Raw genomic sequence first — 72089 nt, forward strand, 5'->3', positions numbered from 1 at the left:
CGCAGGTGCTCAAACTGTTTTCCATTACAATTTGCACAGCTTTGAAGTCTGCCTCTTACGCTTCGACAAACTTTTTTGCACAAGTCTCTTTGGGTATTAATTTCTTGAAATGCATCTCTTATGTAATTTTTCAAATCACTGACACTTTTTGGTTTTCGACTATAAACTATGTCCTTGAGTACTCCCCAAAAGAAAAAATCCATTGGGGTCAAGTCTGGTGATCGTGCCGGCCAATCAAGTGGGCCTCTTCGGCCAATCCATTTATTAGGAAATGTTTCATTAAGATACTCGCGGACTACTCTTGAATAATGTGGAGGGGCCCCATCTTGTTGGAAATAAAGGTCATTTGAATTAGGCTGTTGCTGTAACTGAGGAACAACTTGGTTCATTAGAATTTTGAGATACTTATCTCCTGTGACTATTCCATCAAAAAAATATTGGGCCTAAAACACCAAAACTTGAAATACCACCCCAAACATTGACACCAGGCTCGTTTAGTTGTTGCTCTAATGTTAAATGCATGTTCTCATTATACCAGTAAATACAATTATGTCTGTTAATATGGCCGGATAATTTGAAAGAAGCTTCATCACTCCACATAATGTTATCTAAAATTACTGGATTTTGTTTGATAAATCTCCCCCTTCATAACCTTATTACACTTTTTGTCCACCTACTTTTGGACCATCCTGTATATATGTATAAATATAAATAACCATAATAATAATAGGCTTCACATTCAAAATAATGAAACTATATATAACCCTAAAGTAGAAAAACATACACATTAGAAAATGTGAAAATTGGCATTCTAGCTACAGCTCATGATGTACAATACGAAGTTATATTGTGGTACCGTGTTAGCCAGAAAAATCGATGTAAATACTTGTATGCCAAAAATGACAAAAGTATTCTTAGGGTGATACCTTTATTGGCTAACCAGAAAATATATATATATGCAAGCTTTCAGAGCACAGAGGCTCCTTCTTCAGGCAAGATTACAAATGAAATCATAAGACAAAAGGCACAGCATTTGAGAGATGTATCAATAACACATTTGTTCATGAGGTGTAAGTTGTGATGCCTCCTACAGATAAGTTAGGGAGAGCAAATTATTATTTTTTGTTGCAAAATGAGAGGCCTTGGGAATGTTTAATTATCTGGAGGTGCGAATTGTGTCCATGTAGTGAGTCATAAAGCCAGGTGTTATATTTAGTCCTGCTGTCAGTGAATTGAACATCCTTATCAATTTGAATTCTAGCTACAATTCAGGAACTCAATGGGTTAAGTATAGGCTTGCTCTATAGTTACACCTCTCTTTGGGGCTAGCTAGTGTGGGTGTGGATTTAGAACAAGGCTAAATCATTATTCTACAAAACACAACGGCAGATGTTATCACAAGATATGTAGATGTTCTACTCTATACACTGTTCTATTTGTGTTTAAAATTAATTTAGTACAGTCTAGTTTTTGTCTTGAATATATTAAATTAATTATTTTTAGAGCCAGCAGGGGGCGGTGGTAGAACACTTCAACATGTAACCAACAACTATATAGCAACTTCCCTGGTGGTCTAGTGGTTAGGATTCGGCGCTCTCACCGCCGCGGCCCGGGTTCGATTCCCGGTCAGGGAATATGTTTTTTTCCTCATTTGTAAATTCATATTTTCATACATACATGAGTATACAAGACATATAATTAATCTTGTAATCTTATCTTTAAAGAAAAGATAATTGAATTTATGAAAGCAACACTGTTTCAACACAAAACAAATATATTGTAACTTCTGAGACCACGCCTGTTTCTGCAAATAAAAAAAAACAATGTTTAGATCCATGAACAGTTAAAAACATGTAATCCATTTATTGTAGGGGTTTACATCAAATGAGCATAATTAGGCAAATTTATTTTCTTTTTGCTATCATGACTTGTAATGAAAAATAGGGTGGGGTTTTTTTTAGCACAAAAGCTTAAAGGGTTTGTCCAGGCTTGAGGTTAGGATTAGCCTATATATATATATATATATATATATATATATATATATATATATATACAGTACAGACCAAAAGTTTGGACACACCTTCTCATTTAAAGATTTCTCTGTATTTTCATGACTATGAAAATTGTACATTCACACTGAAGGCATCAAAACTATGAATTAACACATGTGGAATTATATACTTAACAAAAAAGTGTGAAACAACTGAAAATATGTCTTATATTCTAGGTTCTTCAAAGTAGCCACCTTTTGCTTTGATTACTGCTTTGCACACTCTTGGCATTCTCTTGATGAGCTTCAAGAGGTAGTCATAGACATGAAAATACAGAAAAATCTTTAAATAAGAAGGTGTGTCCAAACTTTTGGTCTGTACTGTATATATATATATATATATATATATATATATATATATACATATATATATATATATATATATATATGCCCTCCATCTTGATATATATGTCCCTCATCCTGGTAAATATATCGCCCATTCTGGTATATGTCACTTATCCTGTTATATATCCCCTATTTTGGTATATGTCCCCCATTCTTCCGCTGTTCTTTAATGTATAAAAGAAAATAAAACCATTATACTCACCAGGGGCGTACATAGAAGTCATGGGGCTCCATAGAAGAAGTATAATGCACAGCCCATAATCATCCAAGTAGTATAATGCACAGCCCATAGTCATCCATAACGTATAATACACAGCCCATAGTTATCCATAAAGTATATTGCACCACCCAAAGTCATCCATAAAGTATAATGCACCACAGTCATCCATAAAGTATAAAGCACCCCCATAGTCATCCATAAAATATAATGCACCCCATAGTCATCCATAAAGTATAATGCACCCCCATAGTTATCCATAAAATATAACCCATAGTGATCCATAAAGTATAATGCACCCCATAGTCATTCATGTACTAATATGACCACAGATTTTATTTTTTTTTTTAAATACACACCCTCCCTTCGCTGCCCCGCTCAACGCGTCCTCTGCTGAAGCTGGCAGCTGACTTCAGCATATGACTGGAGTGCATGACATCACTGCCAAGTGCCCTGTCATGTGCACACTAACGTCAGCTGCTGGCCTCTGATTGGCCGTCAGCATGTATTGTCACGCACGTTTGGCGTTGGAGGGCCCCTAACCCGCTGCGACTGTGGTCGTTGCGCCCCTGGGTTCATTAGAAGTCATCCCTATTAAAGCTGCTGTAAAAACACTATAGGGCGATTGTTAAAGGGAATGTGTCCCGCCCCCCCCCTTGAGCGATATCAGACCTCTACTATGGGCATACAGGGTATAGAAAAGTAAATCCATACTTACCTGTATGGCCCATAGCAGAGGTCTGATTGCAGAGAAATCTGGTTTTATAAAGTCTGCTTTCCAGAGGCTTGGCGTCCAGGGGACGCCAAGCAAACCCCTCCTATCTGCTTACTATTCCTCTAAATCGCTGCCTCTGTGGTAATTTACCATATTCTCACCCTCCCCTGCACGTCACAGGGCCCTGTGACGTGGCTTACTCTACCTCCCCGCCAACGCATGTGCAAATAACCGCTCCCATAGAGCGCGATTTGTTTCCCTCCGGCCCCGTTTGACTGCATACTGCACCGCAGCCTTGTATTGCGCAAGCGACGGTGTGTCACTGAGACTTCCGCTCCGCTGGCAGTACGCAGCCAAACGGGGCATGAGGGAAACAAAGCGCGCTCCATGGGAGCGGCGCTTTGTGCATGCGCGGGAGGGGAGGCAGAGCAGGGCACGTCACAGGGCCTGGTGACATGCAGGGGAGGGGGGAATATTGTAATTTAGCACAGAGGCGGCGATTTAGAGGAATAGCAAACAGATAGGAGGGGCTTCATGGCATCCCCCAGACGCCAAGCCTCTGTAAAACAGACTTTATAAAACCAGATTTCTCTGCAATCAGACCTTTGCTATGGGCCATACAGGTAAGTATAGATTTACTTTTCTATACCCTGTATGCCCATAGTAGAGGTCTGATATCGCCCAGGGGGGTGACACATTCCTTTTAAGAGGTTAAAAAAAAATTGCTTTTGTGTCGCCATATTCTGAGAATCATAACTTTTGTTTGAGCAGGAAGATTTAAGTTATATTCGTACAATTTTAAGGTAGATAATTTAATACTTTTGTTAGGCGAGATGACTAAAAAACAGCAGTTGTGGCGTGGCACAGTACTTTCTCTTGCTGTAGCAATATTTAGTTTAGCAACATAAACTAATTTTGACAAACAGTTTAAGGTGGTGACTCGTACTCCAAATACCCTCAATCTTAGGGCTCATTCACACACCCGATTGTCTCATCCAAGTGTTTTTCACGGATAGCACACGTATCTATGATATTCTATGGGGTTGTGCACATATTCGATTTTTTCCTGTAATCAAAATTGCCATTGCAAATCTATGGGTCTGTGAAAAAAATCCGACCACACTAGGATGACATCCTGTCAGAAAGAAGATGTAAAAACTTTTATTTTTATCCTTTCCTTGTACAAGAAAAACTGATGACACTGGGACCACACTGAGCAAACACTGATCAGAATAATCGGTTTCTCATACATGGAAAATACGGACGTCTGAATGAGCCCTCATCGCAGCAAGCCAGGGCTGTTGTTTTGGTGGCACAAAAGGGACCTGCAGAAAAGTTGTTGAGGTGGTGTGTACTTATCTTTACCTTCTCCTCCATTAGACCCCCCTCGAGAATCAGTCCCATTACTTGAAATGGGCTTTAAAGCGCACCTGTCAGCAGGATTGTGCTCAGTAAACCACATACACTGTCAGGTGGGTGCCGTTATACTGAGTAAAATGATACCTTTGATGATGAAATCCATCCAGTGGTTCTTTTATAATCTTTAGTTTCAGTTCTGACATAATGATATGCATGTGCTCTGCTTCTGTATTCATGTATACCTATCTCTGGCCTCTGACAGGTCACTGTGCTTTCAGTGACCTGCCTACTATTTTAAATATTGCCTGTTTAATTTCTCTGCCCATGTGAAATTTACATATCCTAAAATGGCCGCCTGTGCATGCGCAGTAGCATCTTTCGGTTGATGTAGAAACGCTCAGGAAAGATCCGGAGCATTTCTGCATCGTGGGCACATAGCTTAAGGGAAGAGTCAGACGGTCATATAAGGCTACGTTCCCACCATCCAGAGCCTGCTGCGGAGAAGACACCGGCGGCTTCCACTCAATATGCTAATGAGCGGCACCATTTTTTTTCCCACATGCGGACTTTCCTCGCAGAGGTTAGGTCTATGGGGAAAGCCCGCATGCGGACCCGCCGGAGAAATTGACATGCTGCGGTCCGGAAAGACGCGCCACATGTCAGTTTCCGCGGGTGTATGGTGACGCATAGTGGGCATGGGATGTCTACAAATCCCATCCACTACGCTGTAACATCTGGCCACCGCGGTTTGCACGCAGCATAAGTGCACGGAGTCCAATCCGCAGCAATTACTGATCGTGTGCACGGACCCTAACACATACAAGGAACGCAATGCACGGACTGGGTCGGCTCTCCCTACCTGGCCATGACACTCTGCATGCATCTCTATGCAGCCGATTGCCTGTCCGAGCGTTGAGCTGTAATCCTCGTCTGAGTTATACCCCATGAGTCTCATTTTCACCTTACTTTCCCCATTATTTGACTCCCCTTCATTTGTTTTGCCAACTGCCCAAACCCCCATATTTACCACATCAGCCACTTGCCTCATAATCCCACCTTCCCCCTCATTAGCTACTCGCCTTCTTCTATGCCTTTCTATACTTGCCTCTTTTTCCAGTCCCTGCCCCTCACTATCTGGCTCCTCTCTCGCACACATTTTCCCGCCCCGGGAAACCCAAGTGCGCGTCCCCAGGATCTCTCGCTTCCGGGGGCGCGCATTCTGCGGTCCTATGTGACGTCACGGTCGGGATCGCGCACGCACCGCCCCCTCTGCGTCTGACTGACGAGACGTGACCGAGCCGAACCGAAGCGGCACCGGGGAGGAGGTGAGAGAACCGGGGAAGGAAGCGGGAAGCAGCGGCCTGCGGATAAAAGACTATCGGGGAGTGGCAGACTGGCTGCTGGGTGGTGAGGGAGGATGAGGAGGGGGTGGGGCGGCTAAATATAGGCATCATCCATAATCTCCATTGATTTACATCGGTGTCTATATCCCCGGCCATAGTCAGTGATCAGCATATGTGTATAGGTGCAGAGGCGGCATCCGGCGCCCTCCTGTGTATATAATGGGGGGATTATATGGAATATGTGACATCTGCCCTGGAGTCTGCATTATGTGTGCACTGTGGATCCGCCTGAGAGGAGGTGTAATATATACACACTATATACTCCTAATAAAAAAAAAATATATATATATGTGTATATATATATATATATATATATATATATATATACACACACACACAGTATACTGCATACACCCATGCTCACTTTATATTTATGCACACTATCTGCATACTCACAATAATATTATATATGTGCACACACTCTACACAGACTGACGTACTTGTACCCTTTGCTAATCTCCATCTTTTATGTCACCTAAGGGAACCATCTGTCCCTCCGCTTCCAGCAGTCTGTCCAGCACAGTGTGCGTCTGTTAGGTACATATATCTGTATACCTTTTGTATTCTTCCGATTGGGACTAGTCCTTAGTAATAAAGGTGACATGGAGGGGATATTCACATGTGGCAGAGTTATCACAGAAACTTCTATGATTCAAAATTCCTGCCGGAACGCGGAGGGGTGTGTGCCTGCAGCAGGTGCATGGATTTCTGCAAATCTAATTCAGAAATTTCTGCCGCAAATTTTCCATGTTATTCTTTCCCCTCCAAAAAAAAGTTATATGTTATTAATAGAATAGGGAATAATTTACTGATCACTGACCAGTAGGACCTCCCGTGATGCTTTGCAACTTTGTCTTGAATGTAGTGAATGTGTCCATGCCCCGGCCTCTGCTCCATTTATTGTCTTTGGGATAGCCAAGTGCAGTCCACTCTGTGCGGGACTGGGTTGCAGAGTCCCGTTATCTGGGTTCTAAAGCCTAGGTTTATAGATAAGGTATAACTTGTTTATTTATTTTTTTTTTTTTTTGGGGGGGTGAGGGAGTAAACCTTTAATTCAGCAGTTTGAGGCTGAGTTTCGATCAGGAGACCTGTGGCCGGTCCGTACTTCGTTGCCCGTACTCAGATCAGGTTTTGCTTATTTCTGAATTCGACCTTTGGTACTACAACTTCCATTTTCCATAAACCACTGATGAGTGATATCTGACTTCTGACTTTTTATGCCAGATATTTGTTGCTTTTCCATCGGTCCCGTGATACATGTTTGATTACTGGGAGCCCCACCTTTTACGAGAGCATGGGTCTCGATATATTGTTCCTTGTCACTACGGTTGGGATTGAATGGAGCAGTATGGCCTGTGTTGCTTCATTCAGGTTAATAAGACTGAAGGAGATAGCCAAGCTTTGTACTTGGCTATCATTGTCAGTCCCATAGGCAGTAGAGGACATGTTTGATCTCAGAAGAAAAGTCTGTATCACGCTATGTGACTGCATATGGCTGAATGGTGACAACGTGCAATGCACACACTGTCACGATTCCCCGTGTGGGTGGGCTGTCAGTTGACCGCATGTATGCAATTTGCATACTTGGTCACATGCTGATTAGGCTTTACATTTGTTTCAGTTTCCTTCAATTGAGAGAAGCCGGGTAAGACTAGCCGGCACATGACCACAAGAATGCAAATTGCATACTTGAGAACATGTGACCGCCCATCCGCAGAGGAAATTGAGACAGTGTTCACATTGCACACTGTCACCATTCCACAGATAGTGACTGCAGCCTTTTTTTCTCCTGAAACCAGACAACCCCTGTAATGGATATACAATGATTATGTACAACCATGCTTCTAAATTCATTCCCGAACACAATGAGGTGAAATTTTATATCGGAACCTGTCTCCTGATTACTGGGGTTTCAGCGGTTGGGGTCCCAGCAGAGGGTCCACCTACAATCAGACATTTATCACCTGTGATAAAGTACCAACTAATGTGGCAGCAATTACAGTCAATATATGTAACTTATAGCCCATACAGCTTATTATAGCCTACTGCAAGAACATGAGGCAGATAATGTGGAGTTAGGCTATGTGCCCACAATGCAGAATTGAAGCAGAAAACTTCCGCAGCGTTTCTGCATGTCCTTGCCAGTAAGAACACTTGCGGATTTTATACACGTTTTTTAAGCATTTTTGAAGCGTTTTTACATGCGGATTTGACTTGCGTTTTTCAAATGCATTGTGACATCACATCCGCATGCGGAAACGCACAAATCATCGACACGCTGTGGATTTTTCCGCAATGATAATCCGCAGCGGAAAATTCCACAGCATGTGCACAGCACATGCGGATTATCATTGGGGACCATGGGGCATGTATTACCAAGCGTTTTTAAAACGTTTCCGCTTCTGAAATTCCGCATCAAAAACACCTAGTGGGAACGCAGGCATGGTACAGGGGACTACTAGGGCTGACTGCATGTTGTGCACATACGATTAACAGCCCCTATGTACATTCTTGCTTTGATGACCCAGAACGATTTAATACAAATGCTACATATATGGTACCAGTCTGTTAGCATTAATTATGAGAATTGGTGTTGATTTATAGCAGAATCGGCTATGTCAATAGTTCTATTAAGTACATATTGTGATATGACGCCTATTGCACTCTGTATATGAATATATTTATCTAGCCATGTTTGAGATTAAGTGGGTGTTCCCCTAGTGCCACATCTTTGCTATAATACAGACTTATTTGGTCCAGCCATCTTGAGACCATAGTCTGTTTCCTAAAAATTCCCGGTGCTATAACCGTGCTGAAATATACAGACTTGGTTGTTTTTATATTTATGACTTAATTGTCGGCTTCTTTATCTTTACGTTCACTTGTTTCTATCTTTTTTTTCACAATTGTGTTTTTTTAAAAATATGAGGATAGTGATTTTCTAGGGATATCAGGGACACCGTCGTAGAGCGGGGGTGCCACGGAGCAAAAATTAGGGTGCCAACCTCCGCTGTCAGGAAGGGAGAGAAATTAGGGTAGAATTAGCCCGTAATTTCTCCTGACCGGCATAACATTTATCCCTGTTATTCCTCATTGATTAGTTGTTGTCTTTGGGGATGGTATTTTAGTCCTTTTAAATATTTAATAAAAGTTACATTTTAGGGGTCTAATCTCCCTCTGGTTTTCCAGTATAATTAGGCCATGCTTATATTTTTTGTTTGGGTGTCATATTGGGCCTTACAATCAGTCAGGCCGGAACATGCATGATCAGTGATAAAGGACGAATATCCTTTCTGGGGAAAAATATAGCAGCTTTAATATAAAAAATTCAATACTCGGACAACTTTTTTAGTGTTACATTTTACTCACTGAACAATGGTTTGTGTTAAATTGTCATTTTGATCATTTTTAGATGGTGTTTGGCAACTTTTTAGACGTTATTGGTGAAAAACAAATTAGGCAGAAGAGAACTTAATCCCTTTGTTTTATAGCAGCTATTAGATGCACAGATGATGAGCAAAAATTCCGATAAACTGGCAACCTTTGGATTATCATAGTGGATAGATTGGCTTTACGAGTCAAGGTTTTGGTTTTGCAGTTGACTTTAAGGGTTCATTCATATGAGCTTATAATCGGTATGTGAGCACCATGGACCTACATGGATCCATTATCGCCAGTGCACATGGCACTGCTTTGGTTCATTTAATGCAGGCCTGTGGAGTCGTTATAAAATGGACCGACTCCAACTCCTAAAATATATAATAAACTGGGTTTAGTAGTTCAATGCAGTATGGGCTGTAAATGTGGTCATAAGAATTTGGGAAAGTTATGAAATGTCCTATAAATGTCTGTTCTGTTCCTGATCTAAGGGTCTAGGCTTTTAGTTGAGATTAATTTCTGTTGCACTTTACGGATATGCTCAGTTGTGGGGCAGTGCTGTGGAGTCGGGAGTCAGGGAAATTGAGGCATTGGAGTCTGTGGTTTGGCTTACCGACTCCACAGCCCTGATTTTATTGACCAGAATAATGCATGCAATGAGAGGCAGTTATGGACAAGCACATGTAACTAGTCACATCTGCAATTTGTGGTCGTGACTGTCCTATTTTTCAGTATGGCCTCCTGAACCTGACCTAAGGCGGAGGCTACACAGCTACTTTGGCCGTGACACAATTCGTGCTTGCAAAGATCGCTGTATGCAACTGCTGCATCGCAGTTTAGTGCAAGTGAATGTGGCTCAGAAGTTTCCTCAAGAAGCAAGTTGCTAAAAATTCAACTGGCTCTGACTTTTTGTGACTTGGTTGACATGATACTTTGCAACCCCGTTCACTTGCACTATGTAAAGGTCGCATGCAACAATCTTTAGCCACGTAACCTATGCTGTGGCCAGAATCGCCATGTAGTCCCAGCCTAAGGGCAATCATGCCATTGCCCACCTAATTGGTGTTCAAATATGGCACTACCTGTGTGGATTACAACTGCAAAGTTCTGTTGATGATATCAGGTGTTATTGCAGGAGAAAACAATATGGCTGCATGGGAAGGGATGCATTGCTCAGGAAATCAATGGGCCCTCAGTGTAACCTTCACACGCACACACTGGGCTCTGTGGAGTGACAATGTGCTCTAATAGGGTTTTTTTAAGGGGTTGCATAGTTAAGACAGCCCCTTTTGAAGGGCCATGAACCCTGCAGTATATTTAGTATATAGGAGTAGTGGCTCTTCAAAAAACTCGCAATCAAGTTGTGATAGTCTCATGTTTTTGCTTGTGATTTATAGCATGAGGAGAATGCTGTTGGGTTATGGATTTATGTGCCCCTTGCTGATAAGGGTTTGTGGTGAGTATTGACTGTTTTCTGTGTCTACTGTCTGTAGATAAGGCATCTTGAGCTGTTGCAAAATGTCAACTCCCAACATGCAGCTGCCATGCTAGTTGTAGTTTTGCAGCAGCTGGACGGCCACAGGCTGAAGACCCCTGTTTATTCCTCAGACATTCGTTCTTTTTCATACATGGAGGTGGGGGGAGAACCGATCTATGTGCTGGATTTGCGACTCATCAATATTTGATCTTGTGTGTCAGTTTTTACCATCAATGTTTCATTAGTTTTTGTTTTATGCAATAAAAACTTATGGAAGTTTCTCAAACTTCTAGGAACAGTGAAAAGTGGACAACGCCAGGATACAACTAGGATGCCATCAGTTTGCTGGCTGAATGTTTCACATACCCGTTGATTTGAATGGGCAAGTTTAATCCATGCCCATCCTAGTTCTGCCAAAAAAAATCACTGGCATATGGATAGCCCCACTTACTAATTGGTGCGTTTTGTATCCCTAAAAACATGGATGTCTGAATAAGACCTTAGGATATCTGTAAGGGAGTGGAGTAATCATGGCAGCAGGATCAGACTACACATGTAACATGGAAACACACAGGTCGGAATAAGAACTGCATACACAAAACGGTAGAAGATGTTTTATTAGGACCAGTTGATTTGTTTAGTATTTTAGATGCATAGGAATAAAATAAAAAAGGTTGCATAAGTATACATACCCTTTCAATATTCAACCTTGCACAATCTCCTCACAGGAAAATGCTTAGTTGAGTACTTTACACTCATGTAAGTGTCAGAGTTGGTGAGATTCACATATAGCAATGTGGGGTGCGGGGGATTTGTGCTGAAGATTTAATTAACTGCACCTCACACTGTGTTGTAATAAGGAATTGTTATCCGATCCTCTAGACATCCAGCTCTACTGAACTAACTCCACATGTGTATGGAAGACCATATGCTACCGCACAGATCTACTCCCTGACGCTGCTTGTATGAATGGCTCATTGGAGGTCATGTTACAGGAAATGACATCATTAGAGATGCACAGCTACTTCTTGTGAGATTGATGATTTCATAAACTCCTAATTTTAGCAAGATGTCTTCTATATTGACCAAACTAAGCACTATATACTCTTGAGCATTCACTGATTTAATTATTGATCTTTTGGACTGTATCATATATAACTCGATTTGGGAAAACGATTTTGGTGAGATCTTACAGGAGTTCCTAACTAACTTGATATGGCCTCCTGTAGTTGCTGTGATTACTGCTGAATACGTCATAGTGATGCATTGTCCTATTATGCAAGCAACCAGTGTTAATGTGAAAGCCAGATCTTCCTATTAGTTGAACAATTGATTCCTGCAGATTTCCCTTTCAGCCCTTCCTATTAAACATTTTCCTTCAAAATCCTATGAATATGAGCCCTTCTGGGTTGACCTCTCATGTCCACTCCAGGCCCAAGCCGACTGTTACACCTAGTGCAAGGCCTGGAGGGGCAGAGCGTGATACAAGAGTTCTCCTTGGTGTTCTTTGAATCCCTGTGTCACATTTTGCCCCCTAAGTTCAGTCCATGGTCGTCTTTATCGATAAGGTAGCATTTACACAGTCAGACTATGGCTAATAAACAACCACTGATTGGTGGCATAGAAAGCGGTCTTTTAATAGACAGGTCAAGTGTACTTCACTTATGCGCAGAACCATCGGTAACAGATTGTTTTGTGCGCATAGACTGTCATTGTTGTAAGCAGCTGAAGGTACCATGCACTGCGAAGAACTGTGATTTTTATAGAAACTTAATGATTTCACCCAACAATTCAGTGTTTTGATCATTTGTTGGGTGATCGGCATCCAGTAAAAACTGTTTGCTTGTCACTTTTTTCCCAATAATTGACTTGTGTAAATGCGCCCTAAAACTAGCTGGTGATATCCACTGATAGCAGCCATCACAATATCATATAGCTTTTTAGAGACCACAAATCTGCATGATATATACTTGTAACTGTATTTTATTGTCCGTAACATCCCTACCCCTCAATACTATAGATGCTATTTTAATTGTACTGTTGGCCAAAAGAGCAGTGGGGGAGACCCACCAATATAAAGCTGTTTAACCACTTTTTAAGGGGTTTTCTATGCCTTTTTCAAAGCTAGAAAGGGATGATTATAAAAAAAAAAAATAATAATTATTTACTACCCCTTTTCCGCACTGCCACTTAGTGCTCTGTGCCTTGTTTTGAACTGGTGACGTCCCCCAATCCCTTCAGTCACACGATCACTGAAACCGTCTATTGGCTGCAGGGTCAGGTGACTGGTCACCATGTCTTCCGGCGTGATGAAATCCCTTTCATCAGTCACCTGACTGCGATCAATCAGTAGTAGCCTCAGTGGTCAGGTGATTGAAGGTATGGTATATTATCTCTTCTGTTGCTGGTGGAGAAGCATAAGAACTTTAGCTGAAGAGGATTGTAGAAGGTATAGAAGGATTGTCTGCAGTATATAATGGTCTCTTCCATTGGGTCAGTTTTGAAAGTTATGGAATATGCATTTCAATGTGAAGTATTCATGAAAAAGGAGGCTCAGGATGAACCTGATTGTCCTCTGATAAAGGGTTATTACTGTGCACGAGCTAATAGGAGGACGCACAGAAAAATATTGAGTCAACGGCAGCAGCAGCTCTGTGACTCAGGTAGCAATAGAATTACTCCCTGCACCAATATATATACCGTACATATTTTTTATTAAAGATGAATTCAGTTAGATGTATATGGGGAACGGCTGTGGAATGTAAACCTACTGGAAATGTTCTTTTCAATTTTCTTGTTTCTGTGTTTGGACACCATAGGGATCACCAGTCAGTCATTTACTATCATTGCGGCATCTATAGTATATTAAGTCCATTATATACATCTATACTTCTGCTGTGTGTATATACATGCAGTTCTCTCTCCTCACTGTATATATCTATATTCTTTAGTGTGTACATCTATAATCCCACCAGTTTTATAGCTTTACAGTCACTGATGCTTTCACATTATAAATCTACTACCTTCAGTGTGTAGATCTTGATAACCTCTTTTGCCCCTGTGCTGGCTTTCCCCTTCTCTTTTTTTTTTTTTTGTTTGTTTTTATTAAACAATCTTTTAAACAATTACAGTTTGTAATAAAGAATATCCAGAATACATCGTACTAATACAAATTTGTATCCTTTACTGTCAGCGAGGGCACATTAAAATAAACTGGTCAGATGGGTCGTCGTATGCGTTGGCTTGCCCCTTCTCTGGCGCAGCGCTGGCCTGTATCCTGTTTATACTGTTAGCTAATAGAGCAGAGTTTGAGACCCCTAATATATGCCTTTAGGATAAAAGGGTAGGGTCGCCTACATGGACCTGTATCCTCTCCACTGCCTGCGTTGTACGTTCCTATAATCTCATGTCCCCTAACCCTCTCCTGGGTTGCAGACACTGCAGCTTTGTTTCTTTTTTTTTTTTTTTTTTTTTTTTTTTTTTTTTTTTTTTTTTTTAGATTTGCCAGCCTAACCAAAAATGATACCGAAAACAAGAAAAGTTTGCATTAACACTTTCTGTTCCTGCACATGGCTTGCACTTCCCAACTCCTTTCACAAACATACAAGCTGATGCGTCATCTCTGTGTTAACCCCATCTATTCCAGAGAAGGGCAACAGTGTGACAAATTGGAATTGTACCATTTTATCCTTCTCCTTCACTACGGCATATTTCTTAGGTGACAGATATCCAGCTCGGTGTCCGTGTTTATCATTTGAGCCCTTTAGGCAACATGGCTCCACAGACAGATATTGGCAGGAGGTAGATTCATCCCATGGTCCTGCCAACAGCTGGCTCAGTTCTGTGTAATAAAAGCTAGTGAACCACAGACCTGTTCTGTATCATGTGCACAGGATTTTAATAGGAGGCTGAAAATATTGATTCCCCCATCTTAATTTGGTTTAATCACCGGATCACTGACCAAGCTATTATTAGATTTACTATTGCACGTTGAAGACATTTACAGACGACCGACTTCTTGTGCGTGTTTCAGGGACTGTGAAAAGCTGGATGTTAAAATTATTGGGATGCTGTATAGTGCGCAAATGTCATATCCAGCGTCTTTGCAGTAGTATATATTTATTCGTTCACCCATGACAACACCACGAGAAAGGGGATCCGCCCACCAATTACAGGAAACCTACAGGTTAAAAGGGCGGCACCTCTCTCTAGCCTCAGTTTTGGTCTCCTGTCCTTGATGGGAACCCCTGCAGGCTTACCTGTGCAAGAATGAAGAAAACTTCCTGTCCCAGGCCAGGCTGGCCGGTTCATGAGGGATGTCTTCTCAGCCTCGATCAGTCCGGGATCCCTGGAGATGCCACGGTAGAGCTCTGGGCTGCTCCTTGTGCGTTGGGGTAGGAGCGGCATCCCCTGCCTGGGGTGTGATACTGCTCGTCCTGGATTCCGGTGTCACGTCCGGGGGAGTGCGGCGTCTGGTAGGGGGGATGTTTCCCTCCGGATATGGGTGGGGTTTTCCATAGGCCATGCAAGGGGTCAGCTGACCCGGTACCGGGGAGTGGCCGGTATAAAACTTACTGACGCCACTACCAGGGTTCTTCCCAGCCCATCCACTCAGTGGAAGAAGGCAGTGATGGGCTCTTCAGTGGGATGTATTATACACTGCTCAAAAAAATAAAGAGAACACTCAAATGACACCTCCTAGATCTGAATGAATGAAATATTCTCATTGAATACTTTGTTCTGTACAAAGTTGAATGTGCTGACAACAAAATCACACAAAAATCATCAATGGAATTCAGATTTATTAACCATTGGGGGCCTGGATTTGGAGTCACCCCCAAAATTAAAGTGAAAAAACACACTACAGGCTGATCCAACTTTGATGTAATGTCCTTTAAAACAAGTCAAAATGAGGCTCGGTATTGTGTGTGGCCTCCACGTGCCTGTATGACCTCCCTACAACGCCTGGGCATGCTGCTGATGAGGTTGCAGATGGTCTCCTGTGGGATCTCCTCCCAGACCTGGACTAAAGCATCCGCCAACTCCTGGACAGTCTGTGGTGCAACGTGACGTTGGTGGATGGGGCGAGACATGATGTCCCAGATGTGCTCAATCGGATTCAGGTCTGGGGAATGGGCGGGCCAGTCCATAGCTTCAATGCCTTCATCTTGCAGGAACTGCTGACACACTCCAGCCACATGAGGTCTGGCATTGTCCTGCATTAGGAGGAGCCCAGGGCCAACCGTACCAGCATATGGTCTCACAAGGGGTCTGAGGATCTCATCTCGGTACCTAATGGCAGTCAGGCTACCTCTGGCGAGCACATGGAGGGCTGTGCAGCCCTCCAAAGAAATGTCACCCCACACCATTACTGACCCACTGCCAAACCGGTCATGCTGAAGGATGTTGCAGGCAGCAGATCGCTCTCCACGGCGTCTCCAGACTCTGTCACATGTGCCAAGCATCATGTACGGTGTTGAGCTGTGAGCGCAACCTCCATCTGTGGACGTTGGGCCCTCATACCACCCTCATGGAGTCGGTTTCTAACAGTTTGTGCAGACACATGCACATTTGTGGCCTGCTGGAGGTCATTTTGCAGGCCTCTGGCAGTGCTCGTCCTGTTTCTCATTCCACAAAGGGGGAGGTAGCGGTCCTACTGCTGGGTTATTGCCCTCCTACGGCCCCCTCCACGTCTCCTGATGTACTGGCCTGTCTCGCCTCTGGACACTACGCTGACAAACACCGCAAACCTTCTTGCCACAGCTCGCATTGATGTGCCATCCTGGATGAGCTGCACTACCTGAGCAACTTCTGTGGGTTGTAGAGTCTGTCTCATGCTACCACAAGTGTGAAAGCACAACCAACATTCAAAAGTGACCAAAACATCAGCCAGAAAGCATTGGTACTGAGATGTGGTCTGTGGTCCCCTCCTGCAGAACCACTCCTTTGAGTGTTTCTTGATAATTGCCAGTAATTTCCATCTACTGTCTATTCCATTTGCACAACAGCATGTGAAATTGATTGTCAATCAGTTTTGCTTCCTAAGTGGACAGTTTGATTTCACAGAAGTTTGGTTTGCTTGGAGTTATACTCTGTTGTTTAAGTGTTTATTTTTTTGAGCAGTGTATAATGAGTCAATTCTTGGAGGGCGTCTTGAACATATTTTAACTTTATCCCCTCCCTCTACACAATCCCTTCAATGGTAGTTGGAGACTAGGAACCTAGTCAGTGGGGTCCCCTAGGAGGTAAGACCAACCCATGTGTTAACCACAGACGCAAGTCCCACGGGATGGGGAGCCCACTTAGATGGTGATATAATCCAGGGAGTATGGACAGAAAGCGAGAAAAAAATTTCCTCTGTCAAAGAACGTTTGGCTATAGATCGTGCAGTAAGCGGATTCCTTGTATCTCTACAGGGCCAGGACGTTCGCATATTATCAGACAATCAAGTATCAGTGGCAATATAAACCACCAAGGGGGTACAAAGTCAAAAAACCTAATGAGTGGCGGACAAGCTGTTACAAAAAGCCGAAAGTCATATCCTCACTGCTTTACATTTAAAAGGGAAGGAAAACGTCAAGGCAGATTTCTGAGCCGCAACATTATGAAGGAAAGAGAATGGGTACTGAATCCACATATCTTCTCGAAGATAGTTCTGATGTGGGGCCTTCCGGTAGTGGATCTGTTTGCCACCAAACAGAATCTGAGTGTGAGAGAGTTCTGTTCCCTGAATCCCTGATGGTGGACTCTCCTGGTTCCCTGGAAGTTCAGCCTGCATTCCTTCTTCCAGTGGTCATAAGAAAAATCAGAGCGGACAGAGCGCTCGGGTCATACTCATAGCTGCCTTCTTGCCCAAGAGGCCTTGGTTCTCCTGCCTAAAAGAGATGTCGGTAACCGACCCTTGGATCTTGCCAGAGATCCCGAACCTCCTCTCACAAGGGCCGTTTGTTCATCCTCCATCACCAGGACTTCATCTGACGACGTGGAATTTGAAAGAGCATTATTAATTAGCAAAGGGTTCTCATCAAACCTCACAGACACCCTTTTACATAGTATGAAGCCGGTTACTACACGCATTTATGCCAGGACTTGCAGAAAGTTCTTATCTTTCTCAGGTACTAGAGTGGAAGAACATGCACCCATAGGAAAAATTTTAGAATTCCTACAGAAAGGACTGGAGTTGGGGTTATCTACCAGTACCCTGAAGGTCCAGGTCTCAGCTCTTGGGGCCTTATTTTCCTATGATTTAGCAGAAAATTACTGGGTCTCACGATTCATTAAAGCATTGTTTAGATCTAGACCCATTGTTAAATCAGAGCTAATGCCTTAGGATTTAAATTTTAGTTTTGACTGCCCTGACTAGCCTGCCTTTTGAGCCCTTAGATTCGAAGTCCCTTTAATTAATTTCCTTGTCAAAGCGACTAATAGGGCTGTTTTCATCAACCAGGAGAGTGAGCGACCTTCAAGCCCTGTCTGTGGCCCCGCCATTTACTCAAATTTTAGAAGATAGGATAGTCCTTTAACCATATCCGGCTTATCTTCCCAAAGAAGCTTCTTGCTTTCACTGAACTCAGGAGATATTCCTTCCCACCTTCTGTTCCTCTCCAAAGAATGGGAAGGAAGAGAAATTACACACGTTAGCTGTGAGGAGATGCGTTATTAAATATCTTTCGGTCACTGAAGAGTATAGGAAAGATAGGTCCCTTTTCATATGTCACCAGGCTATTTGGAAGGGGTGTAGGGCCTCAAAACCTACTATCGCCAGATGGATAAGGAATGTCAACTCTTGCCTATTCAAGAGGCGAGGAAATACCAAAAGGTCTGAGAGCCCATTCCACTTGGGCCGTGGCGACCTCCTGGGCGGAGAAGGCAGATGTCTCCTTTGAAGATATATGTAAGGCCGCTACCTGGTCCTCACCTTCCACCTTTTATAGACAATACAGACTAGACATGTGTGTTTCTACCGACCTTCCCTTTGGTAGGAGGGTGCTCCAGGCTGTGGTCCCTCCCTAGAATTTTCTTCTCTGTAATTCTCTCGTGGTGCTGTCATGGGTGAACGACTAAAGTCTTAGTTACTTACCGGTAACGGAATTTTTCGGAGCCCATGATAGCACCCTTGTATTCCCTCTCTTCACTTTGTGGGAGCACTCCCGTAAGTTATTATAAGTCACTCTTATATGGGGAAAAAAAAAAAAAAAAGAAAGAAATAATGGTTATTAACGTTGTTATACTTGGATTGTTGTTGTACTAACCTTGGTGGTCTTCTCATGCTCTGTAAACCAAACTCAGGCAAGAGAGAGGTGCCGCCCTTTTTAACCTGTAGGTTTCTTGTCCTTGGTGGGCAGATCCCCTCTCTCGAGGTGCTGTCATGGGTTCCGAAAAATCTTATTACCTGTAAGTAACTAAGACTTTTTAGTTTCATGTTCACATCCACTCATTTCAATACCAATAATATTTATTAAAAAACCTCATTGACTTACCGATAATTGTCGGTTTCCTGTTTATTCTGGATAAATACATTCATTGTTGTGCCACCAATCAAATTTGACAGACTTGGCTTCTCTGATTTTACCTTACTGATTTTTATTTATTTTCATGTATTTTATCCAGTGCCGTGTACAAACAAAATCTTATATTGTAACTTGAAAACAGTCAGCAAGTTGTTACTTAGCCAGGCTTTCCAAGCAGGGGATTCATTTGCCATGGTGTTAGTGGCATGCAACAGGTATAGTTTAGATCTGCCACATCCATTGTTATGATGGAAAGCAATGATGCAAATGTCAACATAACTTCTGTGAGAACACCTTAGTTTACCTTTTACCTCCAAACACATTAGATTGCCGTTTGGATGGGACAAGCCAGCCATCTGATGCATTCTCTTTTAAAGAAACAAGAAGTCCGTAGGACAGCAATAATAGCCAAGTTTTCACCATCCAAAAATGTGAATAATAAATGTTCACTTTTATTAACACTGTTAAAACTGGTATCTTATGAGTGGTTTCACCTAAGGCCTCATTCAGATGTCACTCTTTTTTTCACCCATGCAAACATTTTTTTATTTATTTATTTTTTTTTATACCAATGTCATCAGCATTTCATTAGTATTTTTCATGTATCGCTAAATAACAAAGCTTGTCCTATCCTTTGCAATGTTAATAGATCTGTATTGCCACTTTTCTTACGTACTGCCGGAAGAAAAAGGACATGTGAATAACAGCATAGATTATAATGGGTACGTGTCTTATCCGTGAAACATACAGATAGAACATGGACATAGAACAAGGATGACAGATGTCATCAGAGTGCGGTCCGATTTATTTTTCCATGGACCTATGCAGTTGAAAGGTCGAGTGCCATCTGATTGTTGGAGACAAATAGTGCATGCTACTTTTTTTTTTTTTTTTTCTCAGACCGAGGGAAAAAATTGGACATGTGCATAGCCACATAGAATTACATGGGGGCGAGTGCTATCCATCAAAACCAAGGATACCACTCGTTCAAGTTATACAGTCCACTACACGAGCCCAAAAGAGAACTGCTGCCAGAGGAGTCCGCCATTGTCTCTCATAGAGATCACAGGTGTGCTCAGCCAAAATTTCCTGTGTATAAGGGACTTGGAAAAGGGCTCATTCAGCCAAAAACGCTATATTGTGTATGGGGGTATTAAGGCCCCCACACACATTAGATTAATATCGTCCAAACTTGTGGACATCAGAGTTCAGGCCAATGGACAAATGCTTATAGGGGGTACCAGCCTACTGTCGGACAGGGAAGATGTAAAGCGCACTTGTCTGATTTTGGATTGCTTATTGCATTGCTCTTCTGGAGAGAAGCATCGTTCGGTCTACGGCTATCTAAATATGTACGGCCAGCTTTCTCTCCTCCTTCTCAGTCACATATTCATGTGCATGGAGGGGCGGGGGAATGTTTAGGCAATGTCTTTTGGCCAAATGAGCATTTAGGATATAATAGTCAGGTTTTAAGACATTGGATGCAAACTAGAATGTTCTTATTCACTGATGCAAATTGCCTCTTCAGAGAGGACTCTATAGTGCCACCTATTGGAAGCAGCAATCCTACAAGTCAGAATTAACCCTTTAACAAGTCGTGCAATATGACAGGATAAAAGCCAAATCAGACAAATCTGACAAATCTTGAAATTGGTGAGGAATTTAAAAAAAAAAGTGGTCCCAATGAAGACATTCTCAGTTTTCTAAACTAAACATGAGAAGGAAGTAAAGAGAAAGAAAATTACAGAATCAAAGGGCAAGACCGTTAGAGATGTTTTGATTATAGTTTACAACTAGGATTTCCTGGGTTAATGTATACGCCTGTAGTGAAGATCATACTAGATGTGCTTTCATTAACATTGTACTCTGAAGATGTTCTAGATGTACCAAAGTGTTATTATTTAAAGAGGCTGATGACTTTCTGGCCTAGAAAGAGCTGTGACTGCAGACATCAGGGCTATGGAGTCTAAGTCGGTGCCCATTTTGGTGGAGTCGGAGTCTGTAAAACAAAAATGGACCAACTCAGACTCCTAAAATCTATAATAATAAATTGGGTACAGTAGTTCAATTCAGTTTGTGGGGAATATTTTTTTCATTAGAATTTGGGAAAGTTATGAAATGTCCTATTCCTGATCTAAGGGTCTAGACTTTTAGCTGAGATTAATCTGTGCTACAGTAAATTTATCACTTAAACATGAGCCATGTATGAGGGAGTCGGTGTCAGGGAAATTGAGGAGTCGGAGGGTTTGGCTTAAGGACTCCACAGCCCTGACTGCCGTTCTCTTCAGTGGAATGACAGGCAGAAACTTGCCAGTCCCCCCATAATCATTACATTTTTTATCCTATACCCCTGTAGTATCGATAACCTCTAGACTCCTTTATATCCATATGTGTGATACTTCCCCTACAACACTGCATCTTTAGGGTGTCCTTTCTCCTTTAAACAGCTTTTCATGTGACTGCACATCCTTTGATGTCTCGTCAATTATTCTATATACGTCCTTTGCTTCTGCTATCAGTCGTGCTCCATCAGTGGACTATGCATTTAATTGACTTTTAACTGTTCCTTTACTATTTTCATTATTATTTTGGCAGACCTTTCACTCCCTTCTTTCATAGGAGGGGGATTGCCCCATTAATGAGAGAGAACATTGATTTTTCATTTGTAAATGTTTCCAGAAGGTCTCCCAAAAGCCTCCAAATTTTGTAATCATAGGTGATGGAGAGGTTTCTGTATTTCTACTCATGACATTGAAAGCCACTACAGGCCCAGTCCCTCTAGCCTAAAATAGTAGACACCAGGTAACAATAGAGACAGAACAAATGGAGATGGTTAGATTGTAAGATGCATGCAGTACCAAGAGTAAGAAGAAGGTGCTTCATGGGGTGACCCTTATTTACGAAGTGTATATCCGGCTAAGGAGACCATCCTATGAAAAATTCTTGTCTTACTAGAAAGACAGGCATTTCGGGACTCCAAGTAATCCTTGCTATTCACTTTTACCACACCTATAGTGGGTTATAGGAATCTGAGGTACTGGGAACTGTTTAACCCAGTAGAGCTGTGAAGGTACTTCTGAGGCCTCCTCAGAAATTGCATTTACATGGGCATATTTCCTGCCTGAACTTATGCCAGTTGACTATATAACAAGTAGATCACACTCATTTAAGGTCTTTGTATTTGGGCCAATGAGAACTCCAGTGGGATGAGCGATCGATTGGTCACCATACAGTTTGCATATTGTTGAGAGCACACCTCATGATCGTTTTTTATTCCATAGATCAGTCTTGTGTCTGCTTGTTTTTTTTTTGGTCACTGCCATGTTTACATGGGCCAATGATGATGTTGATGTCCAAGAATGCTGCTTGTCTGGTTGATTATTGTTCTTTGTATGGTTAAAGATTAAATCTACTTTCATTTTTGATGTATGCACCTTGTGGAGCTTGTGTTAAAGATGGCTTGAACAGTGATGATCTCGATTTGCCACAGGCAGTTCAGGGACTTCCAAAGCAGCTGTACTGGGTCAGGACCCATCAAACAGCTTCTCTTATCTCAGCTTTCTGGACCCTAGAAACTAACAGTAGGTTTTGAGTGGAGTTTAGTGGAGAGGAGTTTCCAAAGGTAAGTTGCTGCTCACCTCTCATCTCAATCCTATGGGTTTGTTCTCATACGGTTTTGCAGTTTTTCCTGTGCAAAAAAAATTGTGTTTGTAAAGCGAATGAGATTTCTGAAATCTCATGCACAATATGCTTTATTTTTTTTCCTTGCAGATTTGAACCATCAAACTTTTTTTTTTTTCAAAACTGCAGCATATCAATTTTTCAACCTTTTTCAGCATTTTTCATCTTTTCAAATGAATCAAGTGAAAATGTACGTTATGCTGTGTTTTTCCTGCCAACGCTGTTTTTTTGCTGCAGAAAAATCTGCTGCAAATACTGAACGTGCGCACATAGCCTAAGGTGGTGTTCTTACAGAAGCAGCACATATCTGCATTGGCAGGCCGTTTTGTATGGCAGTGCCATAAATTTCTTCCAGTTTATGGTCTAATTTCTTGCCTTCAATTCCAGCATTAAGCAATTGCTAGTTGTGCAGTTAGTCTGACCATGTGTTACTATATAGCAGGAAAGGATTGGCGATCGTTTGCTACGGTCTGTGAGTCAATCCCAGAAACACGGGATTGAGGTTTTTTTTTGTTTTTTTATAATAAACCTTCTAGGGAAATTTTGCCTTTCGCCCCCATTACTGGTCTTGTTAATTAGAAGACTTGTGTTCATTGATGACTGAAGGCTTATTATCCATGATAGCGTCCTCACACCTAGGACCTCATAGACATTGGAGAGAGAATGCACTGAGCAGCAGATGGTGGGGAGGAGGGGTGATCACAGTGTATTAGAAAGGACTCTTCCCGAGGGGATTTAACTCTGTGTGAGGACATTTCTCCCTCTGACAGACTCCTTGTCCCTGCTTATTTGCCATCACCTTCCTAACACCACTGTCCTAGGAATTCTGGAAAATACGGCGATTGCCATCTGTTAATCCCTCGCGCTTTAGATCTATTGCTGCCTGCTATATGTTTGCATCTATGCAAATATTATGGGACAAAGGCATTAACAAATGTAATGGACCCATAGATCAGGAGATTTCCATCCTATAATACTTGCGCTGTTCGAAAACTGCCAACCCCATTACGCCCTGATAGTTATGGCTGCCCTACAGCAGATGAAGTGCGACGATTAGATGGCAGTGCTCTAAAAGCTATGGGTAGCTTTAGGTTTAATTAGATTTTTGTATTAACCCTTTCCATGCCCTTCAACAATTGGACATATCATTGCCCTCTAGTAAAACATTCTGGAGTTGGTAAAGAGCGGATATTCACACTCTCTTGTTGCCACTCCTTCGTGCCACAATCAGTTTTTGTTCTTTTTGTTTTTCTCCCTTTTCATTTTTATTTTTCCGTTGAGATACATGCGGGCTTGTTTTTTTGCTGGACACTGTGTTAGTTCTGTGTGACACCATTCACTTTAGAATCCAATATATTGGAGAACTGAAAAAAAAAATCCAAGTTTGGCAAAATGATGTATATAAAAATAAAATCTGCCATTGGGTTAATTTTTTTTTCTTTTGTTAAATTGTTCATTGCAAAAAAATACCTGGCAACATGATTTTCCATGTCAATAGAATTATAACAAGACCATACTTTTACAGGCAATCTGTGAACTGGTTTCTGCTGCCGCAGCGTGATGTGTGGATAACGACTCTGATTCCAGCAATATGTCACTTACTGGTCTGCTTGCTGTGATAAAATCACTGTTTTATATGCAGTAGTTTATCACTAGAGGACTAGCAAACCTGCTGTCGTGTAGTCCTACATATTCATGAGCTCTGTATAACTCCGCCTCCACCACTGATTGGCACCTTTCTGCTTTTGCACACTGTACACCGCAGCAAATCAGTGGTGTGGGCTGGGTTATACAGAGCTCAGCATTCAGAGAACTGGTAGATCTGCTGCAGAGAAAACAGTGATTTTATTAAAACTGCGGCAAATATCCCAGTAAGTGACACATGGCTGGAATCGGGGTCTCTGCTCGTACATCATGCTGCTCTCAGATGCAGTAGCATTGCATGTTAAAAAAAAAATAAATAAAAAATAATGCATGGTGCCTACAGTGAAACATGGTGGCGGCACTGTTCTCATGTAGGGCTACATGAGCGCTGCTGGTGTCAGGGAGCTACATTTCATTTATAGTATCATGAATTCACAAATGCACTGCTCTGTATTGAAAGAGCAGATGCTGCCATCACTCATTGGCCAAGTGTCTCCTGATCTGAGCCCAACTGAATATCTATGGGCAATTCTGAAGCGAAAAGTTGTCATCTCTCTCTATCCAGCATCCAGGCTCTAAAGGAGCTCGTTATTGAAGAAGGAAAAAAGATAGATGCAAGTTGTCACCAACTTCTCTATTCCATGCCTACAAGACTTGGTGCTGTTCTTAAAAATCATGGAGGTCATACAAAATACTAGTTGTAGTACATTTTGATGTTGGGTGTATTCATTTTTGCATCAACTAATTTGAGTAAAACTGAAGATTTTGTAATGAAGGTTATATTATTAACCTTACTTTAATGTTATGGGCTTAAAAAATATTTTATGAGACTGATCGTCAAAATTTTGGAAACTGTTCTTTTGATCAGTGAAATGTTGATTAAAATCTTTAATTTTCTAAGGGAGTGTACTCATTTATCCTAAGCTCCAGGGCTGTGTAGTCGGAGTCTGTGTCCATTTTGGCGGAGTCAGAGTCGGTATAATATTGACCGACTCCAACTCCTAAAATAAATAATAAATTTGGTACAGTAGTTCAATGCAGTTTGTGGGGAATATTTTTTCATAAGAATTTGGGAAATGTCCTATAACTGTCTGTCCTCTTCCTGATCTAAGGGTCTGGACTTTTAGCTGAGATGAATCTGTGCTACAGTAAATTTATCACTTAAACATGAGCCATGTATGAGGGAGTCGGAGTCAATGTCATGGAAATTGAGGAGTCGGGGGTTTGGCTTACCGACTCCACAGCCCTGCTGAGCACTGTATATATACTGGCGTTACAAGCGAGTTAAATGGCAGCGAAGGGGCCTAAGTCAAACCCTTTAGGTAACTGTTAACAGCGTAGCTGGATTTGCTAGTTGTGTGCCACACCTATTCTAGCGGAGGAGAGGAACAAGTCTAATGAGTTGTTAAATATTCTCTAACTCGTTAAATGAACGGAGAGCAGAGATTGCTTCATTTGCTGTAGGAAGTGAAATCATAAAATATCAGTTTGCAGAATGGTCATCCTTTTACATCCTCTTTATTCACAACGCCCCATGTTCGTGGTTATTGCTAAAATTCTTTCTCTTTCTAGTGAGATAAGATGGCAGACCAACGGCAGCGCTCCCTCTCTACATCCGGAGAATCCCTGTATCATGTTTTAGGATTGGACAAGAATGCCACATCTGATGACATCAAAAGATGTTACCGGTGAGTAAGAATGATTTCATACATGGGTCAGCCAGCAGCTCTATCCAAAATGTGTATGTAGAGCTCTTATTAAGCATTGCATAATACCGCCTCCATATGTTTGTACAACCTTTTAAGACCTCCATTTAAGGTATAAGCGGATGACTAACGGTGACAACCGGAAGCCCATAGACTTCAATGTTTAAAAAAAAAAAAAAAATCTGCAAAATGGTCTAAATAAAAACTGTAGCTCAGCACTCAAAAATGAAGTATCCTACAGCTCCATTGATGAAAAATAAAACAAAAAAGTTAAAGGTCTCGGAAAATGGCGATACAAACCAAGCCACTAAAATATTAAGAAAAGGAAAAACAAAACTGTTCAAGTTTGGTATCAATGCAATCGTACTGACGTAGAAAAACTGTGTTTCCTGGCCATCTTAACTGCACAGTGCCTCCAGGCTCAGAAAGGATCCTCAAGCCTGGATAACACTGTAACAAACCCTCAGCTGTGATGTATTCTAGGCTAGTGCACTTTAACAGTCCCTGAATGTCAGCACGAATGTGCAGTTCACTGAATGCAAACTGATGTTTAATATCAGTGAGGACTTAACACTATTTTCTGGAATATATAGTAAAAATTTTGTCTTTGTTTTCCCACGATCTTATTAGAATATGTTATTGCATCTTACAGAAAACTAGCACTGAAATACCATCCAGATAAAAACCCAGATAATCCAGAAGCCTCCGAGAAGTTCAAGGAGATCAACAATGCACACGGTATACTAACAGACGCCACGAAGAGGAATATCTACGACAAGTACGGGTCACTTGGACTCTATGTGGCGGAACAGTTTGGGGAAGAGAATGTCAACACATACTTTGTGCTGTCCAGCTGGTGGGCAAAGGTAAGTAAGGGCGGTGGGGCGGCAGAAAGGATCTAGTTTCTTATTTTAAGCATACTTTCACTTTTGCTCTCCCTCGTGACCTATCTGGTGTGGTGCAATGATTCCTCACACTGGGTGGTACAGTTGCTTCTCTGGGAGACTTTTGTGTACAGGTCCAGTTAATTATAATTGGACCTGCACATGATACTGTACCATCTAGCAAGCAGGAGCATCGTTCCAGGGGAGAACAAGTGTGTTCTGTGAGGATCTATAGTTGCATTATAAAACGTAAGTCCATGATCTCCCCAGGCTCTATTTATAATCATTTTGGGTAGAAAACCCCTTTTAATATATAAAGAGTATTTGCTTTACCGATTTTTACCTGGCCCCCCTGCTGGCCTATGTTCTTCCTATTTTGGCTAGACAGACATTTGACCACTGCATTAGTCAATCCCAGAATCTGTTTAATGATGAGCCTGGAAAGGGTTAGGAAGCCATTTACACCTCTACACTGATGAGCGCTCTGATCAAGTAATGGGTTTTCACAATATCTTTATTTAGGATGGCACTCCTTGCCAGGTGCTGTGGGGGGTGGGGAGGAGTGGCAATACCCTCCTGGATGATTGACAGTTTGGGCCAGCAGAATGGCTGAGCTGTGCTTTCTCCGATGTTGCAAGCAGTGGCACTTTTGCCTCTGCAGCATTGGAGGAGCAGAGTGACACTGAAGCTAGTCCCATCTAATGGTCTGGACAGCTAAGGCTAAGTGCCCACGATGCATAAATGCTGCGGATTTTTTCCGCATCTCCCTGACAGGAAAAAAGCATGCGGATTGTACATGCGTTTTTCCTGCCAGGTAGAAGTGTTTGTATTAGAAGTGTTTTTGCATGCATTTCTGCATGTGGGTTAAGTTCTTTTCCAAGCGATTTTAGCATCACTTGGAAAGTGCTTGACACACTATATAAATCCATGCAACCGGCATGGATTTATATAGTGTGACCAAATTAATAGTTGAAAAAAGAATGAAAATGGTTAAAAAAAAAAATAAAAATTACACTTACCTTCTGATGGCCCCCGGTCTTTTCTCCGGTGCGTCCGGTCTCTTGTACAGCTTGCAGTGGTGTAAAAGGACGTTTCATGATGTCATTTAGTCATGTGACAGGTCACGCGACCGCCGACGTCTGCTGTCGCATGACCTGTCACATGACTAAATGACGTCATGGAAGGTCCTTTTAGACCATCGCGAGCCGCCAGGATCCATCATACAGAAGACCAGGGGACATCGGAAGGCGAGTATGATGTTTTATTTTTTATTTTAAATTCTTTTTTTAACTGGCACTATGGTACCCGGGTCTGGAGGCGTCTCCTCTTCTCCAGACCTGGGTACCATCCGCACATTGAATCGCTTAATATCCGCATGTGCACATGTAGTGATGCGGATATTAAGCGATTCAATGCAAGTCAATGGCGGCAATTACTCTGCGTGTCCGCAAAATTAATGGACATGCTGCGTATTTTTCCGCAATGATAATCCGCAGCGGAAATTTCCGCAGCATGTGCAAAGCACATGCGGATTATCATTGGGGACCATGGGGCACGTATTACTAAGCTTTTTTTAAGCATTTTAGCTGCGGAAATTCCGCGGTAAAAACGCTTGAAAAACGCATAGTGGGCACACAGCCTGAGAGCTTATAAGTGCTGCACTCCTTGCACTTAGTGCTATGTATAGCTTGGGTACTTGGTCTTTCTAGGCTCCTCACATTGAGGTCTATGTATAGCTGGGGATCTCTAAAATGCACCTTTCCTTATTCTGACCTGCTCAGTGCATTAATCCTCAGTTTGCTTTATATATATCAAGACCTGTACTTCAATTTTCTGCATCAAATAAGTGGCCTATTTGGGTGTTTGTTGTTTTTGCACAAAATTTGTGCTGTTTTATGCTTCTCCCGTCACTTTTCTGAAACGACAATAAAATGGACGGAGATTACAGTGAGTGAGAGGCTGCTGCAACAGAAAATTAGCGTACATTATAGCGTAGCGCCAGCTCATATGGGTATGTCAATATTTATTAGGAGGTGTGCTCCTCCTAATATAATTTTTCCCCATACCTTCATGTTTAAGACTTGTTGCATGAAGTTCTAGTCATAGACCCCCATATGTATGTTGCGCTGCGGTATATTGCATTAAATCTCGTCTTTCCACAGTTTACATAGGACTGCTGTGTATAACTTTTCCCTGTCTTCTCAGGCTCTCTTCATGTTCTGTGGCCTCATCACCGGATGTTACTGCTGCTGCTGTCTCTGCTGTTGCTGTAATTGCTGTTGTGGAAAATGTAAACCACGGCCCCCTGAAGGGGAGGAGACAGACTTTTACGTGTCTCCCGAAGACCTGGAGGCACAAATGCAGTCTGATGAAAGGGGTGAGATGGGGGGGATTTTATTGTAATTTCAATTGCAACCAGTTATATTCATATGGCTGTAGATCAGACACGCACAGGAGTCTTCACACCTGCCATATAGTGTACTAAAGTTCACATCTTGCAGTGAGATCAGTGCAAGCGTGAATCCAGCTCAGTATATGACTGTATACACCGTACCCTATACACATCACTTCTCTAATGAATATTGATTCAGGAAGCAGAATTGCTGATTTGTGCAGAATGCGGTTTACTTTTAATCTTCATAATTGCCCTTTACTATCAGTTGCGACAATGCCATAAAATTTCTGGAGGTGTGCATCACTTTCGACAACCCAGAATCTGTTTAATGATGAGCCTGGAAAGGGTTAGGACGCCATTTACAACTCTACACTGATGAGCGCTATGATCAAGTAATGGCTTTTCACAATATCTTTATTTAGGAGGGCACTCCTTGCCAGGTGGTGTGGTGTGGGGGGTGGCAATACCCTCCTGGATGATTGACAGTTTGGGCCAGCAGAATGGCTGAACGTGTTCTTTTTCCGATGTTGCAAGCAGTGGCACTTTTGCCTCTGCAGCATTGGAGGAGCAGAGTGACACTGAAGCTAGTCCCATCTAATGGTCTGGACAGCTTTAGAGTAAGAGCTTATAAGTGCTGCACTCCTTGGCTAGGAAGCCGGCCACCTCCTAATAGAATGCCGCGTTGACCGGTTAGCTAGGCAATGAGTAAACTCGAGTTAAAACTCGAGATCAAAGAGGATTTTTTTTTTTAAATTGTAAATTTTTATTAAAGACGTTTCATGTTTCACAAAATACAAATTTTTAAGAAGAAAAATAAAAAGGCTAATATATGAACATATAGGAAGGTTTCAATGAAAACAGATTAAACCGGATACATGATAGATGTGCGTTGGATTGTGATAGTATTCAGAAATTCTAATTTTTAACAATCTGTAAAGGGGGAAAGACATACAAGACTTACAAAAGACAGAGGAGGGAAAAGATAAATGTGGATATTGGGATGTAAAGATGAGGAGAAGAATGAGTAAGTCAGTAGAGATGGCTCTCAAATATTCAGGGTTATCCAGAAAGTGTCCCAAGGGGACCAGATGAGAGAAAAATTTTCAAGACTTGACTTATTTTCATTCATAGCAGTGTGATATTCATAATTTCTAATGTCTTTGATCCTAGTGTATAGATCGAGTAGAGACGGGAGAGGTTTGCTTCCAATGGGATACTATAAAGCATCTTGCAGCTGTCAATATATGCAAGAGAAGTGTAACAGTTCTGGATTTGTTTTGTGGAAAGACATTAAGTAAGAAGAACTGAGGTTCTAATGGTAGGGTCAGATCAAAAATTAGTGTAATTAGAGTTTACACATTAGTCCAGAAGCGAATTATTAGGGAACAATCCCAAAATAGATGTAAGGCAGATCCCCTCGTCAAGGCACATCTCCAACACAAGGGAGAAATAGATGAGTCTAGCTTGTGTAGGAGCTCTGAAGTGTGATGCCAGACATGGAGGATCTTGTATTGATTTTCTTTGTAAGTTATACAGCATGCCGTAATAGCTGCTCTTGACCAGACAAGTCTCCAGTCAACATCACCTAGAGTTCTGCCCAAGTAACTTTCCCATTTGAACATGTATGGGTGCCTAACCGAAAAATTATCATCGGGATTTTGTAAAATAGAATATATATCAGAGATTAGACCCTTCATTAAGGGGCCAATTCTACAAAGACATTCAAAGGACGTTGGACTGGAAACCTGTAAGGTGTGAAACAGGGTGAGGCAAAATACTTAAACTCGTCATTAAGATTATGTACAGGTAATTTAGATTTCATCTCATCATCTGTGAGCAGATTCCTTGCTACTCGATTAGTTATATCTGCAAAATTAAACAGACCAGTGTGGGCCCATACACCTGTTAGAGGAATTTTAATAAGAGGTATATTTCAGTTTCTTGTTTTTACAAGGACTTTGCAATTTTTCTTATTTATGTGAAAATGCTTCAAAATTGCTCATGTGGTTGAATCAATTTCATGGGCTACTTATAGCCTTAACCATAAAAAAATAAAATAAAATCTAAAGGCACTTATTATTTTTTTTTTTTTAATTTCAGATGCTGCTGATATCCCAGTGATGGTACAACCCAGCTCAGCCACGGAGACCACACAGCTCACCAGCGACTCCCATGCCAGCTACCGCACTGACGGATTTAACTGAGCGCGTGCAGGACCCCCCAGGTCACTAGGATTAGAGAGGAGGGGGAGAACTGATCTCAACCAACAGCCCTCTGTGTAATCATGCCCCCACCCTATCATCTGACCAGCTATTATCTTGTCCCCTGAGTGCGGTGATTGAACATCCGGGGAGTAAAGCGCATGCTCACCACTCACCTTCCCCGCCCCTATTCCCCATCTTTCTTTTCATGATCAAATCTTTTTAATTTATTTTTATTTTTGTTTGTCTAGTTTTTAATGGGTATATTTTTGTATGGGGACCTGTTACTTCCGCACCCCCTCCCTTCTTAACCCTTTGTTACCCTCCGTCTCCGAGCGTGTGCCGAATCCAGCCCTCCGTCACCATCTCGGTATACATAGTGTCATATTCCAAATCAGCGTGACGGCGGCAGGAAGCGTTCTTTTTAGTACAGATCCCTTCCTGTGTTATTTTTCCTTTGTCCCTCCCATTCCCCCACGCGATCCCTATCCAAGATGAGTTTTGATTCTGTGTGCGTCACATTGTAGTCTGAGTACGTATTATTGCAGGGGTGGGCCTGCTGTGTGTGAGTGACAGGGACACTGCCCAATCAGCTGCTCTCTCCTGGCATAGAAGGCGTTTTACAGAAGGCTGTTCTGCTGCTGTAACGTCTTCTTTTTTTTCTGGGCATAAAATTGTTTACTGTCGGACAGTGGAATAGGCTTAACCATGTACACTCCGAGAGGAAAAAAAAATGGTTCTTTAAATTTTTTTTTTTTTTTTCATAAACCTTTCTGAAAGCTAGAAAATTCTTGGAAAATTTGCACTTAGGATGTTAGATTTTTGAGATGCAATACACCTGTTTTACCTAGAGGTGGTGTTGTGTCTCTAGTAATACTGGAACCCCCAGTGAATGCATTGTAGCCCATTCTCTCTCTTTTACATGTCCCATGTAAATGATTCCACCCCCATCTATGGGAATACTCTTGTTTTAATATGTAGTTAGTAAGGGGCAATGAATTTGGGTAACATCCAAAAGGAAAGTGGGAGTGGGATACTCTGTTATATTGGGGATTCCTGGTATCCATACAGCCCTAACCCCCACTAAACTACATTGTGACGGCAGGGCTCAGCCCCCACACCTGCATATTGCTGGCATAGTAAGCCAGCGCCATATTTATTTGTATATAATGTCAGTAGTACTTTGCAGCGCTGTATTTATCTGTATATAGTGTCACTAGTATACACAGCGCTGTATGGTGTCTGGTGCTGGGAGAGAACTTGTCACTATGCCAAAGATATGTGAGCTGCTCCCTCGCCCTCCTCAATGGATTATGGTTGGTCCTAGCACCCATAGTGCTGTGACAATCTCGTATCCACAGCACAAAAGCGCCTCGCCCATTACCCTTATCACCCTCAGACTGTCTGTCCTTATGGAACCAAACATACTAATGTTTTCTGGAGGCAGCATTGATTTGTTTCTGAATTTTGGCACTTTCCTTGCACCCATGGCCTGTACAGTGGGCACTTGCGGCCGTAATGCACATAGGGTCAAATGTAGGGGGCGTCCGGTGGTCTGTCTTGGATGCAGCGTATCCTATAGCTTTTATGCATTCGCTATGAATGCTCGTGCATTTTGTACTTCTTATGCTTCCACCATCCCTATGTGTAGTACCAGCCAAGCTGAGCGCAGCTCAAACCCTATGTGCCATGGGTCCAGAGAAAGCGGCAGACTAAGAATTCGGGTATAGATCAGTATATATTTGCCATTTGTGACGGCCTAGGATTATTTTTGTCTTGTTTTATTTACTTGCAGGGGTGTAAGCCTAGACAATGGAATGTTTGACCAGCCAACCTCAGACTATTAGGACAGTATCTATTTGGATAGAGAAGGGGCGGACTATGTATCTGTCAGTGATACGGATTAGTGACTGACATTACAACTTTTCTCCACTAGGTGGCAATGCTGCCTGCAAAATGCCTTGTCCTGATACATTTTCCTATGATATACATAACATTTATTGCTCCTCTGTTAAAAAAAAAAAATAATCAGAGTTTCATCTTCTTGAATGACTTGTACTCCTGTCTCTTCTCATCACTTGGTGACATTGCAGTCGCCTTTATTGATTAGGTCTGATTAATTTCTACTTTGTTTTACTGATCTGAGTGCATGACGTCCCCCTTTATTCACGACCAAATCCATTTAAAGTTTGCCCAGATACTATTTGGAAGCCATCCATTTTGGGCTGACACACATACCTCACATATATTTTGCCGCATTGTGCCATGAAGGAATAGAGCTTCTCCAAATCTGATATAGAGCCCAAATCAACTGCAGGGTATCTGGAATGCAACAGAACTGTGATTGCTGCTCCGCAATGGGCTGGAGTAGAAGATAGAACAGTGAGAAAAGTAATTTTTAGACATGCCCTTGACATTTCACAATCCGTATCACGCACAGATCTGCAGAAACCCCTTTTGAAGCCAAACAGACAATTTACTCAAATTCTATACTGAATGTTCCTATACTTGTTTTTGCTCCCCTGTATTGTGATAAGAAGTTTCCACTGTCCTCAATCTGCCAGGAGTAAACGTTGCAAGTGTTGGCGTCTGCGAATTTGTGTGTCTAATATCTGTGGAGGGAGGGGGGCTGGGTGGGGGTCGGGGTGACGTTGAGGTCCCTCTGAACATTTGCAGGGGAGAAATTCATATTTTGTTTGTAGCATGTCATTATGTATGTTTGAATATTACCTAACGTGAAACAAAGCCAGAAGGATGTTAAGTTATCTGAACCACTACTGTAAAATAAATGTTTCGGTGCAGGAGTCTCACACGGGTGTTTTGTGTCTGGTTGTGTCGTCTCTGATCTATACGTGTTGTGCTATCAATTATGGGATTGTTCTGAACGTAATCGCTAACCTATATCAAATGTTCTCAATTATATTCATGACTGCAGAGGACAGTGTTATATTCTTGTACATAGGGGGCAGTATTATAGTAGTTATATTCTTGTATATAGGGGGCAGTATTATAGTAGTTATATTCTTGTACATAGGGGGCAGTATTATAGTAGTTATATTCTTGTACATAGGGGGGCAGTATTATAGTAGTTATATTCTTGTACATGGGGAGCAGTATTATAGTAGTTATATTCTTGTACATAGGGGCAGTATTGTAGTAGTTATATTCTTGTACATAGGGGCAGTATTATAGTAGTTATATTCTTGTACATAGAGGGCAGTATTATAGTAGTTATATTCTTGTACATAGAGGGCAGTATTATAGTAGTTATATTCTTGTACATGGGGAGCAGTATTATAGTAGTTATATTCTTGTACATGGGGCAGTATTGTAGTAGTTATATTCTTGTACATGTGGAGAAGTATTATAATAGGGATATTCTTGTACATGGGGAGCAGTATTATAGTAGGGATATTCTTGTACATGGGGAGCAGTATTGTAGTAGTTATATTCTTGTACATGGGGAGCAGTATTATAATAGGGATATTCTTGTACATGGGGGGCAGTATTATAGTAGGGATATTCTTGTACATGGGGGGCGGTATTATAGTAGGGATATTCTTGTACATGGGGGGCAGTATTATAGTAGGTATATTGTACGTAGGGAACAGTATAATAGTAGGTATATTCTTGTACATAGGGAGCAGTATTATAGTAGGTACATTCTTGTACATAGTAGGGAAAATAAGTAGTAATAATAATAATAATCTTTATTTTTATATAGCGCTAACATATTCCGCAGCGCTTTACATACATTATTGTCGCTGTCCCCATCGGGGCTCACAATCTAGATTCCCTATCAGTATGTCTTTGGAGTGTGGGAGGAAACCGGAGAACCCAGAGGAAATTCACGCAAACACGGGGAGAACATACAAACTCCTTGCAGATGTTGTCCTTGGTGGGATTTGAACCCAGGACCCCAGCGCTGCAGTGCTAACCACTGTGCCACCGTGCCGCCCACACGGTATTTGATACACTGCCGCTTTTGCAGGTTTTCCCACCTACAAAGAATGGAGAGGTCTGGAATTTTTATCGTAGGTACATTTCAACCGTAAGAGACAGAATCTAAACGTAAAAAACAGAAAATCACATTGTGTGATTTTTACATCCTTATTTTATGCAATAAAATGCAAATTAATTATTTCATCACCTACCAACCAGCAAGATTCTGGCTCTCACAGACCTGTTTTTCTTTAAGAAGCCCTATTACTCTGCACTCCTCTGTATTAATTACACCTGTTTGAACTTGTTACCTGTATAACAGACACCTGTCCACACAATCAATCACACTCCAACCTCTCCACCATGGCCAAGACTAAAGACCTGTCTAAGGACACCAGGGACAAAATTGTAGACCTGCACAAGGATGGGATGGGCTACAAGACAATAGGCAAGCAGCTTGGTGAGAAGGCTGCAACTGTTGGCATAATTAAAGAAAATGGAAGAAACACAAGGATGACTGTCAGATACTTATTTTACCCACTATAGGCTATTATTATAGAAGCTATATTCTTGTACATAGGGGGCAGTATTATAGTAGTTATATTCTTGTACATAGGGAGCAGTATTATAGTAGGGATATTCTTGTACATAGGGGACAGTATTATAGTAGTTATATTCTTGTACATAGGAGCAGTATTATAGTAGTTATATTCTTGTACATCGAGGGCAGTATTATAGTAGTTATATTCTTGTACATAGAGGGCAGTATTATAGTAGTTATATTCTTGTATATAGGAGCAGTATTATAGTAGTTATATTCTTGTACATAGGGAGCAGTATTATAGTAGTTATATTCTTGTACATAGGGAGCAGTATTATAGTAGTTATATTCCTGTACATGGGGGGGCAGTATTATAGTAGGTATATTCTTGTACATAGGGACAGTATTATAGTAGTTATAAACTTGTACATAGGGGGCAGTATTATAGCAGTTATATTCTTGGACATTACAGTTTTATACTTACTATACTACTGCTAACAGGTATTATTATAGTAGTGATATTCTTATAACAGGCATTCTTTCTTCCCATGGTTCAGTATAATGCGTGTCTGCTGAGCAGGAGATGTGTAGGCGGTTTTGGCATGGGCACAGTGAATATTTAATAAACATATTTAGTAACAGATGCTACAAGTGTACAACAAATGAGATAAGATCCTTCTTTCCGGGCTGAAGTTATTAGAAGACACTTGGCCATCTTTGCTGGGGACGATGTTCTGCACTGCCTCTCTGCTGCCTGACATCAAATGCTCTTGTAGAGATAGATTTGTGTTTCTAAAAGGTCTTTCACACAAGTTTTTCTAGTACGCGTGGTGACAGTTTCCACACGTACTGGAGACACTTACACATGTAAACCCATTCAAATGAATGGATCTTTGCACAGGTCAGTGTGTTTCCACGGACCATGTGTCCGTGGGTAAAACATGTTGACATGTCCATTTTCCATTTTTTACCCGCAGCACGGGCTGCAAAATGTCCTGCACACTGATGACACACTGATGACATCCGTGTGACACATACTGGCGCCTGGGAATTAACCGTATAGTTAGGGCTGTTCCCAAGTGCCGGATGCTGAACACTGCCCTCATCGTTGTCCCCTGCTTGCTCTGCGATCAGCGCCAGCAGGGGATAATGTTGAGAGTAGTAGTCTGGTCCTGCTGTGTCCAAAACTTGTAAAAATAAGAACAAAATAAAAAAAATCCTTATACTCGCCTGTTCTAAAGTTTCCCACGCTGTAATCCATCTGACCATACACGCTGAGGAGAATGACTCCCCTGACCAGCGCTGAGCTCACCGAGTGGTGTCCTGTCATTCAGCGGAAGACTGAGTCATTCTCCTCAGCATGTACACTAACTGATTCCCAGGTGCCGGTATGTGTGATACTAATGCGGCACACGGTTGCCACATGTATCAGACACAGGTACACCGATATCTGATATGCTGCCGGTGTCCTGACCCAAGCACAATATATGAGACTGTTGAGTTCAGGACAGGGTACTCCCAACCGCTCCAGACATCGCAGTCTGCAGTCCTGGAGTATAAGGATATTTTTACACGTTGCATTTTTACTTCTTTTTTTTCCTGCACATTTTTAAGTGAAAAACACAGCATTTTACTGTCCAAGCAAAGTTGAATAAGATTTGTGAAAACAGATGCACTTGATATTTTTTCTCCAATAACCCCCCACGACAGCACCAAAGGAGGATGTCACCCCACCCTAATAGGGACAGGAAACTCAAAGAGGTTAAATAGCCCCTCCCTCATTCTCCCTCCAGTGTTCTTCCTGTCCCTATTGGGATGAAGAGGTCATCCAGGGTGCTCTGTGCCGGCGGTAGACACCTAGCATACCTTTAAGACGGGCAGCTGGGACCGGGCAGTTTTTCTTCTCCTTCCCTTATGCTGCTCCCGTCTCCTCCGGGACTCGGGACCCCTGTCCCCACCGAGTCCACACCTGCGGGTAAGGTCTGGTGGGTGTCGGGCTGGAGGCCTCCTTGAGCTCTCCAGCCCCGCTATCCCCCCACCCCCTCTCAAGGCGGCCTCCGGCAGTCTCCATAGCGGAGAGACACGTGCTGAATCCCGGAAGTGACGCGGACCACCGATAACATCACTTCCGGTGTGCGTTCCACCCTGGAACGCAGTAACTTGGAAACGGCCGGAAAGTGATGTGGGACGCCGGAAAAGGGTCACTTCCGGTCCGTTTGGGCTCTCAGTAGAGGGGAAAAAAAAAAAGTGAATAATAAATAACCCCGCAGGTGATCGCAGGTGTTCCTGCTTCACCAATTGGACCAAGGGGGAGGAGCCTTGCCACCCCCCCCTCCCCAGGGAAAGAGGGAGAGCGCTGAGTCCAGTCGCCTATATAAGAGCCCTGGACTGAAGACATCTAAGGTAGGACCTAATCTGTTTTGTATTGTTACATTGGATGGTCAGGAATCTATCGTCTCCATGTCTACGGAGCCCAGCGCAATTCCATTCCCAGTAAGTCTGGCACTGGGGGTCCTTTTCTAGGTGCAGGTTAGAATTGATACATTAATTACCCTTCTCCCTCTTTTTTAGGGGGACAAGGATCCTGCACCAGGAAATAAATCTAGCTGAAAATGTGCTATATGTTCAAAAAAACTATCTTCTTCAAGCAAAAAATATTTATGCCAAAAATGCACAGAGAAGATTTTGAGGGAAGAAGAGCCGTCCCTCATAGACGAGATCAAAGGGCTAGTTCGTCAGGAGGTTCAGTCTTCATTGACCTCCTTTTCCTGATCCACTTCTGATTCGCCTCCAAAGGCGAAAAAGAGGAAAATTTCCCTGGAAGAAAAAGAAGACTCGAACTCCCAGGACGAGATGTTCCTTCCAGAAGACCCTATAGAAGAAGGTGAACTTAGTCCAGCAGAGGAAGGTCTGGAAGATAAGAAATATTATTTTTCAATGGAATTTATGGAAGACCTCCTCTCAGCAGTAAGAAGAACGATGGAAGTGGAAGAAGAGAAGCCCTCTAGATCTGTCCAGGAAGAGATGTTTGGTGGTCTCTGCTCAAAGAAAAAGATGGTGTTCCCGATACATAAAAACATTCAGGATCTAATCCTGGACGAATGGGAAAATCCTGAAAGACGACTGAATACACCAGCGGAATTGAAAGACAGGTTTCCCGTAGATGAAGAAACCTCAAAATGTTGGACCGAGATACCTAAGGTCGATATTCAGGTGGCAAGAGTCGCTAAAAAGACAGTATTGCCATTCGAAGACTCATCACAACTAAAGGATCCTCTGGACCGCAAGATGGACAGCCTTCTCAGAAAATCCTGGGAAACATCAGCAGTCCTTCTGAACACAAACAGTCTCCACGTGTGTTGCACGGTCCAAGTCAAGATGGCTCAACCAGCTTGAAGAGCACCTACCTATGGGCACATCCAGAGAGGAGATGCAAGCTTCCCTACCTTTACTGCAGAAAGCCACTGTCTTCCTGGCGGATGCTTCAGCGGAATCTGTGAGGGTAACCGCCAGGGCAGCAGTCCTATCGAACTCCACAAGGCGAGCACTATGGCTGAAATCGTGGAGCGGTGACGTGGCTTCTAAAATAAAACTTTGTTCCATTCCCTTCAGGGGAGAATATATGTTTAGCCAGGCCCTTGACGACCTCCTGGAGAAGGCGGCTGATAAAAAGAAATCCCTGCCTGAACCCAGACACTACAAGAAGACCCCCTTTCGCCCCCTCGGGAACAGAAACCCCAGTACAGGGGGAAAGGCAAGTCCGGTCGGTGGAGCTACCCCAAAGGGGGGAAAGATAGGAATATTTTTTTCCCAAAAGGACAGCAACAACAGAAGCGGTGACGCCAGAGCAGTGGGGGGACGAATCATGAAATACCTTCCCCAGTGGCAAAAGATCTGCTCCAATCAATGGGTCTTGAAGGTAAAGATCTAATTCTCCTCATATCCTCCAAGAAAAGTAAGGATAACTCGTCTAACCTCCCCGAGATTAAGAACCGCACTGATGTCCGGCCTAAAAGACCTACTATCCTTGGGGGCTATTTCACCGGTCCCAAAAACAGAAGGACACACAGGCCACTATTCACTCCTGTTTATGATAAAGAAACCAAACGGCACCTACAGAATAATAATAAATCTGAAACCCTTAAACCAATACATCATCTACCGAAGATTCAAAATGGAGTCCATCAGATCAGCAGTTCCCTTGATAGGACAAGGATATGTGATGGCAACCATCGACTTACAGGACGCATACTATCACGTCCGTATACATCCAACATACCGGAAATTTCTAAGGTTTGCGGTGGTTCAAGAGGATCAGACGTTGCATTTTCAATTCAACTTATTGCCTTTCGGGATATCCTCAGCACCAAGAATATTCACCAAAATTATGTCAGAGGTAGTGGCTTCAATCAAAAAAGAAAAAATCTGCATCATTCCCTACCTCGACGACTTCTTACTAGTAGGTCCCTCGGTGGAATCACTCCAGGAAGATCTGCAGAGAACCATCCAAATCCTGACCACCCTAGAGTGGTTGATAAATCATCAAAAGTCAGACCTGGTCCCTGCCACAGAAAAAACATTTCTGGGTGTTCTACTAGACTCCGCCAGACAAACCTCCTTCCTACTGAAAGACAAACAGATACTTTTGAGATCCAAGATATCGAATCTGATGGCCCTGAACAGAGTGTCCCTAAGGTCTGCCATGTCAACCCTCGTCTCCATGACAGCCTGCATCCAATCCGTAGCCTGGGCTTAGGCTCACACTAGGGTGTTGCAAACCCATATTCTTGCACAGTGGGACGGATCCCCAGACTCCCTAAACAGGAAGATCATGATCCCTCATTATGTGAAGACATCCCTATCATGGTGGCTCAGCCCAAAAAACCTAGGAACAGGGGTTCCATGGTCTCAGTTCCCTCTGATAACAGTCACGGTAGACGCCAGCAAGACGGGATGGGGAGCCGTCGTGGCTCAAACCCCCTTCCAAGGGGTCTGGACAGAAGAGACCAGCAGGAGATCCTCCAACTTCCGCGAGTTAAAGGCAGTGGAGGAGACACTCAAAATGTCGGCTCCAATCATTACGGGAAAACACGTAAAAGTCTATTCAGACATGACTACCGTAGCGCACCTGTCCCATCAAGGGAGTACAAGGTACGAGAATCTAAAAAGTATCTCGGCAAGAATATTCTTCTGGGCAGAAGGACATCTTCGTTCCTTATCAGGTCTGCACATAAAAGGCTCAGACAACATCCAGGCTGATTTTCTGAGCAGAAGGAATATCCATCCGGGGGAATGGGAGCTGGACTCAGACATTTTTCACATGCTGACCAGACAATGGGGTCGTCCGGAGGTGGACCTCTTTGCAAGACGCCAGAACACCAAGGCAGAAAAATACTTCTCCCTAGATCCAGACGACGTATGCCTGGGGATAGATGCATTCGCTCACCCGTGGCGTTTCCATCTGGCTTACGCTTTTCCCCCAATTCCATTGCTAGCCAAGACCTTACAGAAAGTAAGGACCGAGGAGGTCAAGATAATTTTGATAGCCCCACTTTGGCCCAAAAGGAGCTGGTTCTGTGCACTAAACAGTTTAAGTATAGAGGGACCCCTCATTCTGCCAGCAATCAAGAACCTTCTCCATCAGGGTCCAATACTCCATCCAGATCCAGAGAACCTCCATCTAGCGGCCTGGCTTCTGAGTTCACAATCCTGAAGGCCAAAGGACTCTCAGATCAAGTAAGTCATACCCTACAAAAAAGTAAGAAACAAATCACAAACTCCATATACAGCAAGATATGGAAGACCTTCCTAACATGGTTTAAACCAAATATACCAGATCTTCGGCATCCTGACATGACCCAGATCTTGGATTTTCTACAAGAAGGGCTGGAGAAGGGCCTTAGACCCAGCACCCTCAAGGTTCAGATCGCGGCACTGGAGGAAGGATCAGAACCTCTTTATTCAGCCATTTGGTCAGAACAGAGGGAAGAAGGTCTCAAAGGTTACCATCGCCACTTGGATCAAGAAAGCAATTGTGGAATCATATCAGATCCAAAATCTCTCACCACCAGAGAAACTGAAAGCACACTCTACTAGAGCCATGTCCGTCTCCTGGGCAGAGAAGGCTAGCGCTTCCCTCGAGCAGATGTGTAGAGCAGCTACATGGTCCTCGGTCCATACCTTCACCAAGCATTACAAACTTAATTTAATGTCCATTAAAGACTTGTCCTTTGGGCGGAAAGTGCTTCAAGCCATTGTCCCTCCCTAAACATGAGTCTTTGGTACTCCTCCTTTCGTGCTGTCGTGGGGGGTTATTGGAGAAAATAGAATTAGACTTACCGGTAATTCGGTTTCTAATAACCCACCACGACAGCACTGGTAATTCCCTCCAAGGCTTGGTTAGCCAATCATTTAATTTGAATAAATATATAATTTGAAGCATCCATACTTGTGTGGTCCTTTATAAAAACACTGGAGGGAGGATGAGGGAGGGGATATTTAACCTCTTTGTGTTTACTGTCCTTATTAGGGTGGGGTGACATCCTCCTTTGGTGCTGTCGTGGTGGGTTTTTAGAAACCGAATTACCGGTAAGTCTAATTCTATTTTCCTTGCAGATTAGTAGCAGTTTCATATTTGCATCATGTCGATTCTTCCAGTGTTTTTGCAGCAGCGTTTTCACCCATTCTAATAAATTGGAGATAAAACATCAAAAAACTTGTGTTTTGTATGGAGTATTTTTCCTGCCAAGAGACATTTTTGATGAAGAAATTTCTGCAGCAAATACTCAGTGTGTGCCCAAAGCGTAATACAGGTTGTAAGTTAGGATCAGTACAAGATATGTAATGTATGTATTCAGTGACTGCACCAGCAGAATAGTGAGTGCAGCTCCGGAGTATAATACAGGATATAACTCAGGATCAGTACAGGATAAGTATTGTAATGTATGTACACAGTGACTCCACCAGCAGAATAGTGAATGCAGCTCTGGAGTATAATACAGGATGTAACTCAGGAGCAGTACAGGATAAGTAATGTAATGTATGTACACAGTGACTCCACCAGCAGAATAGTGAGTGCAGCTCTGGAGTATAATACAGGATGTAACTCAGGAGCAGTACAGGATAAGTAATGTACAGACCAAAAGTTTGGACACACCTTCTCATTTAAAGATTTTTCTGTATTTTCATGACTGAAAATTGTACATTCACACTGAAGGCATCAAAACTATGAATTAACACATGTGGAATTATATACTTAACAAAAAAGTGTGAAACAACTGAAAATGTGTCTTATATTCTAGGTTCTTCAAAGTAGCCACCTTTTGCTTTGATGACTGCTTTGCACACTCTTTACTAAATAGGAGGGCACCATCCAATATTCGGGATCTACCCCTAGCATATCAAAACATAATACACAGAACAGTCAAAAGAGAGAAGAAGATATGCTTGCTACGGTGATCACCCAAATAATCAACAATAAATAGATTACCATAAATGTACAATCAATTTATTGAAAACATATAAATTCAGACACACATATACAGAACAATATACCAACCAACAATTAAAACACCATAAAAAATAGTGGACAAAAACCACTATTACGGGAGCTAGCTGTAACAGAATACCTTCCTGTATATAAATAAGATATAGTAGATAATATTGCACATAGATAGGTGAAGAGAAGAATAAAGATTACACAGGCTGAGACGGGGTATCTGTGGTGGTCAATATTCCCCAAACTCTATATTACACATGCCAACAATAGGAAATCCCATAGGGCACACAACAATACAAAAAAGGTTAGAGAGATGCGTATATAAAACCTCAGAGAACAATCGGTAGTTGGAGACAAAAATTACTATCATGCATGGGACACCCAAACAATAACAATGAATATGAAAAGGTGTATGAAATGCCCATGCCCCACCTTAGACCCCACAGAGGCAAGCAAGTAAATAGACAACATCAAAAACTGGATCTGCCTAAGAGGCTTGTAGGGTAACCAGGTCTGCATGGAGACCTAAAGTAGATAGGTGCTACAAGAAAATACAGCCTGTGCATAGGAAGGTATAGCTGGAGCTCCCGTGCCCAACGCGTGTCGCCACTCAAGGTGGCTTCATCAGGGGCATATGAGGTATAGTCCTGTATGTCAGTTTATATAATAGCCTTAATTGTGTAATTGTAGAAATTTACCAGGGGACAGCTGCGTGCCTGTAGACGCCGGAGCTCCATCCATCAGGAAGCGGAAGTCCTCATTGCAGAGCCGGAAGCACGTGACTAAAGGGTTATCGGCGTCACGCGTTACTATGGCATCTCGTAGCCATGTCAACAGCGCATGCGCAGATGACATATAAGCCGCTCCATGTTAACAGACAAAAGGAAGCGGGAGTACAAGTGCAGGAGACGAAAACCCTCCCCTCCCCCTTTTCTTTGCGGACATGGTACCTTAGAGTAATTGAATGATACCTAAACAAAGTGATTTCTATAGTGATCTCTTGGTCTCCATGGGACAGCACAGGCTGTATTTTCTTGTAGCACCTATCTACTTTAGGTCTCCATGCAGACCTGGTTACCCTACAAGCCTCTTAGGCAGATCCAGTTTTTGATGTTGTCTATTTACTTGCTTGCCTCTGTGGGGTCTAAGGTGGGGCATGGGCATTTCATACACCTTTTCATATTCATTGTTATTGTTTGGGTGTCCCATGCATGATAGTAATTTTTGTCTCCAACTACCGATTGTTCTCTGAGGTTTTATATACGCATCTCTCTAACCTTTTTTGTATTGTTGTGTGCCCTATGGGATTTCCTATTGTTGGCATGTGTAATATAGAGTTTGGGGAATATTGACCACCACAGATACCCCGTCTCAGCCTGTGTAATCTTTATTCTTCTCTTCACCTATCTATGTGCAATATTATCTACTATATCTTATTTATATACAGGAAGGTATTCTGTTACAGCTAGCTCCCGTAATAGTGGTTTTTGTCCACTATTTTTTATGGTGTTTTAATTGTTGGTTGGTATATTGTTCTGTATGTGTGTCTGAATTTATATGTTTTCAATAAATTGATTGTATATTTATGGTAATGTATTTATTGTTGATTATTTGGGTGATCACCGTAGCAAGCATATCTTCTTCTCTCTTTTGACTGTTCTGTGCTTTGCACACTCTTGGCATTCTCTTGATGATCATCAAGAGGTAGTCACCGGAAATGGTTTTCACTTCACAGGTGTGCCCTGTCAGGTTTAATAAGTGGGATTTCTTGCCTTATAAATGGGCTACTTTGAAGAACCTAGAATATAAGACATATTTTCAGTTGTTTCACACTTTTTTGTTAAGTATACAATTCCACATGTGTTAATTCATACTTTTGATGCCTTCAGTGTGAATGTACAATTTTCATAGTCATGAAAATACAGAAAAATCTTTAAATGAGAAGGTGTGTCCAAACTTTTGGTCTGTACATTACTTATCCTGTACTGCTCCTGAGTTACATCCTGTATTATACTCCAGAGCTGCACTCACTATTCTGCTGGTGCAGTCACTGAATGTACAATTTTCAAAGTCATGAAAATACAGAAAAATCTTTAAATGAGAAGATGTGTCCAAACGTTTGGTCTGTACTGTATGTACACAGTGACTCCACCAGCAGAATAGTGAGTGCAGCTCTGGAGTATAATACAGGATGTAACTCAGGATCAGTACAGGATAAGTAATGTAATGTATGTACACAGTGACTGCACCAGCAGAATAGTGAGTGCAGCTCTGGAGTATAATACAGGATGTAACTCAGGATCAGTACAGGATAAGTAATGTAATGTATGTACACAGTGACTCCATCAGTAGAATAGTGAGTGCAGCTCTGGAGTATAATACAGGATGTAACTCAGGATCAGTACAGGATAAGTAATGTATGTACACAGTGACTCCACCAGCAGAATAGTGAGCGCAGCTCTGGAGTATAATACAGGATGTAACTCAGGAGCAGTACAGGATAAGCAATTTAATGTATGTACACAGTGACTGCAAAAGGAGAATAGTGAGTGCAGCTCTGGAGTATAATACAGGATGTAACTCAGGATCAGTACAGGATAAGTAATGTAATGTATGTACACAGTGACTGCAAAAGGAGAATAGTGAGTGCAGCTCTGGAGTATAATACAGGATGTAACTCAGGAGCAGTACAGGATAAGTAATGTAATGTATGTACACAGTGACTCCACCAGCAGAATAGTGAGTGCAGCTCTGGAGTATAATACAGGATGTAACTCAGGAGCAGTACAGGATAAGCAATTTAATGTATGTATACAGTGATTCTGCTGTGTATATACATAATTGTAACAAAGAATAGCAAATATAGGTGGATAAGCACTTTATTGCACACAGTCATTTGATCAGTGCCAAATATTCACACTACAGTAACCACACAGCTCAGTAAATCTTATACTTCCCTACATCCTCCATTACATACCTGTTGCTCAGAACTTTTTGTGCACTTTCTCTGCTCTGCATAGCTCCAGTACATTCTTTAGCAGATGAAAGGTGAAGTCCAGAGAATTTGGTTTATCATTACAGCTTTTATATGCATTTCCTGGTTTAGTGGATCTACCTCCCGCAATGTGAATGTTTGTATTTCGCCACACTAACAACCTCCACCTCTTTTCAATTGTATACACTTTCCATATAGTGCAGATGTGCTCTTTTTCAGCCACTTTCCTTCTATAATCATTTTTCCCTGCCCGCAGTAACTACTCAAGACCACTTGGTGCAGTTGTGGTGATGATTTTTTTTATTGACCGATAAGAAAAAATGGTTCCTCTTTCAAAGGTTACAACCAAAAGCAAGTCGTACCCAGAATCTGTACTATTCATAGAAAGTGATCGTGTTTTATGTGCCAGGAGGTTCTGAAGAATCTGGACTAGAGGAGAGCAAGTAGGTGACAGTAGAGAACAGTGTTAAGTTAGATATTTATTATTATATATATTTATTATATATACAGGGTTTACATACAAAATACAAATATAAATTACAGTGAACAAACTAAATAGTAAGCTTGAGACGACTTATGGAAAATTTACAAGTATATCTCTGAGGCTTTGTGGTTTAGTGGGTGTTTTTACCCCTTAGACTTCAGTCCAGAACCTCTCATTTAGCCATATCAGTTCATACTTTGCATGGACAAGGGGCTATACCCCCAAACACCATGTCTGCAAATTGAGATTCTGATTTGGCTTTTATCCTAAATCATATTGCAAGTCTCGTTAAAGGGTCGCTAATGACTTCTAGGATTTCTGCTTCCAGCAGGTGGCGCTATAGAGTTCAAATCCTCTTCATCTCTGAAGAGGCAATTTGCATATTAAAGTTCCTTGTGGAGACAGTAAATTGGTGTAGATAGGGAGACTTATAGGCCAGGCAATGCTCCCTGGGGGGAAAAAAATAGTATGAAAATTGGCTTTCCTCCAAGAGTAAGAAAGTTAGCTCTCCAGCGCCATCTATTGGAGGAAGCTACCCTGTGTAAGTCATTGTTCGTCCCTATAACGAGACGTGCCACATGACTGGTTTGGCTGAAAATCCTATGTATACATGGCATTATTAAAAAAAACATGAAAAGCTCAGAGGACTGATTTCCTTAGGAAAGGCTAGTTGTCATACAGAATAACATGTAGCATGCATTATTCTTGTGTGATGCATCTATAGGAGCACTGAATAGGACTAAACATGGCTAAGTTGTGACCGCACTAAGTTACACTCAGGATTTGTAGCTCTATAACAGAACCATCTATTATGTAATTAATGAGAATCAAGTTTTAGAACGACTAACTATTCACTTTAACCCCTCGTGATACGTGATGTACATTTTTGTACCATGTGCACATGGATTTCATGGCGGAAGCTCAGCCTGCTGCATACATGGCTTTAGTATACATATATAATTTACCATGATATGAGATGGCTCCGATCTTGACATTTTAACCAATTGAATGCCACAGGCCGTAGGAACTTTGGCACCTAAACGGTTAGAGAGAGCCCCCTCTGTCCCCATATTAGTTGCCCTGTAATGGGAGTGTAGGGTCTACTGAAGGCCCCCAGGTCTACCATCTATATATTGGTATTAATCTGAGCTCTGACAGGACAATACTCTGTAATATAGTAGGATTGCTGTGTATTGTAGCAGTGATTGAATGCAGATTGAAGTGTCTTATTCGGACTTCCGAATAACCTGTAAAAAAAGGTGATTTATTTATTTTTATGTAAGTTTTGAAAAAAAACAGCCCTCTAAAATATTAAAGGGGTTGTCCACTTCTCAGACAACCCCGTCTTAATCCCTATACTCTCCTCCAGTGCCAGAACTGTTCCAGTGGTGTCGGCACTGACTCGGGGATCGTGTGACATTGTCACGCAATCCCAGCAGCCAGTGCCGACACCTCTGGGATATCTCTGGCACTGGAGGAGAGTATAGGGATTAAGACGGGGTTGTCTGAGAAGTGGACAACCCCTTTAATATTTGAATTTCCCCATTCTCCTCCATGCTCACAGGCAGCAGTTCTATAAGCATTAACAGTTGAGATTTGCTAATTAGATGTATTTAGGAATTTATTTATAATACTATTTCCTATTAGTTATTTTTTTTCTATGAGAGGCCCTTTAAATGAAATCTAAATATTTAAACATAATTGGTATCACAATGTCCATATCTGTCCAAACGATTAATATATAAGGTGAACATAACTCATTGATTTCATGCACAACTGGGTTAAGGTTTTGAAGAAAGCAAGTGGTGAGAAAACCTAACATACTTATTTCAGTTTCCTATTGATATAATGCCAATCAGGCGCATGTTTTACCAGCCCTGCTACATAAGTTACACTGGAAAAAAGACATTAGGTCTGTCAAGTTCAATCTTAATGAAATTGTTATTTTCTTTTATTACAAAATTATAAGAACAATATAAATTTGTTATCAGTGTAGCAGGTCATCCCTTTTTTATTTTCTTCAATTCCACTACACAAATATTTTATTTAGTACATTATATGGTAAAGAAAATGGTGCCAAAAAAAGCCAGCATATAGCAATGTTGATGGAAAAAGAAAGTTATGACTCCTGATATAAGCAGGTGAGAAACCAAAGGCATAACATTAAAAAATGGCTGTGGCACCAGTTGTATGTTGGCCTGGGAAGAGACAAATTTTCAATAATTCTACTCCCCAAAAGTACAACCAGTCTGTTTTACACTTAACGGGAACATGTGTGGTCTGATAACACTATTAACCGGCATATATATAGGCTTAATCTGCAGGTTAATGGCATTATGAAGGTGCCCAGCCCCTGTACTGCAAGAGCGGAACTCAGGAGATTTCGGCTTTCAGTCGTGCCCAGAACAATTATAGCCACTGTTCACAGCACTGAGAGCAGCGGCTGTATGCAAATTTAACACTGACTGATAACAAGCTATGCACTATAGAGCCGACTGTCAATCAGTGTCGGGCTGTGAGTAGTGACTAATTGCTCGCCTGCATGACTGAAAGCCGGCTGCTCCCGGGAGAAATAATTTATTTTATCTCAAGTGCCGCACTGTCCGTATAGCAGTCGGGCACCTTCATAACGCTATTAACTTGCAGATTAACAGATGAACCCTATATCTGCAGGCTAATGGCATTATTGGACATGACAGATTTCCTATTACACTATGGTAACGTAATGGAAACGGTCAACAAGTTTGTTATAGCTTAGACAACTCATTTAATGCAGAGGGCAGTTTCTCAGATATAGGTTGCTTGATTGGACAATGCCTGCTGTTAAGACAACACTTCCTAGAATGCAAGATACCCTGCAAGCTTTATACAGACACTGAACAAGCAGGATAATTTGAAGATTTCAGCTTTGAAATCTCCAAATTTGTGAATGCAGCTGTAGCGTATATGATAAATTGTGACTCTAGATCAGTACAAAATAAAGACTGTGTACACTTGGACTTCACCAGCGAAATAGTGAGTACAGCTCTGGAGTATAATACAGGATGTAACTCGGGATCAGTACAGGATAAGTAATGTAATGTCTGTACACAGTGACTGCACCAGCAGAATAGTGAGTGCAGCTCTGGAGTATAATCCAGGATGTAACTTAGGATCAGTACAGGATAAGTAATGTAATGTATGTACATAGTGACTGCACCAGCAGAATAGTGAGTGCAGCTCTGGAGTATAATACAGGATGTAACTCAGGATCAGTACAGGATAAGTAATGTAATGTATATACACAGTGACTCCACCAGCAGAATAGTGAGTGCAGATCTGGTGTATAATACAGGATGTAACTCAGGATGAGTACAGGATAAGTAATGTAATGTATGTACACAGTGACTGCACCAGCAAAATAGTGAGTACAGCTCTGCAGTATAATACAGGATGTAACTCCGGATCAGTACAGGATAAGTAATGTAATGTATGTACACAGTGACTGCACCAGCAGAATAGTGAGTGCAGCTCTGGAATGTAATACAGGATATAACTCAGGATCAGTACAGTATAAGTAATGTAATGTATGTACACAGTGACTCCACCAGCAGAATAGTGAGTGCAGCTCTGGAGTATAATGCAGGATATAACTCAGGATCAGTACAGGATAAGTAATGTATGTACACAGTGACTGCACCAGCAGAATAGTGAGTGCAGCTCTGGAGTATAATACAGGATGTAACTCAGGATCAGTACAGGATAAGTAATGTAATGTATGTACACAGTGACTCCACCAGCAGAATAGTGAGTGCAGCTCTGGAGTATAATACAGGATATAACTCAGGATCAGTACAGGATAAGTAATATAATGTACACAGTGACTGCACCAGCAGAATAGTGAGTGCAGCTCTGGAGTATAATACAGGATATAACTCAGGATCAGTACAGGATAAGTAACGTAATGTAAGTACACAGTGATTGCACCAGCAGAATAGTGAGTGCAGCTCTGGAGAATAATACAGGATCTAACTCGGGATCAGTACAGGATAAGTAATGTAATACATGTACACAGTGACTGCACCAGCAGAATAGTGAGTGCAGCTCTGGAGTATAATACAGGATGTAACTCAGGATCAGTACAGGATAAGTAATGTATGTACACAGTGACTCCACCAGCAGAATAGTGAGTGCAGCTGTGGAGTATAATACAGGATGTAACTCAGGATCAGTACAGGATAAGTAATGTATGTACCCAGTGACTCCACCAGCAGAATAGTGAGTGCAGCTCTGCAGTATAATACAGGATGTAACTCCGGATCAGTACAGGATAAGTAATGTAATGTATGTACACAGTGACTGCACCAGCAGAATAGTGAGTGCAGCTCTGGAATGTAATACAGGATATAACTCAGGATCAGTACAGGATAAGTAATGTAATGTACAGTGCCTACAAGTAGTATTCAACCCCCTGCAGATTTAGCTGGTTTGATAAGATGCAAATAAGTTAGAGCCTTCAAACTGCAAACGAGAGTAGGTTTTATGAACAGAAGCATAAATCTTACAAACCAAAAAGTTATGTTGCTCAGTTGAATTTTATTAAATTTTAAACATAAAAGTGTGGGTCAATTATTATACAACCCCTATGTTTAATATTTTGTGAAATAACCCTTGTTTGCAATTACAGCTAATAATCGTCTTTTATAAGACCTGATCAGGCCGGCACAGGTCTGTGGAGTTATCTTGGCCCACTCCTCCATGCAGATCTTCTCCAAGTTATCTAGGTTCTTTGGGTGTCTCATGTGGACTTTATTCTTGAGCTCCTTCCACAAGTTTTCAATTGGGTTAAGGTCAGGAGACTGACTAGGCCACTCCAACACCTTGACTTTTTCCCTCTTGAACCAGGCCTTGGTTTTCTTGGCTGTGTGCTTTGGGTCGTTGTCTTGTTGGAAGATGAAATTACGACCCATCTTAAGATCCTTGATGGAGGAGCGGAGGTTCTTGGCCAAAATCTCCAGGTAGGCCGTGCTATTCATCTTCCCATGGATGCGGACCAGATGGCCAGGCCCCTTGGCTGAGAAACAGCCCCACAGCATGATGCTGCCACCACCATGCTTGACTGTAAGGATGGTATTCTTGGGGTCGTATGCAGTGCCATCCAGTCTCCAAACGTCACGTGTGTGGTTGGCACCAAAGATCTCGATCTTGGTCTCATCAGACCATAGAACCTTGAGCCAGTCTGTCTCAGAGTCCTCCAAGTGATCATGAGCAAACTGTAGACGAGCCTTGACATGACGCTTTGAAAGTAAAGGTACCATACAGGCTCGTCTGGAACGGAGACCATTGCGGTGGAGTACGTTACTTATGGTATTGACTGAAACCAATGTCCCCACTGCCATGAGATCTTCCCGGAGCTCCTTCCTTGTTGTCCTTGGGTTAGCCTTGACTCTTCGGACAAGCCTGGCCTCGGCACGGGAGGACACTTTCAAAGGCTGTCCTGGCCGTGGAAGGCTAACAGTAGTTCCATAAGCCTTCCACTTACGGATGATGCTCCCAACAGTGGAGACAGGTAGGCCCAACTCCTTGGAAAGGGTTTTGTACCCCTTGCCAGCCTTGTGACCCTCCACGATCTTGTCTCTGATGGCCTTGGAATGCTCCTTTGTCTTTCCCATGTTGACCATGTCTGAGTGCTGTTCACAAGTTTGGGGAGGGTCTTAAATAGTCAGAAAAGGCTGGCAAAAGAGATCTTTAATCCACACATGTGAAGCTCATTATTCTTGGTGCCTGAACTACTTCTTAATACTTTAGGGGGACCAAACAGAATTCTTGTGGTTTGAGGGGTTGAATAATAAATGACACTCTGAATTAACTTTTAACGTTTAAAAAAAAAACAAAAACAAAATTTGCTGCAGTGCATTTCCCACTTCCAGGCTGATCTACAGTACAAATGTCACAATGCCAAGTTAATTCCGCATGTGTCAACCAGCTAAATCTGCAGGGGGTTGAATACTACTTGTAGGCACTGTATGTACACAGTGACTCCACCAGCAGAATAGTGAGTGCAGCTCTGGAGTATAATACAGGATGGAACTCAGGATCAGTACAGGATAAGTAATGTAATGTATGTATACAGTGACTCCACCAGCACAATAGAGAGTGCAGCTCTGGAATATAATACAGGATGTAACTCAGGATCATTACAGGATAAGTAATGTAATGTACACAGTGACTGCACCAGCAGAATAGTGAGTGCAGCTCTGGAGTATAGTACAGGATATAACTCAGGATCAGTACAGGATAAGTAATGTAATGTATGTACACAGTGACTGCACCAGCAGAATAGTGAGTGCAGCTCTGGAGTATAATACAGGATGTAACTCAGGATCAGTACAGGATAAGTAATGTATGTACACAGTGACTCCACCAGCACAATAGTGAGTGCAGCTCTGGAGTATAATACAGGATGTAACTCAGGATCAGTACAGGATAAGTAATGTAATGTACACTTTGACTGCACCAGCAGAATAGTGAGTGCAGCTCTGAAGTATAATACAGGATATAACTCAGGATCAGTACAGGATAAGTAATGCAATATATGTACACAGTGACCCAACCAGCAGAATAGTGAGTGCAGCTCTGGAGTATAATACAGGATATAACGCAGGATCAGTACAGAATAAGTAATGTAATGTATGTACACAGTGACTCCACCAGCAGAATAGTGAGTGCAGCTCTGGAGTATAATACAGGATATAACGCAGGATCAGTACAGAATAAGTAATGTAATGTATGTACTATGTGCATCGATTCTATAGGTAATCTATAACATGCCAAAGGTGAATATATTTATTTGCATTTTTAAAACATTTTATATAATTTCTAATATACAGAATCAGCTTTCAGCAAGGATTTGATAGTTAAGCAATTTCCTAATATTACTGGAAAGTAGCTATGATGGTGGAGGTTCACCGAGTTTTCCCCCACTGATCTGGTTACCTACAGGTAACATGCATGGTATAGATGTCTCGCCTGCCTCGGGCCTCTCTTCTCAGTCGCTGCTCATCAGCTTCATGCTGCATATTTAGATAGAGGCAGCAGTGACTCCAGGGACCAGGAGCAGCAGCATTTGATGGAAATCGACAGATGACTGTACCGGAGCTGTCCAGGGTGCTGAAGCAGGTGACAGGCATCTGGGTTATGAGAGCATTGTTGTGGAGCTGACGCCAGAGGGAAGTGCTGACCCATTCATCATTGTCATAATTTACTATAGAATTATGTAGACGAGGTTCTCTGGCTACAAAGTGACAGTGTGGGGTTTGCTTACAGAGGCCCACCACCAGAATAAGGCTTTCTGTATGATGTAATGTTAAAAATTAAAAGGATTATATTGCTACCAAGATAAGTGATATACGTAGGTGATGACTAACTCTGGGACCCTCTAATCACAAAAATGGGGGTTAGAAGTTGAATTAAATAGTGAATGGAGTGGCGGCACACTTGCTTGACCACCAAAGACAATGTGAGTGCTGTACTTCTCGCTGATGCTGGGGGCCAGAGCGATCATAAAGTCATCAGCTGGACTTGCAAGTGATAACTGGTAATCTTGGTACAGTCCCTTTTTTTAAAAAAAAAACAAAAAAAAAAAACCTTGTTTCCTAAGGGCCTCATAGTTATATTATTTTTGGTGTTCTCTACAGTCCCTTTAAGTCATACGTGTCAAACTCCAGCCCATGGGTCAAATCTGGCCCCCAGGGTGGTTATATTTGGCCCGTGACACCAGAACTGCCACCTATATGTAGGGCCATTATTCTGTATGGAGGACTAGGGGTGCCCATTATACTGTATACTGGTTAGCCTGCGACTTTGTCCAAGTTTTTCATTTTGGTCCTCTGTGTGTTTAAGCTTGACATCCCTGCTTTAAGTAGTTCACTCAATTGCACCCACTAGCCAATGGCTTGCACATGGCAGGATCTTTTTTTTTGGGTGCAATTTACACACACTAGCCCTGCATTGTAATGGGGCACCTTAGATCATCTGAAGTAAAGGTGCTGACACCCCCTTCATCATATATCACTAAAGCTGCAAGGAGACGTTCGTACATTGTGCTTCAATGTTGATCATTGTATGTGAACATATTTGCAACTTTCTAATCTATATCCTATTGTAAAGGGGCTCTGTCAGCACAGAATGACTGATCAAACCAAGTACAAGCGCTCGATTCTCCATGCCGCAGCCAAACATTTACATACACCCCCCACCTGCTAATTCCTCCATCTCCACCCTTTTCTGGCTCTATCAAGCCAGAGCTGTCAATCAAAGAATAGAGGGGGTGGAGATAGAGGGCAAACAAGTAGGTGGGCAGGTGCAGGTGAATGATTGGCTCCGCCATGATGCACTGAGCGCCTGTGCTTGGCTTGAAAAGTCATTCTGTGCTGACATTCCCTTTGCGCCTTCATCCTTTTCAATCCATCTTTTGGCTGTCAGTGAATTGAAACCTGTACATACCCGAACCATCTTACAATTGAGGATTTATTACAATTGTTTCCAGTCTGGATAATCCTCAGCAATCAATCCTCTCTTCAGTCCTGATAGTACGTTACAATATACTAGGCCTGCACATTATACGGCCCACCAAAGACTGTAGTGCGGCCCATGGAGCTGTCCAGGAGACGCCGCTCCCTTCTCCTTATATTCAAATGTATTCACGTCTAAAAGACCCAAATACACTTGATCATTGTGGCGCCAGGACTGGGGCAGAGGAGCACTTGTCAGCCCCGGCCCAGATGTATAGCGGCGTGTTTAGGTTAGCACGCTGCTGATTGCAGCACACTGCTGCCGGCACCAAAGTGGCGCTTAGACGGCAACAGTAATCCCTCCATTTTATCATTGGGGAGGGGGTTAATGTTTTGCATGAGGCAGTGGTAGTAGACAGGTACTTTATTCATAGATGTGTGCAAAGGGCATTTTGCAGAGCGACTGTGTGGGGGGATATCTTAGAGGCAGTGTGTGCGGGGGGAGAATAATTTGCAGAGAGGCAGTGTATGTGGGGGGGGGTATTTTGCAGAGGGGTAGCATGGGGGATTGTTTTGGAGAAGTACAATGTGTAGGGGATATTTTGTGCAGGAAGCACCGCGAGGGGCACAGCACGGGAGATACCTGTATTTATGGAGCAGTATAACAATACTTTGATTTTTAAGGGTACGGTGTTGGGAGGCACTGCTGAAGACAGACAAGAGGGAAGTCTGGAGAGACGAGCTCTGGCCATGAAATCTCATCATTGCATCTGTACAACATGGAGACCAAAGGGATGGGAATGACTCCAATCAGAGATGATGTCAAATATAAAGTACCTGGAAGTAAATGTTTATTTGTGATCCTTTCTGTGGCTCATCAGTATTGTGGTTCCTGTATGGTCCACAGTCTGATGATTACTGTTAACAACAACTCCCAGTATCATCATCTTATTGTTAAAGACGTACTGGGAGTTTTAAGTTCATGAGATACAATTGTACATGGGGCTGACCTAACATTGCAATTGATCACCGTGCTAAGCTTGGTGATTTATTCATGTACTGACTGTGGTTCTGGTACTGCATTCATTTACTGACGGTAGTTCTGACCTTGTACACATGTAGCAATCCAAAACGTGCTTCATGGCTATGTTAAAACTTAAAAACTTCAAATCTTAAGTTTTGAGGAAGATTTAGTGAGATTCTACTCGGTTTCAGCTAAAAAAAAGTTAGCGTATGTTCACACTTATTTTTTTTGGATCAGAATCTCTCGAAATCCTCTCTCAAATACTCAAAACTTGGTTCTGGTGATGTATTAATGTACTGATGGTGGTTCTGGTGATGTATTTAAGTACCCCTTTAAAAAGTTTTTATGGCCCTTGGGATTGGTTCAGTATGGCATTGCTGTTCATGGACCTAAAAATGTTGTGTACCTCTGCAATATATCATTGCATAAAATATGTTTCAACCTCCAGTTTAAGAGGATTGTCTGCACTGGATAGATTTGCACCAAATCCTCACCTGTGCTAAGTGTTAGGTCTCATAATCTTTTCAGCCATCGGATGTAAATGTTCAAAATCACTGACTGCAAACATATAATTACAAAAATAGGAAAAGGCACACAAACTATATTAGAAAGTTGCAGTAATAAAACCCTTCAACGAGTGCAGAAGTTGCATGTGACCCTTGTGATTTAGGGGCCAACTACCTATCTGCCCCAGAAGAAGACATCAGTACTGGGATTGGTTGCAATGGTTGTGGCCCCTGGTACAGATCTGACATTTTACCCTTGCCCTGATGTTAGTCTTGCAAGGCGACTCTTTTAATGCTTCTAATGATTTTTCCCAAAGTAAACCCTATCTGAGATTTCTTGTCTATTGAACAGATCATTGTATAATGTGAGGTCAGTGCAAGGACCTGGAAACCGTGTGAGAGCTGAGCGTGTCAGGAAACTGTCATTACCATCCCCAGAAGGATGAGCTGTCTCTTATGTGCCTGTCACAAGAGCTGAGCTGCCACTGACAGTGACAACACTCCTGGGAACATGCATTTCTTGATTTCCAGGCGCTGCATCTACTATAATGAGATTAGGAGACACAATGTGACAAGGGAAAGTTACTCTGAATCAAACTTTGTCTTTGTTATATGGCAATTATGGCATCTGGTTGATGTGTTTACAGCTGTCCTCTTACTATATGGTTCATTATGTATTTATTGCTACCTGGTGTCAGTCAGCTACATGATCTTATCTTCTAGATAACTCAACTTCTAAAAAAATGGACCTAGCATTCAGTCAGTGACCCTGAAAGGTAATTTGTCAGCAGGTTTTTGCTGTGTAATCTGATTGCATCTTGAATTAGTGTTGGAGATCCTGATTCCAATGATGTATCACTTGCTGTCATTTTGATACAATACCTGTTTTCTCTGCTGCTGATCTAGCAGAGCTAAGAATGTCAAGCCCTGAATAAACCCACCCCCACCACTGATTGGCAGATTTTGTGTACACTGTGCATAGGCAGAAAGGTGCCAATCGGTGGGGGCAGGGATACACACAGCAGTTGACCATACGAGACACCTAGTCCTGTAGTGATAATCTCCTGCTGATAAAACACTGATTTTATTGAAAGGACAACACACAGCCCAGTCAGTGACACATCACTGGAATCAGATTGTATAGCAAATCCCTGCTGACATATCCCCTTTAAGTTGGTCATGCACAGTAGTTGGCTGTCGGCCGAACAGCGCTTCGGTTGATCGTTCGTCCGACAGCCAGCTCAGCCGTATCAACCTATACACAGGGTCGCTTTGCGGTGCTCTATGAAAAAGCTGCTGCCAGACATATTCTGCCGGTGGCTTATCTCTATGAGAATAATGCAATCAGCAGTCCGAAATGAGGTATAACCGATCGACATCTCCCTTGACCATCAGTTGGCCGGAGCCTGATTGCTGATGCTTTAAATGAAGCCTATAAAATTGTACACACAGTCCTACAGTGCAGAAGAGCAGATTGTTGTATAGCGTGTGGGAGAAGATTCAGTGTAACTTGCAAACCCTGCTCTTTGCCTACATGTCAATCACTTGATTGGACCGCCCACTGGACTCCTAATCATGGAAATAACAAGAATACAAGTCACGCTGAACCTTGTGCAAAAAGTTTAGCTCCTCCTGCTCCATCTCATGCAGCCTGCAGATCAGACACCATCTTTAACATGACAGGTTCCTTTTAATGTCCTTGATTTAGAAACATAAATTCTTGGGTTTTCAAATGTCAGATGTTAGGAAAGCTGGGTGACTCCACTGCCGCTCGCGGTTTGTCACTGATTTACTTAGTAATACAGCAATGCAGAAGCGGTGGATCTGATATGCTGAGTTTAATATGTTGGTTGTCTCCCAGCTTTCCAAGGAATGGGAACGTACTGCTTCCTATTACTAGAGACTGGAGTTGGCATGGTATTTAATCAGAAAATTTGTAAGTAAAAAAATAAATGTAAAATTTAAATACGATGTACATATATTATCCATGATGTAATCATACTATTATGTTTTGGGATTCTGACACTTGTCCAAAGATCTTCGGCTTTGACGTAGGAACTATGTTCTTACTTCTTGGTGCTCATAAGACATGTTCCTTGGGCTGACAGACCTGAGATTGACCATAATATTCCTCCATTCTCAGGTCAGACAGTCCTGGGGACATTTCTCCGGTGGTGGTGTTCAGTGGAGTCAGGACGGGGCACAAGGGGAATGACACGGGGCATTTTCTATATAGACAGAAGAACACAGATAAATAGTCACTAAAACTGCAAATCATCTATCAAGTTGCCATGACTCTAGATCGAGCTGAAGGCCATTAATAAATCTGTAAAATACATTTAAACGCTTTTATTTCGACAAACCGCTCCACTCGTCATTAGTCTACAGGTGCTGTTTCTGCTCTATTCACTTAAATAGGTACTATTAACTATGAAGAATTAATATAAGCCTCTCTTGAATATATGTTTTTTTCCTAAATAACTAATTTCATACATATACACAAATATACACACTGTATGTGCGCATGTTTATGTATGTGTGCATATGTATGTTTATGTATATAAATACATACACAGTACCGTGCAAATGTTTAAGGCAGGTGTGGAGAAAATGTTGAAAAGTAAGAAGGCTTTTGAAACTAGTCTTCATAGTTTATTTCTATCAATTAATAGAATGCAAAGTGAATGAACAAAAGAGAAATGTAAATCACATCAATATTTGGTGTGACCGCCCTTTACTTTCCAAAGAGCATCAATTCTTTTAACCACTCTTGCACAAAGTCAAGGATTTTGTACAATTATGGTCATATTTATGAGAAACCAACAGTCAAACTCTGCTACAAAGGTGAGGTTGTAGAAGACAGTTTCATGTCACAGATGATACACCATGGCAAGACTGAGCACAGTAACAAAACACAAGGTAGTTCTACTGCATCAGCAAGGTCTCTGCCAGGCAAAGATTTAAAAGCAGACTGGGGTTTCAAGATGAGCTATTGAAGCTTTTTTGAAGCACCAAGAAATGAGCGACATTGCAGACCATACACAGTGTTCGGCCAAGGAAAGTTAGTGCAGTATATTTACTACCCTACAAATTAAGATGATGTCCAGCAGTGCCTTCAGCTCAGAGCGGGCAGCAACCAACCAGTGGGACGTAGCTACAGCTTCCTATTGTTTGGAGACGTCTGGCCAGAATTGGTCTTCAAGGAACAATTGCGGCCAAAAAGCCATACTTTCTACATTGAAACAAGGCCAAACAACTAAACTAAGCATGAAAAGATAGGAACTAGGGAGTAAAAAAAGGGTAGCAGGTATTCTTGACCGATGTAACAGAAGGCAGTTTCTTCACTAATAGAGAGCGGCACAATTAGGAGTGCCTGTAGGTAACAGTCGAGAATGGTGTAGGTCTCTGGCAAGTTTGGGGCTGCATTTCAGTCAATAGAGCTGGGGATTCGGTCAGTATTGCAGAAACTTATCCATGATGTAACACCATTCAGGAAAAGTCTGATTGGCTGTATGTTGGGGGTTGTTGTCCTGCATAATAAATTTGGAGCTAATGTAATTAAGAACTACCTTCAGTGTAAAAAAAAAAAGTATAAGCAGTCCTCTAAGTGATATCACAGAGCCTCGATCTTGACATTGAGAAGATTTGTGGTTAATTCTCCAAGATGTTTGGACATCCTCCCTGCCAAGTTCCTTCAAACACAGTACAAGTGTATCTAGAAGAATTGATGTTGTTTTGAAGGCAATGGGTGCTCACTAGGGCTGAGCGAGTATGTTCTGTCCGAGTATGCTCGGGCCGAGCTCCGAGTAGTTACAGCTGCTCTGTGATATGGTTGAATCACTCCCGTGTGCATGATTTGCAACTGTTTGACAGCTTTATTACATGTGAGGAATGTGTAAGAAATTGACAGTTTTAATACATGTGAGGAATGTCTAACAGTCGCAAATCATGCTCGGGAGCGATTCAAACATATCACCGAGCAGCTGTAAATACTCGGAGCTCGGCCCGAGCACACTCGGCGAAAGGGTTAATAAAACATACAGTACTTGCTCAACACTAGTACTCACACTAAATATTGATGTGATTTCGATTTCTCTTTCTTTTCCCTTCACTTTACATTTTCTTTATTGCTGAAAATAAACTATTAACATGTATATTTTTTTAAAGCATTCTTACTTTGCAGCATTTTTTCACACCTACTTGAAATATTTGCACAATTTTAACCCCTTTGTTCCTCTGAGCTCTATCCACACATGGTATATGCTGGCTATGTTACATATTGTCAAACAGTCGCTGGAGCACCAATCGCTGCTGGTAACCATTTAAACACCGATGTTAATCTGACAGCTCGCTGGTGCTCATACACCCATGCTCCCATTGACCCATTTTGGTCCTCCAGTGAAGGTCCGCCACAGACTTGGCTCCATAGGAGTCAGAGGTTTACACTATATACAGTCATATGAAAAAGTTTGGGCACCCCTATTAATCTTAAGCTTAATGTTTTATAAAAAATTGGTGTTTTTGCAACAGCTATTTCAGTTTGATATATGTAATAACTGTTGGACACAGTAATGTTTCTGCCTTGAAATGAGGTTTATTGTACTAACAGAAAATGTGCAATCTGCATTCTAACAAAATTTGACAGGTGCATAAGTATGGGCACCCTTATCAGTTTCTTGTTTTAAATACTACTACCTACTTTTTACTGACTTACTAAAGCACTTTTTTTGCTTTTATAACCTCATTGAGCTTTGAACTTCATAGCCAGGTGTATGCAATCATGAGAAAAGCTACTTAAAGTGACCATTTGCAAGTTGTTCTCCTGTTTGAATCTCCTCTGAAGAGTGGCATCATGGGCTCCTCCAAACAACTGTCAAATGATCTGAAAACAAAGATTATTCAACATAGTTGTTCAGGGGAAGGATACAAAAAGCTGTCTCAGAGATTTAACTTGTCAGTTTTCACTGTGAGGAACATAGTAAGGAAATGGAAGAACACAGGGACAGTTCTTGTTAAGGCCAAAAGTGGCAGGCCAAGAAAAACATCAGAAAGGCAGAGAAGAATGGTGAGATCAGTCAAGGACAATCCTCAGACCACCTCCAGAGAGCTGCAGCATCAACTTGCTGCAGATGGTGTCACTGTGCATCGTTCAACTATACAACGCACTTTTCACAAGGAGAAGCTGTATGGGAGAGTGATGCGAAAGAAGCCGTTTCTGCAAGCACGCCACAAACAGAGTCGGCTGAGGTATGCAAAAGCACATTTGGAGAAGCCAATTTCTTTTTGGAAGAAGGTCCTGTGGACTGATGAAACCAAGATTGAGTTGTTTGGTCATACAAAAAGGTGTTATGCATGGCGGCAAAAAAACACAGCATTCCAAGAAAAACACTTGCTACCCACAGTAAAATTTGGTGGAGGTTCCATCATGCTTTGGGGCTGTGTGGCCAATGCCGGCACCGGGAATCTTGTTAAAGTTGAGGGACGCATGGATTCCACTCAGTATCAGCAGATTCTTGACAATAATGTTCAAGAATCAGTGCTAAAGTTGAAGTTACGCAGGGGATGGATCTTTCAGCAAGACAATGATCCAAAACACCGCTCCAAATCTACTCAGGCATTCATGCAGAGGAACAATTACAATGTTCTGGAATGGCCATCCCAGTCCCCAGACCTGAATATCATTGAACATCTGTGGGATCATTTGAAGAGGGCTGTCCATGCTCGGCGACCATCAAACTTAACTGGAATTGTTTTGTAAAGAAGAATGGTCAAAAATACCTTCATCCAGGATCCAGGAACTCAGTAAAAGCTACAGGAAGCGACTAGAGGCTGTTATTTTTGCAAAAGGAGGATCTACTAAATATTAATGTCACTTTTCTGGTGAGGTGCCCATACTTATGCACCTGTCAAATTTTGTTAGAATGCAGATTGCACATTTTCTGTTAGTACAATAAACCTCATTTCAAGGCAGAAACATTACTGTGTCCAACAGTTATTACATATATCAAACTGAAATAGCTGTTGCAAAAACACCAATTTTTATAAAATATTAAGCTTAAAATTAATAGGGGTGCCCAAACTTTTTCATATGACTGTACACTGCTCAAAAAAATAAAGGGAACACTCAAATAACACATCCTAGATCTGAATGAATGAAATATTCTCATTGAATACTTTGTTCTGTACAAAGTTAAATGTGCTGACAACACAATCACACAAAAATCATCAATGGAAATCAAATTTATTAACTAATGGAGGCCTGGATTTGGAGTCACCCCCAAAATTAAAGTGGAAAAACACACTACAGGCTGATCCAACTTTGATGTAATGTCCTTAAAACAAGTCAAAATGAGGCTCAGTATTGTGTGTGGTCTCCACGTGTCTGTATGACCTCCCTACAACGCCTGGGCATGCTCCTGATGAGGTTGCAGATGGTCTCCTGTGGGATCTCCTCCCAGACCTGGACTAAAGCATCCGCCAACTCCTGGACAGTCTGTGGTGCAACGTGACGTTGATGGATGGAGCGAGACATGATGTCCCAGATGTGCTCAATTGGATTCAGATCTGGGGAACGGGCGGGCCAGTCCATAGCTTCAATGCCTTCATCTTGCAGGAACTGCTGACACACTCCAGCCACATGAGGTCTGGCATTGTCCTGCATTATGAGGAACGCAAGGCCAACCGCACCAGCATATGGTCTCACAAGGGGTCTGAGGATCTCATCTCGGTACCTAATGGCAGTCAGGCTACCTCTGGCGAGCACATGGAGGGCTGTGCGGCCCTCCAAAGAAATGCCACCCCACACCATTACTGACCCACTGCCAAACCGGTCATGCTGAAGGATGTTGCAGGCAGCAGATCGCTCTCCACGGCGTCTCCAGACTCTGTCACATGTGCTCAGTGTGAACCTGCTTTCATCTGTGAAGAGCACAGGGCGCCAGTGGCGACTTTGCCAATCCTGGTGTTCTGTGGCATTTCTCTGGAGGGCTGCACAGCCCTCCATGTGCTCGTCAGAGGTAGCCTGACTGCCATTAGGTACCGAGATGAGATCCTCAGACCCCTTGTGAGACCATATGCTGGTGCGGTTGGCCCTGGGTTCCTTCTAATGCAGGACAATGCCAGACCTCATGTGGCTGGAGTGTGTCAGCAGTTCCTGCAAGATGAAGGCATTGAAGCTATGGACTGGCCCCCCCATTCCCCAGACCTGAATCCGATTGAGCACATCTGGGACATCATGTCTCGCTCCATCCACCAACGTCACGTTGCAACACAGATTGTCCAGGAGTTGGTGGATGCTTTAGTCCAGGCCTGGGAGGAGATCCCACAGGAGACCAACCGCAACCTCATCAGGAGCATGCCCAGGCGTTGTAGGGAGGTCATACAGGCCTATGGAGGCCACACACAATACTGAGCCTCATTTCGACTTGTTTTAAGGACATTACATCAAAGTTGGATCAGCCTGTAGTGTGTTTTTCCACTTTAATTTTGGGGGTGACTCCAAATCCAGGCCTCCATTGGTTAATAAATTTGATTTTCATTGATGATTTTTGTGTGATTTTGCTGTCAGCACATTCAACTTTGTACAGAACAAAGTATTCAATGAGAATATTTCTTTCATTCAGATCTAGGATGTGTTATTTGAGTGTTCCCTTTATTTTTTTGAGCAGTGTATATACTGCAATATTTTTGTATTGTAGTATAAGCAATCGGATGATCGCAGGTTCAAATTCCCTTAGGAGACTAAAAAACAAAATAAAAAACTAAATTAGAATAATTTCACTTTTTACTAAATAAAAATAAAGAAAATATAAATTTGTAATATTGCTGAGTCCTGAAAAGTCTGATCTATCAACATATAGAATTAGCCAGATTGGTAAATTGCCATATTGAAAATAATCAAAACTGCAAAACTGCTGTTTTTGGGTCACGACTTCTCGCTAAATAAATGCAATTAAAAAAAAAAAAAAAAAAAAAGAGAAATATTGCATATACCTCAAACTGGTATCAAAACTGTTAGCTCAACACACAAACCCCTACACAATTGAAGGAAAAATAATAATAAAATGCCAACGCAAAGTAAAATGTATTTATTTTTTAAAAAACCTGATTTTTTTTTTCGTGTCTTAGGATGCGATCGCCATCATCGCACTGACCAGGAGCATTGTGATTTAGAGTCTTTTTATTTAATTATAGATTGAAGGCCATTAAAAACAGAAAAAATTTGAAATTAACATTTTCACAATTTTTTCTGCCACTGGATTTTTTTCAGCACACTGAATGTTTAAAGTGAAAAGTGTCATTCAGAACTACAACTTATCCTGCAAACACAAGCCCTCATACGGCTGTTTTATTTTTCCATTGAAACAGTTGTGCCTCTTAGACGGGGAGGAAAAAAAAAGCAAGAGCGCAAAATAAAAAATTGCCTGTCATTAATGGATTAAAGATGCCTAATTTTCTAATGAAAGCTCTGGTCCTTTACAGGGGTTGTCTGGTCTTATGGGATTGTTATGGTGGTAATCCTGCTGATCAGTAATTATGCAAAAAGCAATATAGGATGGATACCTGTGTATCGTGGAGCAGCAGCAGAGGTAAACCGTTCAGACTTCTGCTGGTTCTGTACAGTTTATAGTAAGAGACTCAGATGAACCCTTAACCAGTTGTGTTCTCTTTTTTTTAGTAAATTGGGGACCAATTCAAATGTCTATTTATTTTGTGGCATATGAGGAAAACCACAAATTTTCATCAATGTGCTAGATGCAATTTCCATCATATCTGTGGCATCCCCTGTTTTTCTCCTATGCAAAAATACATTTTCCAAGGTTCTCCTGTCCATTAAATAGTAAAAGAGAGACAGGACATGGACGAAACATAGATGGCATCCAAGTCGTATCCAATATTTTTATGGACCCATTGGCTTGCTTTTCACAAGTTTGATTTATAATAGAGACCAGAAAAACATCCGTCTCCATTGCGCCATTTCTGAAACAAATTTTTTTTATTTTACTAGTCCTTGAAACTGTGGGACCAGTCAATTTTTCGTATTTGCGCTTGTTTTTTTTCCGTACCCTTCTGTCAAGAGCCATAACTTTATTTTTCTTGTAGTTGTAGTTTTGAATGACACCATTCATTTTATATACTGCAATTCTGATTTATTTATTTTTTTAAGGGGGGAGGGGATTGTTTTACGGTGTTTTATTATGCAGCTAAAATGACCTAGAAACAGGTTTCTCCAGGTCAGTACAATAGTGGTGATACCGAACTTGTATACCTTATTTTTATGTTTTAGTAGTCACAAAGAATGCAGATTTGGTGTTTTCTTCTTGTTTTTGGTGATCAACATGTTTTAAATAATTTTATATTTTTATAGCCTAAACTTTAATATATGTGGCTATAACATTTTTTTGTTATTTTAAAACTAGGAGAAGGAGTTTTAAACATATATATATATATATTTTAAACCCTTTTTTACTTTACTGCTTAGTTCCCCTGTGGCACTTTAACCTGTTATCGATTGATCGCTTACACTATATATCTCAATACCACAGCATTGCTATATATATATATATATATATATATATATATATTATATTTATTATAATAAACTGTGGTCATCCTATAGCGGAGATTCAATTCAAAGGGATGACCAAGATGGCAACCGCCATGGTCACCCATCGATCCCCCACAATTACATTGTGGGCCCATTAATCTCTCTATTTAAATACCGCTGTCAGTGATTCACATTAGCATTTAAATAGTTAAACTGCAGCTACTGTTATGTGCAGATGCCCGCTATGTATTACAGCAATATAAAAATGATAAAATACAAATTCTGACACGGTCACAAATAAATGAATATTTTTGTGAATGTTAAAATAATTAAAATAAATAGATCCAATTTTAAAAAACATACGTATATTTTATTGAATGAATGACTTTTTTGCATAATTTTTTTTATTTCACGTTTTTCTAAATTATTTAAAACATTCTTATAAAAAAAAAAAAATGCAGAATGGGAAAAACACACACGCTCACCCAAACATTTACATTAAAATAAGTAGAATATCCGTAAAATGATGTTCACACGTTCAGTATTTTATATCCGTATTTGTAAGCCAAAATCAGGCTTCTGTATTTTTCATCCACTCCTGGTTTTGGCTTACAAGTGGGGTGAGGTAAAATACTGACCAAATACTGAACTGTTGAATGTGGCCTACTAGGACAGTTTTAGAAAATGTGGGCTGAATATTTGTGTAAGGACACATTCACACGGTCAGTATTTGACATCAATGTTTTTGTGTCCTTACACAAATATTCGGCCTACATTTTCTAAAACTGTCCTTATAAGGCCATGTTCACACGTTCAGTATTTGGTCAGTATTTTACATCAGTATCTGTAAGCCAAAACCAGGAGTGGGTGATAAATCCAGAAGTGGTGACGTGTTTCTATTATACTTTTCCTCTGATTGTTCCACTCCTGGTTTTAGCTTATAAATACTGATGTAAAATACTGATCAAATACTGAACGTGGCCTAAAGAAGGCTGTTGGGGTCATTTGCCCCAAAAGCTATTTAGGCCATGCAATAATTGTTGGCGCCTTTTCAGAAATTGATCTGTGAGCAGCAAAATACAGCCTTGAGGATTCTTTCTAAAACATAACTTTTACTTAAAATTCTAAAACCATTATAATCTTCAGTGGAGTAGTATTCAATAGACTTAAATATGTGTAATCCCTATTAACAATAGGACCATCACTAGTTTAAATATCAGTGATCATGAGACCTCTTATCACATAGGCTTAGAGCTCTCTATACCTCATGTCCTATTTGTTAACTAATTGTACACAATTAACTAAAGATACTCAAAAAAACAACACAAAGAAGCAAAAAGTGTGGATCTCACCCAATCCGCTTGTAGACATCATCAGGGATTACCGTCCATATTCATAAATTGTTCTTCTTGGACTAACTCTAACCTGTCGTGCACTTAGTAATGGCCCCTGCCCTAACAAGGGCAGTACCCAAGTGTACCCTAGACTTTGTTCCAAAAAAACCCCTCCTGACGCGTTTCTTTCCCTCTCAGGAGAATTCATAAGGGGAGTGTACTTGGTATTTGGGAGGTACAGATATTATACTGGAGAAAAGTGCTAATAAAGTAAAAAAAGTGCTTTAAAATGCTTAAATCTCTCAATAAACCTCACAATGGTGAGCGGTGAGCGTTCATTCATGGTGGTACAGAGTGCTGCTACTACTCATTCCAGCAGTAGGATCTATGGGGTTGAATACTATGCCACTGAAGATTATAATGGTTTTAGAATTGGAAGTAAAGTTATGTTTTAGAAAGAATCCTCATGGCTGTATTTTGTTGTTACGAATTCTGAGGGTTTTTTTCCTGCCGAATGTGAAGTGGGTATTCGCTACTGAGTATTGGTGATCTGTGAGCAGGTTTTAGATATGCATAAAAAAAAAAAAATTGTCCAATAACTATATACTTTATATAATAAATCTGTCCCAGGTCTGATCCTTCATGTCCCCCAATTATTCACACAAGGCAGATAAGCTGAAGACATTTCTACTACTATACCATTTATCTTAATGTGGCTTATAGAAGAAAAATCCATGTTCTTCTAGTATAATCATTGCTATTCAGATAAATTTAATTTTCACAGAAATTTCTGCAACAAATCTGGCACATGTGCATACCCCCAACGGAGTTAATTTTTCATAATCATATAAAAAAAAAAAAAAAACACCAACCATGTTTTGCAGTATGATCATGTCTGCACCTGGGGGCTTTAATCCAAAGCCCCCAAAAATGGGATTCAGTCATGCCTAAACGTGTCCATATGGGAAAACGATGCCACCGTAAAGGCGTGAAAACGTTTCATACTTTAAACTTTATATGCCGTTGAGTCAAATAAGGCAAATTGACGCAAAACCGGGGGGTGTAACTACAATAGGTGCAGAAACGCAGTGTGAATAGCCCCTTAAAAAGGTGTTTTTAGCAGCGTTCAAAAATATGATCATGTACATGCTAATCATTCAATTGCATATATTATATATATATATATATATATATATATATATATATATATAATAAAAAAGAAAGAAAACCCCAAAAGATATTTATAAAATCTCCCCTGCTGTCTTCTATTTCAACACTGCAAACCCGTCATATTAAAATCCCATCAGAATGAAATATAATGTCCATCTTCAACCGGTGATTGAAGTCTTATTATTTTCATATTGCATTAATACCAGAAGCTACCATATAGGTTACCAAAAAGACAGTAAGAATATTTGTTACAAGAGTTTAAGAATTTGTAAAAATCAAAGTTTCCACATTAGGAATATATAATGTCTGGGGAAAATAAGGATTTTAGCCAAAGTTTGTATTTTAATTTTAATTATCAATTTGTAATGACCGATGCATAATCAAATAGAAATGTCCATATTTAAAAGATCTACTCGCTAAATATTATGGTTTACATAAAAATATTAATTATTTAGTTATAACAGTCAGAAAATAAAAACAACTTAAGTAATATTGTGTAGGTGACCTTGTGCCTCAAAGTTAGCTCAGACCCATTAGGGAATTTTTCCTTTAAACGTCTGTAGTAGTAAACGCTCTTTCTGTCGGCCTGTCTATAAGGCCACGTTCACACGTTCAGTATTTGTAAGCCAAAATCAAGAGTGGAACAATCAGAGGAAAAGTATAACAGAAACACGTCACCACTTCTGGATTTATCACCCACTCCTGGTTTTGGCTTACAAATACTGAACGTGTGAACATGGCCTGACACAGAAGATTGTCTATATTGGATACTACTGAAGCAAACTCTCAGCAGTTCTATACATACATTAGGACTGTGCAGGTTTTCAGCCTCTTGGTGTAAATAATGTTCCCAATTAACTGGGAGAAAACATCATGGAAATGGCGAGGAAGCAAAGTACAAAGTATCATGAATGTACAGAGCATAAAATTGGAGGAGTCTTAAATTCTTCATCAATTACAAGATTTCAAGCCAGTTAAAATTTGTCTCTTCTTCAGTTGTTGCAGAACTACAAGTCGCAGCATGCATCAGTCAAGGCATTTCTGGGAGCTGCATTTTCAAAATTGCTAAAAGAGCCAAAATTTGGTGAATTAAATCTGTAACGAATTTTGGGAATAATTTCCAATGTCCTCAGAGTTGTGCTATACATCTGACAGCAAAGTTTTGATTAAAGGAGATTTTATAAATAAAGCCCTGCAGTGTTCATTTCATAAACTTTATAAGACCATTTATAGTGTATAGTGATGTGATCACTCACCTGGTACACCAACGTCCCATCTTCACTCTATAATACCAAAGCTCACAATTTATAGACGGCACGCGAAGCCCCCACCCCGAGACTGGACTGGGTGCAACGTAATTGGCTACTATCAGACCTTCTAGTCTATGCTTCCTGTGTGTGGTCAGGGGGGTTTCCTGTCATCTCAACTGGACAGACCCAGCAGCAGAAGCCCTGCCGGTTATATTTTTCAAGGTGCAGACTGACCCCCCATCAAAGATTTGATTCTAACAAGTTGATCGTTATCTGTGGTTTTACATAATGCAGCAGATCTACCTGCAATCCCATCTACCCGTCACCTATACCAAATGACTTCTCTTCATTAATAAAATTGAAGACAGAACGTTGGAGGGGAGACGTAAATTAGGTTTGTTTGGGCGAGCACTCCACTCACACTGCTAGAAGGGGCTTCAAAGTTGCGCAAAAAGTGTCCCCCCTCTTCTCAATTTATCAACTGGACACAACATCAAAAAATTCTACAGAATCGTTACCTGTCGGCCCGAGCTTCATCCACAGTGTCTGGCCAGTAACACATCAGCTTCATCGACCTGACGTGTCTCTTTCTAACTCTCTCTTGTCGTGTGGTCACAGACACAACCTTTATACATAAAAGGCTGTAACGACAGAGCTGCAGGCTGACATTTCCTAGACAAGATATCAATCTTCAAGTTGCAAAATAAAAAAAAAAATAGGTGACCCCCTTGAAATTACTTGGATTTCTGCATTTAGTACTAATAAGATGTGGCAAATTTGTCATCCAAGTTCCAATTCTAGACAATGTAAATTACTAACAGTTGTTATTTTGAGTCTTTTGAGCACATTGAGAAAAACATCCACAGGACAAAATGAAGCGAACTTCTGTGTTAACGACTTCTCAGAGCTAATTGATAAGTTTTTTAGTTAAGAAGTTGAGATTAGAAGTGTGAGTTTGACAGGTGCTTAAATATGGGCACACAAAGAAGAACGGATGTGTGATTCAAGCCTCGAGACAACTTACCGAGACATCAGAAGACGTGTAGGGATGCATGAGGATGGAAAAGCTATAAAAGGATTGCTAAAGACCTGGGTGTACATCGATCTACAGTTGGACAAATTGTCTTCAGGACCATAACGGGCAATCATAAAAAGAGGCGAGTACAAAAACCTATATTCATGCACCTAGTAACAAAAAATGTGGTTCATGGAAGGACACTACAAGTTAAGCAACCGCTGTCTCGAAAAAAATCAAACCAAAAACATTGAGGTCCATCTTAAATTTGTCTGAGACCACCAAAGAGACAAAAGTGGAACTTTTTAGGCACGACTAACACAACA

The 72089-nt window shown here is 41.5% G+C and overlaps 1 protein-coding gene and 1 non-coding gene across 3 annotated transcripts; both read left to right on the plus strand.

Annotated features, from left to right (window-relative positions):
* Positions 1–1562: 1562 nt before the first annotated feature.
* On the plus strand, positions 1563–1634 carry TRNAE-CUC (transfer RNA glutamic acid (anticodon CUC)). Its single transcript has one exon. It is a non-coding gene; the product is annotated as a tRNA-Glu (tRNA).
* Positions 1635–5858: 4224 nt separating this feature from the next.
* On the plus strand, positions 5859–33597 carry DNAJC5 (DnaJ heat shock protein family (Hsp40) member C5). Of its 2 annotated transcripts, none has more exons than XM_073682886.1 (5): positions 5859–6011; positions 26352–26467; positions 27138–27351; positions 29575–29746; positions 31865–33597. In XM_073682886.1, exons 2-5 carry the CDS (start codon positions 26361–26363, stop codon positions 31966–31968), a joined length of 597 nt encoding a protein of 198 aa, XP_073538987.1. In that variant the 5' UTR covers positions 5859–6011; positions 26352–26360; the 3' UTR covers positions 31969–33597. The 2 variants fall into 2 exon arrangements, with proteins under 2 accessions (XP_073538987.1, XP_073538988.1); XM_073682887.1 differs by lacking the exon at positions 5859–6011 and adding an exon at positions 22905–23076.
* Positions 33598–72089: the final 38492 nt, after the last annotated feature.

This window comes from Phyllobates terribilis, unplaced genomic scaffold (assembly GCF_046119375.1).
Source record: "Phyllobates terribilis strain yellow unplaced genomic scaffold, ASM4611937v1 Scaffold_5__5_contigs__length_657084704, whole genome shotgun sequence".
Classification (NCBI taxonomy): Eukaryota; Metazoa; Chordata; class Amphibia; order Anura; family Dendrobatidae; genus Phyllobates; species Phyllobates terribilis.

Coding starts and splice junctions, on each gene's coding strand:
- DNAJC5 (XM_073682886.1), top strand. CDS start 26,361: ATGGCAGACCAACGGCAGCGCTCCCTCTCTACATCCGGAGAATCCCTG. Junction 26,468..27,137: donor GACATCAAAAGATGTTACCG/GTGAGTAAGAAT, acceptor TGCATCTTACAG/AAAACTAGCACTGAAATACC. Junction 27,352..29,574: donor TGTCCAGCTGGTGGGCAAAG/GTAAGTAAGGGC, acceptor CTGTCTTCTCAG/GCTCTCTTCATGTTCTGTGG.